At 44.6% G+C, this 60,948-nt stretch overlaps 1 protein-coding gene across 2 annotated transcripts; it reads left to right on the top strand.

The window, feature by feature from the left end:
- Window positions 1-17,543: 17,543 nt before the first annotated feature.
- RTL9 (retrotransposon Gag like 9) lies at window positions 17,544-56,515 on the top strand. 2 transcript variants are annotated; one of them, XM_084789156.1, is made up of 5 exons: window positions 17,544-17,573; window positions 44,812-44,868; window positions 45,139-45,284; window positions 50,773-54,851; window positions 55,378-56,515. In XM_084789156.1, the coding sequence occupies exons 4-5, from the start codon at window positions 50,850-50,852 to the stop codon at window positions 55,492-55,494; spliced, it is 4,119 nt and encodes a 1,372-aa protein (XP_084645282.1). In that variant the 5' UTR covers window positions 17,544-17,573; window positions 44,812-44,868; window positions 45,139-45,284; window positions 50,773-50,849; the 3' UTR covers window positions 55,495-56,515. The 2 variants fall into 2 exon arrangements, with proteins under 2 accessions (XP_084645282.1, XP_084645283.1); XM_084789157.1 differs by lacking the exon at window positions 17,544-17,573 and having other exon boundaries at window positions 44,828-44,868; window positions 45,169-45,284.
- Window positions 56,516-60,948: the final 4,433 nt, after the last annotated feature.

The following is a 60,948-nucleotide window of genomic DNA, read 5'->3' as shown; positions in this document are numbered from 1 at the left end:
CAAAAAACCCTATAATTACAGAAAGTTGGAAGCAACAGGTAACACACGCAATAGGATCCCGAATGAAAAAACAAAAAACCACCAACAAAACCCCACTCCCAACCCCACTGGTGGTAATTACAGTAAGCCAGCCTGTTATTCTTATCTCAGGAGAGTGAGGCCTTGTTTTGTTAGTGCGCATCATTCACTCACCCAACTGCCATTTCTGGCTGCTTAGTTCCCATTAATTGTAGGGGTGAGCCTTACTCCATCAGGATTGCTGCAAAAGCACCGGATTACGTTAAACTCCTCACTAATTAGGCCTGTTAGACTTCCTGCAACTCTTGGTTCTCTTGTAAAAACATTGGACTCAGAGGCCAAAATGTATTGTATTAATATCTAGGAAACAACAGAGTACACACGGTCACATTGTAGGATGCGAAATCTTGTCATCTTTAAGCTGTTGGAATTGTCGTTATTTCTCATCGTAGCCTAAAGCCTTTCCTTTCGGGGTGGGGGCTCTTTGAAAGTCACAATGGGGATCTGAAGATAAGTGTTTGCCATTGCATTTGAAAAAAAAATCTATTCACGCTGCTTATCTTAACCATTAATCCGAGCCTTTTGTGAGGTTTTGTGTACATGTATTCTCTTAAGGTGCTGGGCTTTTTTTTTTTTCTTTTTCATACAGGTCGTTCATTTTGAAAAGGTCACATTACAATTTCTCTAGCCTTTCCTGGGCTATTCCCTCAGGGAAGAAAGTATAGGGTGAGGAACTTCAAAGGGAGTGTGTATAGGGAGGAGTAATACTGAAATTGAAGACCAGGAGCTCACAGCCAGGGGCACAGTGGTGAAAGGGCAAGGGACTGGCAGCCTAGGCCACCTTAACCTATGGGGAGAAGATGTGAAATACTGGTCAGACACTTCCCATGTCTTGTCACTTTACTTGGCCCCACCGGAACGTCCCCAAGAACACTAGTATTCCACAGAGGGAGGGTCCTGCCCCTGTTGCTAGTAAGAAAGGGAAACATTTGCTTTCAGAGGTTCTGGATAGTTTTGGCCAATGCTAATAATAACCATTTTCTGTCCTTTAATGATCATGGTAAGCTCAATTTTGAGAAAAACATTGGCTTTCAGTCAGCTCCATGCCAAAGGATTTGCATGAGGTGTGCCTGCCCCCTTGGCCTCCCATGTTGCCCAGGCCGCTGGATTCAAACTCTTTCTTAGCCAAGGCTGGTCTCCAACTCCCGCCTGCATCCTGAATGCTGGCACTATAGCCGTGCCAGTCATATGCCAGGCCATGGGCATCTCTCCTAACAGCAATGACATGCCTTCAAAGAAGGGATTGTTACTGTCTTCTAAATTAATGTATATGTTTTCAAACTTTTTAAAATGTACATTTGTGTTTTGCCTTCATGTACATCTGGATGAGGGTATCAGGTCTTGGAGTTACAGACTGTTGTGAGCTGCCATGTGGGTGCTGGGAATTGAACCCAGATCCTCTGAAAGAACAGTCAGTGCTTTTAACCAGTGAGCCATCTCTCCAGCCCTTGTTACTGTCCTCTGTGTCTACAGGGGGAAGCGTACAGAGAAAATAGGCGTCCTAGGCAGTGCTAAGCAGCTAGGATATGGCAGCACTAGTTAACCCCAGATCCTCCTGATGCAAACAAACAAACAAGAAACAACAAAACAAAACAAAAAAACCTAGTTTTGAATCACTCTGTGTAAGTCCTTCAGAAGTCAGCCACCATAATAATAAACCTGCCTGCATTTTTTCCTTTTACCAAATAGCAGAGCATCTGGCCTGCTTGATTTTATGAGATTGTAAATACAGCAACTAAAATACGAGCACGCTCTGAAAACATGGGAGGACCATCTTTCCATTGCTTTGGATTGAGATTTCCCCCTCCTTGCTCCCTGCCTCATCCACTGGACACTGAGTTAGTTCTCTGTGGGAAGGTTGTTGTCAATCTTATACTCTTGTGGTTTCTATATCCTTCATAGTGTCAGGTACATAGTACATGCTCAATAAATATTGACTGACTGATGAATGTGTGGCTGTACAATTCAATCGTTTCTGTTTTTTTTTTTCAAGACCTTTTCTTGATGCCAAGCAAGCAGGTTAGGACCTTACAGGTGTCTGTTGCCTCAATCTAGTTGTTTGCACTGAGGTGACTTTTTAATATTGTCTCTGCACGGGAGCTGGACGCTTTCTTTGGCACCTGGATGATTGATGGTGTTTTCCCCTTTCTTCCAAAAGCTCTGGCACTGCACAGACATGCCTGTGGTGATTAACAGTCAGCCTCAGCCTTCTCTGCAGACACTTCTTGAGTTCTATGGAGAAGCTGGGGCCCCATTTAAGGATAGTTTCTAGCTAATTGCACCCCCACCCCAGCCCAGTCTGCTTGATGGTTACAGCTCACAATTGTTTTGTGGAATAAAATGGGATTTAAAAAAAAAGCTTGATGTCTGGTTGAAGTTACCAGACCAGCATTTCGGATTGTGTGGGATTTTAACCCAGGGTGTGGATACATCTTGGTCCTTGCCATGAAAAGCTTCTGTCTTGGTCTAGACATCATATGAAAATATACAAGGCAGGGCAGGTTAAGTCAGCCAGGTTTTAGCACACACTATTTGCTTACCAGAACCATAGCTACCTTGAGAATTTGGTGGTAGTGGCTACTACGTTTTGAACATTGTCAATACACAGTAGAAAGCATTCGTTATTATCACCATTTTCAAGATTAGCAAATGAGTCTGTCTCTAAGAAACATCAAGTAGGCCTGGTACTACAGCTCCCACCATCTGATTCTCAGGCAAACACTACACACACACACACACACACACACACACACACACACACACACACACACCGCTTGTTTTTTTTTTCTTTCTTTTCTTTTTTCTTTTTCTTTTTTCTTTTTTTTTTTCTTTTTTTTCTTTTGGTTTGCAAGAGATAGGATTTCTCTATGTAGCCTTGGCTGTCCTGGAACTCACTCTGTATACCAGGCTGGCCTCAAACTCAGATTTATTCATTTATTTTATGTATACGAGTACTCTGTTTTCACACATGCCAGAGAAGGAATCATATCTCATTACAAATGGTTGGGAGCCAATATGTGGTTGCTGGGAATTGAACTCAGGAACTCTGGAAGAACAGTCAGTGCACTCCAGGCCTGGCTTCGAACTCAGAGATCCTCCTGCCTCTGCCTCCAAATGCTGTCCTTAAAGGTGCGACCCACCACTGCCCAGCAGGCAAATACTTTTGACTCTAACGACCTACAAGGAATGGGGCCAGCTTCTCAAACAGTTTGGGGTTTCTCTGGTGTGAGGCTGGTAGAAGAAACAGCTAAGAGTGGCTTACATTCTTTGTCCTGCTTTCTGAAGAAGCAGGTTCTTTGTTATTTAGGTATCCTAAGGGAGCCTAGCTACAGAGATCTGGTGAGGCGTGAGTTAAACCTTGTGGTTGCATTGGTTCTACTGATCGTCAGCAGGTTGAGTCTGGAGGCAGCAGTGATGCAGGTGGTCAAAGGCTCAAGTGGAGAGTGAAGGATGCCTCTTGGGACTGGGAAGCACAGTAGCTGTAGAGGCGGTGTTCCGGAAGGCATTTCAGAGAGTGGCAACCAGAGTGCAACACAGAAGGCTTTGGTGGAAGGAGCAGTACTGCTCAACCTAGCTGAACTGATTACGAGTGTTAAAGGTTGGATATCTCACTAGATATGGGCATAAACAACGACCCAACTCCAGACAAAGGAGGATAGGGTGGGAGCCTGGCCTGAACCGGGTAATGGTCCTGTCCTACAGGAACTGACAGACTAAACTGGCTCTCAATTGAGACAATACTGCCCCCTCGAGGGACTTTTGGAAACTACGTGAGGGCATTTAGTGTATCAGAAATGGCAATGCCTAGGACAGCCTTGAAAACCAAAGAATATAGTCAGGATTCCGCATGGTTTTTGAGTGTTTACCGGACTTCCATTGAAGTGAAAACTCTATTTACAATCATCTTACTTCAAATGTTTTTCATATAACCACAAAGGGTTTTTCTGTTAGTGCAAAGATTATGAAAAGAGATGAAATAATGAACAGTTTGCCCCGAGGTTGACCTTGAGTCATCAGTCCTTTAAAAAAAAAACAACAATCCCATCAACACTTGTTTGTTTGGAAATGAGAGTAATCAAGACAGCACCACTCTACCTAGTTGTGTTTGCAGCTGCATTCACCGAGATTTAATGTGAAAGTACACATCTCTGTCTCTGTCATTCAGTCTTTCTGTATGGGATTGATTGTGCAAGCATTTACATAGCTGCGCACAGTATTTTCTTATGGGTTGCTTTCATTCCCTCTGTCTGTGGATATACATTAATCTATCTCTTTGAGCTTGAGGGTAAATGACAACATCAATATATTTAGTTTGAGTGTAGGAATGGAATGAAACGAAATGACATTTGTTTAAAACAAAGGGTGGGGGGAGTGAGGTAGGTAGTGATGCCGATAAGGGCCAAAACTATTTGAATCCAAAAGGATTCCTGGGGACGAGATCATGCCTTCTCTGCTTTCCTTTGGCCTAATTAACTGAGAAATGGACCAGAGGACATGCATGATAACCAGTGGGCAAATGAATGATGAATAATGAACGTGGACTCCAGCGCAGGTCTAGGCTATCTATCATGGTGGGCACATACAGACATGTCCTGGAATGTGGTGGTTGATCTTAAAGCCAGGCAGGACAATGAACATCAGAAGAAAGATCCTAATCACCTTGATGCTGAAGCTTGGGGAACCTGACAGTTCCCTGTTGTCTCATCCTGTGCTGGTGGGCTCAAGAGACTGAGCTTGCACGGTGCCAGTGGTGGAGAGAGAGAAAGGTGGGTATTCATACTCATGGGCCACAGGCACCTATGACTTCGCTAAAGCGATGGCAGGTACTTCTCCGCTTAGTTAAATCACTTGCAGTAGTTTAGTTTAGAGCAGGGGTTCAGAGAATAAGGGAAAGGACTTTCAAGTTCTGTCTTTTCCATGTGTCAACACTTTCCATGACCATTAATAGGTAGGGTCCTCAGATCCCGTCCCTCCCGTTCTCGTTGTCATTCCCACTGCGTTTACACCTCGCACCCCATCCTCATCAATAATGTCTGTATTCCTTCTTGGAGTGAGATCCCAGTCTTGACTCTTCTTCTTCCTTCCCTCCTCTTTTCCTCCCTTTTCCTCCCTGTCATTTTCTCATTGTGACTGAGGTGAAAACCAGGGTCTTAGGTATACTAGGTCCTCTGCTGCTGAGCTGCATCTCTCTAGGTATCGCGCTCCACTGCATCTGTTGTGTTTCTAGGGGACACGACTGTGGGATGAAAGACCCTTCAGATTCATGGTTAGAAGCTGCTGCCCGCTCTGTGGTAGAAGACAGAGGGGATGATAAAGCGGCTCTAGTATATTGCAAGCAATAAATTTGCTTTAGAGATTGGGAGAGAAGCAGCAATGTAGCAACTTGGGAGAGTAGGACAAGCTCTTGCCAGCATGTCTGCCTGTGCTCTTAACATGAAAAGCCAAGTGACATAATGGGAGCAATTATGCACCTATTTTGTTTGAACATTCGGCTGAAAACTGCCTGGTAACCGAAGGAAAATGTGAGCTCAACAGCACAATCTCAAGTAGCTTGAGTGATTTCAATTCCCAGTTCCCTTTCCCTTTTCCCCTGGGGACCCTGTTGTGCATGCCTCTCCCCTGGGTGGGTGGTACGAAAATGCCCACATCCTTGGGAAACATGGACCCAGAGAGGAAACCCTGCCTTGGCACTACCAAATGTAAAGGACAACCAGGCCACCATGCACTGGATGTGAGCCCTGGTCATTTCAAGGTAAATTTGTGGGTGCAAGAGAGATGGCTCAAGGGGAAAAGACGCTTTGTCTTCAAGCCTGTTGAGTTTGAGCCCTGAGACCCACAGGTGAAAGATAAGAGCTGATGGCCCCAAGTTAGCTTCTGACTTTTGCCCCCCATCCCTGTCTCTCTCCCTCTCTCTCCCTTTCCCTTGCCCCTCTCTCATACACACACTGAAATAAATGCAAAAAATAAATAAATAAATAAAAGGAAACAAAAACACCTTTAAAAAAAGAAAATCTTTTGGATCGTAGGCCTGTTCTAACTGGGATTTTGGGACACGTTTTTGCATCCTCCAAAGCCTCCAAGGCACCAGCTTTGACATAATTCCAGGCAGCACTGTGAAAGGCTCTTAGCATGGCAGCTTCCCTATCAGTAACTGAGGTAATATGATGCCAACTTTCTTTCTTTAGACTAGACATGTGCTATTGTGATAGCTACATAATAAATAACTCTATCTACTCTAACTCCAGACTCCTGTGACTTCAAGTGCCCCTAACCTGATGAGTTTCAACAGGGATCCATGGGTGTTTTCTTTAACACATAAACAAACAAACAAAACAGGTGACATCTGCTATGAGCCAGTGAACTCCTAGGACTTAAGGATAGATTCCAGGGATTCATTGCAAAGGGAACATGCTGTGGTCAATCCTGGTGTGGGTCAGACAGGGGGTGAGCAGGAAATGGCGAAGTTCAAGTGCATCAAGGGATAGAGCCATAGCTTTGATTTGATTGTGACTGTGCCCTGATCTCTCCCTCTTGAAGTAAGAAAGTATTTTTTTTATCATTATTATTTTATTTTACAAGAGGCCACAACTGAGTCACTTTGTATTTTAAAAGACTTTGGATTGTAAAAGAAATTAGGTATTCCAAAGGGACTGGAATTTTAGCGTGTTTGAATTTGTAAAGACTGTGGGACTTTTAAGTTACTTATGTTTTTAATGCGAGATCTTAGGGAGGAATAAGAAAAGAAAGGTTGCAACTTAACAGTGATGTGTTTGAGTGTCAAGTTGACAAAGGTCGGTTGTAGTGGCCAGTTTTGTGTGTCAACTTGACACAAACTTGAGCCATCAAAGAGGAAGGAGCCTCAGTTGGGGAAATGCCAACTTGAGATCCAGATGTAAGGCATTTTCTCATTAGTGATCAATGGGGGAGGGTCCAGCCCACTGTGGGTGGTGCCATCCCTGGGCTGGTGGTACTGGATTCTATAAGAAAGCAGGCTGAGCAAGCCACGAGGAGGAAGCTTGTAAGCAGCAGCCCTTCATGGCCTTTGCATTAACTTCTGCCTTTAGGACTCTGACCTGTTGGAGTTCCTGTCCTGACTTCCTCCAATGATGGACTATGATTTGGAAGTATAAGCCAAATACCTGCCACCCCCCAATTGCACTAGAATTAAAACATATGTAATAACTTGTCAAAAAACAAAGGATCAAGTGAGATATAGGAGTTAGGCTAGTCATTGTGATACTGTTTTGATGGGGTTATAGCCTCTTAAATCCATTATAAATTGGACACACTGTTGACTGAAAATGTAGTGGGTATACTTACCATACTGAGCATCATTGCTTAGCAACCCAGTACACTGTAGAGTACCAGTTGTGCCCCTCATTTATCTACCACCTACCTGGGGGAACCTGCTGCTGCTGTCCAGCATCATGACAGAACATCAGGCTGTATAGTGCCTGCTCCAGACAAGATTCACACTCTGAATTGGAAACATGGTTTCTAGGGTTGTGCAGGATGTGTATTGCTTCCATACTGGTCATATTGAAAATAGCAGTTGAACCATTGTCAGTCAGGTACTCTCTACTAGTTGTGAGAGCTCTGTCACAAGGCATGCCCTCTTTAGCGCATTTGCAGGGATCTGAGCTTGCATTATCTGATTATTTGCTTGCTTATTACCTATGTCCCAAACATCCAAATCACCTTTAGGAAAGTTGAGGTTTCACCTATTCACACTATATTCCTTGGGCTAGGATAGTGACTGGTGTTTGAGAAGAGAGTGTTGAGGGAATGAATGAGGGAGCTCCCATAGATCAGTGCAATACCAATAAGCAATCTAGAAACAGTATACTCAAAGAATGGTTAACATAAAAAACAACACAGAACAAAATAAAGAAGCATATGCAATGCGAAACGGAACATAAAGCAGTAGTGACAATTAAGAAACACAAATTCAGACAGTGCCAAGGTGATTAACATGCTATTTCCATCGTTCAAATAGGCCAAATTCAAAAAAGTAAGATCAAGCATGGCCACGCATTTGTGCTGCACATCTGACTAAGAATGACCTCTGGACAGCAGATGGAAATGTCATACTGTCAAAAGTGCTCCATGTTAAGTATTTCTCACTTAAAGATTACTTGTAAGCAGCAACCAAATAAAAATAACCGAAATGACCTCAGTGACTACTTGCTTAAATCTTTTATAGTGTACCTAAATAGCATGATAATAAGCTTCCCTGTGATCCAGAGTAAGAACTTGGGCTTGGGACGAGGGAGATGGCCCAGTGGGAGAAGTGCTTGACACTCAAGTACCAGGACCCAAGACTGAATCTCCAGAAGCCATGTAAAGCCGGATGTGGGAGTGCATGTGCCTGTAGTCTTAGCACTCCAACAGGAAGCTGGGACGCTGAGACAAGAGACTCCTTGGAAGTTCATGGGCCAGCTAGTCTGGCATACAAACAGCAACAACAACAACAACAACAACAACAAAAACAACCCCAAGAAACCCTGTCTCAAGGTGGAAGGTGAGGACAGACACCCTAAGTTGTTCTGTGATTGCCACAGGTGTGCTGTGGTACACATGTATCCCCACATACGTAAATATACATGTGCAGGAGCGCGCTCGCGCGTGCGCACACACACACATTCTTATATATAAAGAAGCTGGGCTCCATTATCACGCTGCCTTTATGAGCTCTGTGGTACTGAAGAAGTTTCTAAACATATCTTGATTTTTCCCACCACTAAAATGGGGAAATTGGCAACACCTCTGCCAGGAGGTTTTGAAAAGCAAGTGAGCTAATGTACACAGGAAATGTTTAGGTAGCAACTGGCACAGAACAGCTAATAGAGGCTACCCGTTTCTATTCTAATTAGACTACAATGATGATAATGACAGCATATCCCCCAAATAAGGACAAGCTTGCTCTCTGCACATTGATATTCTGAGATGCTCAATATAGCATTGTGACAAAAATCACATTATGGGCTATGCTTTTTGTTAAGAGTATTGCATGCACAGCACTTGCTTTTGGCAAGCAGGCTGCAGGAGATAGATTTTCACCTTCGTAATGATTAGAATCCTTTGAGACAAGCACGTGTTACTTTTATAATAAACAAAAGATGTAGAGAGGGGGGACAAAATCTCCATTTATAACTGTGAGGAGGACAGTTAATCCCATCAGGCCTCACATCCCCCTGTCCTTGGCTACAGCCCAAGTGCTAAGCTTTCCTGTCTTCCCTCCGTCCTCTCGCTGCACTCCGCGACTCATCGAATTCCCCACTACTGCTCTTTTCCGTTCTTCTCAGATCCCTCTAGAAGTGCACCCCACAACCAACAATTCCTTGTCTACTCAGGAGAAACTTTTCCACACACAGAGTCGTCGGTCTGCCTGCCTCCCATTCTGGAAGTGCTGAAACCTGAGTCGCGGCGCGGAGTTCACGGCTTTGCCGGCAGCGCCCTCTAGTGGCCACTCTCCGCACTCCTACACTACAGGCACCCTGGGGCTGGGAGGTGGGGTCTGTGCTCCAGCTTCCCCTGTCTGCTTCCAGACCGGTTAGTCCTCTATCCTCCGCCAAGAACTCCTCCTTCCCATGCCATCTGGCTACAGCACCCTCTTCTCTCCTCGTCGGCTCTTCTTTTTGGTCAACCCCCACTCCCACATTCAAGGAAGAGTTCAACATCTGGCTCACTGTCTTCTTCTCCACCCCAAGTCCTGACATCAATATTGGTGAGTTTAACATCAACGGTCCATGTGTAGGACACACCTCCCTCCTAGCCTTACCATGCTTCATCATCCGCCAGAACCTCCTCCATCCACATCCTGCCTGCTGACCTCAAAGCTCCTCTCTCCAGGCTTTTGAAGCTCCTCCATCCATGGTCTCATTCCATCAACCCCTCCTACCTTACTTCCTTCCCCTTTCATCCGTTAAAAAAAAAACAAAACAAAAACGCCACTAATGATAAGAATAACAACAAATAGGTATGTGTCAGACACATATCAAGCCTATGATGGCATTATTTCTATATTTCCATGCCATTCTCGCAATAATTGTATGAGATAGCTACTGTTGTTTTCTATAAGATGAGGTTGCTGGGGCTCACAGATATTGAGTGACTTACCTAAACAGTCAGGTTGGGACAGAAATGAGATTGGAAACTGGATGTATTTGCCTAACTAAAGTAACATAGATTTCAAGGTTTTGCTTATAGTGACAACTCCCCTCGTCACATCCATGAGGCAAAATCCAAAGTCTGGATAAATTTAACTGACAGTTTCCTCCTCTACAGGGAAAATTTCATCACTTTGTTGATTGGTCCCGTGAGGGAGTCATAGTTTCCAGCCTCTGTGGGGGCCCTCAGCTCATCTAAAGAATTCTCAGTAACTGTCTTGGGCATTTTCAAACTTTCTCCACTGCCCTCTGGTGTCATATGGTTTGGGCCAGAGTCTTGCCTCAGCCACTTCCATGCTTAATATTGTACCAGCCTTTAAGGAAAGATAAGAAGGACAGGGAACGAAGAGAAATAATAGTACCATGGGTTGAGCATCTCCTGTGATGAGCCTCTGGACCAGGTGCTTTGCCTGCAGCAGCATCTCACACAGTCCTCCTAGCAGCTCCGCAAAGAGAGATGCTGTTGTGATTCTTACTGTCTGGAGGAGGAGACGGGAGGCACAGAAAAGTGAAGCCCTTGCTCAGGTGGACAGAGTTTGTAAGCGGTGAGGCCACTTCAGTTTAGAGCTCCCTCATCTTGATAGATTACTTTGACGGGTCCTCTGTTAACTATTAACTATCTCCCGTCTTCCAGTCTGGCTTCAAGTCTATTGCTGGGGACCACCTTCCTAAAATGACCACCTGTCTGCACTCCTACCTTGTTTCCCAAACTTCTAAAGCACTGCCCAGTCACCACAATGCCCAAGAAACCTTTAATCTTAATGGTTTCATTCCCACTTTCTTTCTTACCATACCCACTGCCACCTGCCTAGAGCAGGATTTCTTTGGGCTACCCAACAACACCCTGCTCTCCTCTGCCCTTTCCTGTCTCCCTTAAACGTGCCTCTTCTTGTGCTTTCATGCAACATTTACACATTGATTCCAGCATCCTATCATTTCCTGCTGACTTCTCTTGTTTCCTTCAACAAACAGGGACTGCTTAAAAGTGGGTACTGTGCCTTTGTTAACTCAGCACTCTCCAGGGCATAGCACAAGGATCTGGTTAAAACCCATGTTTGTTGACTGACTGACTGAATGAATGAATGGAGTGAATGAGGGAGGAAAAAGCCCTCACTTGGAAAGTTTAGTGACATGAGCTGTATGGTATCTGGTTCTTGGCTGAAGCTGCTGCAGTTTTTCCCTATGACTACAGTGCTGTAAAAATATGTCTGCACGTGGATAAAGACTGGAGGAGAAGTTTCCACACAAATTAAGAGTTGTGTTAGAGTGGTGAGTTGATGGATGCTTTTTCCCCCCTCCCTGTTTGCAAAATGTTCTTTAGCACGACTTTGCGAATGCTTTGGCAAAGCGGCAGACCTTGGAGAAGTAGGCGTCTGGGGCTGTAACGGAGGGATCGACAATCTATATGTATTGATGCTCCTGGGTTCTGGGTGCTGTGGGGAGGCAAGTGGGCAGAGGTAGCTCATTCTGATTCAGGGTCACACGTCCAGAAATCTTGCCAATTTTGTTGGATTTGTTGGAATAAAATGAGAACTTTCAAGAATTTTCCAAGCTCCTGGGTTGAGGTATTTTTTTTTTTCTCTCCTAAAGTTGGGCAGCAAACAAAGATGGCTTTTGTTTGCAGTAAAACACTCATTCCTTCAATTTTATACTGCAGAGTGACTTCTGCTGCTGCTGAGGGGGGGGGGTCGGGTCTGCTAAACAGGGAAAGTAACTGCCCATACTTGGTTGGTGCAGAGGTGACCGAAACGCTCCCCCTTTCTGGCTCTTGGATAACATGTTTAGGAATGTCACTGGCAGAATGATGAAATTGTTCATTTACTGTGGCAAGATTGCCAAAGCTACTTGCCGTAAGTTAACCCAGAAGAAAAGGGGAAAAAGATCGTGGTGGGGGCTGGTGTCCCCAAAGAGTCAGATGATGAATACTCTGATTTTATTGAGGACTTCCTCACCCTATAAGGCACATCTGGTACAGTGCTCAGGACTGCAGAGATTATCTCCTTTAAACCCTCGAAGGATGTTTCCCAAAAGATTCTCCTTAGCCCCATCTTAAAGACTGTAAAACTGAGGTTCAGAGAGATTTACATGGAAAATCTGAGACCAGAATTCAAAGGCAAGCTCAGCTAGCCATCTCTAACCATTTGGCAGCCTTGTCTCCACATTAGTGTGCCTGGAGAGGAAGAGAGGTATATATTTATCTTTTTTAGTTAATAAACAGTTTCGAGTTTCCCATGTGCTGTGCATATGGTCAGGGCTCTATAAACACTAGTTCAGTTAGTCCTTATAGAAAAGCCTGTGAAATGGTACTATTATTGATACCATGTGAGAGATGTGATCACAGAGGCAGAGAGACAGTAAGTCACTTGCTGGGGATCAGGGAAGCTAGCCTGTAATGAATCCAGAGTCACCAACCAGTCTGCCATGTCCTGGGATCCAGTTCGGTTTTTAACCTTGACCTTGTGCTGGATAACATAGGTTCTCTCACAACCCCCACTTTGTTTAACCCTCTCTGGTTCAGCCATAATAAAGACACAGAGTTTTTAAACTATGTCCTTTGCACTTTTTTTGAAGTCCATCCTCAACCTCACAATCCCAGCCTGTATCCTGCAACCAGGGGTTTTTCAGAGTGGGGATGAGGGGTGGCAAATGCAGTCTTTTGTCACATAGAAAGACTGGCCAGGGAGGAGGCTTCTGTGAATAGGTGCTGCGCTCTAGTGTTAGAGTTTCAGAGGCTAGCATCTCCAAACCTTAGGGTCTCAGCTCCATGGAAAGGATCTCTCTCCGGACACCTTCATGGATTGAACTTGTGTGATTTTCAGTGTTTTAGGGGGAGGGGCAGGCTTCATCGGACACTTGTCCCTAAGGACTTTTGGCATGCTGTCACTTTTTGTTCAACAGAGACACCAAGATAGTGCCCTTCCAAGGTAATCTGCATGAGGTCCCTGGGGACCAGTCCGAGGGTCCTGCTGCTCACACCTCTCGCTCCCTCCCACCTCCTCCAACTGCTGCTGTCACAGCCTCATTCCCCAGAGGCAAGCCTAGACAATGGCGGCAGCTCAGCTGGAAGGAGGGGGGAGTGGAGGGCCAGCAGGCCCAGCCCACCAGCTTGAAAGCTTCATTTGACAGGGGAGGAGGCACATCTGGTTTGGGTTTTCAATTCAATTCAACAATGATTTATTGTAGGCTTGCCAGCTGCAGAGGTTCTGGGCTTAGCTAGGCAGTGGAGATGCGAAGATAAGTAAAATCTTGTCTGTGCCCTTAAAGGAGTTTGGTGGATTGTAGGGCTGGATGGACCAGTGAGCAACTTTTATGTGACAAATGTGCCTTGCATCCGTTTTATCTTTGCACCTTCCCAACAGGTTCTGTGATGGTGAAGGGCTAATGCTTACTTCACTTTATGTGCGAGGAAAGTGGGCCTCTGAGAGGAAGTGACTGGCCTAAGGTCACATAGTTAGGAAGTGACCACACCAACCCCGGAACCTAGCTGAGTCTGCTTCTCAAGTTCACATTCTTAACCTTTCCATTCCCCCTCCTTCCCAGAAACAATGAAGATGACAGTAAGAAGTTTATGTGCTCTGGAGGTCCTGCCTTGGGCTGAAAAGGCTGGGGATGTTATGCATGGGTCATTTGGCCCATTAAGGATGTTGTTGGCATTCTCTTTTCCAGAAAATGGATGTTACCTTGGGAAGGGATGGAGCTGGGGTCTGAAGTTAGGTTACTCTAGTTCAGCAGCGTGTACCTCAAAAAGACATAGAAGGGACAAAGGGTGCAAAGGGTCCAGTTGGGAGAGTGTCCTAGAACAGAGCATTTGGCTTTGGTGGGTGAATAGATGTTTGTATAGGTAATTTTGGCACAGAATGTCTTCTGGTCAGAGGGGATGTTAGGAGCAACAGGCTCAAAGTGATGACCGTGCAGCTTGGTGATCAATAGGCTGTAGGTGCATCTAGCTTGTCCCCAGGCTACCGTCTGTGTAGAGGATACTACCCCACCCCGTAATTCCCAACCTCTTTGTCAAGATGAAGACCAGGCTCTTCAATTAAGAGCAGGTACTCAAGCCAGAGAGGTTCTTCAAAGGACACACTGTCATGCAACCAGGGAGTAATTGTACACCAGCCTCTCTCTGTATAGGCAGGTTTCTGCTGAGACCAGCGAGGAATACAAAAAAGAATAATTAGTCCTTGATGGGGTGATGGCCCCCCCTCCCGTGTGGTTGAGGAGACAAGATACACACCCCGGAAACAGCGGCAGCCAGCCTAGGCAATTTACAATCTGGACCAAATGAAGTTTTCCCAACTGTCAGATTTCAAGGAGAGCTGGGAGGTGCCTAAAGGAGGAGGCTTCTCCAAGGGGGTGGATTTGGGCTACAAGGCGTGGATGCAGAGCAAGGCAGGCAAGCTGAGGACAGGGTGGGGGCTACCAGTGTGGCTAGCCCGAAGGGTTCTGCAGAGATCTCTGTTGCCCAAACTGCTGCTGTCCCCGTCTATCTCTTGATTTTCTAGGAGTCTGTACCCAAAGATGCGACTCCATGGGATAACAGAGAGCCCTTGGGAGCTGGGAAATAGGGCTGGGTACCTGATATTTCTGATCCTCCAATTTTCTACACTTAGCCTCAATTCCTGGCAGCTCCCCCAGCTGCTGAATTGTATGTGTATGTGTGAGCGGTATTTTAAATTAAGCAGTGAGTGCTTTCAGCTCATCATAAACATGCTAAAAAGCTTCAGCCACGGCCTGAGCCCACCCCCGCCCCTTTCACACAGGCAGCAGCTGGGGCCACTCGACCCCACACTCTAATGCGCATTGCCTATGACTCACCAACAAAAAAAAAAGACTGTATGTTTCAGTCTCCCTGGGTAGCTGATTCCTAGTTCTGGTGGGAAATCTCAGTCCGAATTTGGAAGGCAAAGGGCCTGAGCCCCGCCCTGCTGGCTGAGCAGTCTGCAACATATGGAGCACCTACTATGTGTGAGGCATTGTGGGTAAGTCCATCAATCTTTCTGGACTTTCTCAGCTTCAGTATGCATGCAACCGTCTTGCTTACTTTACCTCGCTGCCTGCGCTGCCAGGGACCTATAGCTGACCCCTACACCCACCCAAAATCTTTTCCTGCCCCAGGGCCTTTGTGCATACTGCTTCTGCCTGGATCGTCTTTGCTCTTGTTTTTGGTATGGGAGGCTTCATTTAAACCTTTGGTTCTCAACTTTTAAATGTGACTCTGAAGATGAGTCTCTCTCTCTCTCTCTCTCTCTCTCTCTCTCTCTCTCTCTCTCTCTCTCTCTCTCCTCCTTCTCTCCTTCTGCTCCTGCTCCTGCTCCTCCTCCTGCTCCTCCTCCTCCTCCTCCTCCTCCTTCTCCTCCTCCTCCTCCTTCTTCTCCCAATAGTTATTTCTGCCCCGGCTCAGTATTCCTTATTCGTTACCTTTCTGGGCATTATGCCTGTTTATAGTTTCTGTTTATGGTATGTTTCACCCATTTGGAGGGAAAATGCTAAGAGGAGAGGAACCTTGTCTACAGGGCTTAGCAATGTGCCCCCCTCTCATCTAGAGTGGTGTTTGGCACACAGTAGGCCGACATAAACAGAACCATCTGGGAAATATTTTCTCCCTGAGATTCTTGCCAGACATATGGCTGCTTAGGGAAAGATCATGGCAGATCTGTGTCATTCCATATGAAAGAAACGGGGGGGGGGGCGCTGAAAGGGAGGAGTTTGTTCAAAACAATTCTGTTTTAGAAACCGGTCCTTGGAGTCTCATCCCCAGACACAGTCTTATGAAATTAAACAAAAGGAATAAAAAGCATAAAAAGCTAACTTGTTTTTATTGGGTGCTTAATGTGTGCCAGGAACTGTTCTCAGTTTCTACACAGATTATCTCATTTAATCCTCATAATAATGCAGCGACGTCAGTTCTATTATTAGCCCCATTTAACAGATGAGGGAATTGAGGCTCTGAGGGGAGAAGCAAAGTGCCTAAGGCCACGTAGTTATGGAGAAAGAGAATCAAAAGTTGAACTCTAAGGCAGTCAGAGCAGTGCCTGAATTACGTTATCCACGCTGCTTGCAACCCCCACACCACCCCAGGGAGTGTTTCTCCCGGGCAAGAGAAGAGTTCTACTTTCCTTCCTGTGGTGGGGGTGGCACCCAGGGCCTTGTGTACCACTAAGCTCCCTTGTCTTGAATGTAAAGTTTTCACCTGGCTGTCCCTCCCTTTGGATTTGGAGCTTCTCAAGTACAACGACTGAGACTTCTTCCAGTTCCCCTGAACTTGTTCCAGAATAGGTCCCGTCAATATTTGTGCACTGAATGAAAAGTCATAAGGGAGTGAGTGAGTGGGCCCCTGGTACCTTCTTTTCTTCCGGCTTCAGCCTTAGGGGCTTCTGTTTATTTCCCTCCTGAAGGGTAGCACTGGAGACTAGAGTGGTCGGGTGGGAGGAATCTCTCTGACCACAGGGGACAAGGAGCACAGTGCTTGATCACTTTGTCGACAGTCTAAAAAAGTGCCTGGACCTGTTTGGGACTTAAACAAACTTTCAGTGTTCAAACCCTATCTCAAATCCTTTGCAGAGGGTGTGGGAAGGCAAAGAGAGGGGGAGGTATAAATAAACAAATACCCACAAACCGGCTGGCTTTTTAAACAGAATTTGCTTCAATCAGTGCCGTGCCTCCGTCATGAGAACAAGTGGGAACTTTCATACTGAATGATTTTATTTTTCCCCCCTTTGACCAGATGAATGGCAGGAGTTTTGGCTGGGGAGGCAGCTTTCCAATCCCAGCCCACAGTTAGCTGCCCTACTGTGCCCCATCCATCACACACAGGGTCCTGAACGACACACCCAGTCGTATCTGCTGCTTCGGCGCTCAGAAATAATTGGGTCATTGTTTTATTACACTAGTGAGAGGGCTGCGAGCCTGTTAGGATTATGTCACTGATATTTTTGTGAAAAGGCAATCATGATATGTTGTTCATTGGACACAGCTGGGAATGCAACTGTGTTATTATTTGAGGTCCTCCACCGGCCCGTCAGACTTTGCTAAATAGCCCAGCCACTGTAAATGGATCTCTGTGATGCTTGCATGTCACTGCTGTAACACCTCCTTGTGCTTCAAAAGCCCAAGCAGGATGGAACTTTGTTCATTCACTTGGCCTTAACTTTTATGCCCAGGAGCCCAACTTCCTGAAACAGAGAGATGCTTGCTTTTTGTGTGCATAGGAGCCATGCACCCTAGTGGCAGGAGGCTTGAAGCCGTCCCCTAACTGCTGACTGGGGCCAAGGACAGTGCTGGCTCAAGAACAGACAGTGTTGATGATATTTATGGGGTAAAATTCAGCAGGTAGGTCATATAACAGAGTTGAGCTGTGACTTTTATTGTGTGCTAGTGTCACCAGAGCCTGGGCCTCTGTTGTAGTGCCTGTGAAACTGGAGCAGGGCTCGTCATGAATGACAGTCAAGAATATTTGTGCTTACCGGCAAGTAGCCATGATAGTGCAGCACTAGCCTTCTAAACAGGGGCATTATTAGTGTGGATTAAAGAAGCATGAACAGAGCCTGGGTTTGAATGCCACCTTTCTTATTACAACGCATCAGTCTCTCTCCCATTGCTGTGCTAGCTGTAATGTTAGGACATGTGGCCATTAAGGCAGTTCTAAAGGAATCTGTGGTAGGCACCTGTCCATTCCCCTCCTGGATTCAGTGTTTGCCAAACCATCTCTGTGCCCTTGCCAGCCACTTTGAGGTGTGACAGATCGAGCTGGCTTGATAAAGCAAGTTTGCCAAAAGGATGGAGTGGCTCAGGTGGAAATCTCCAAATCCCAGTCACCGCAGCTCTAGGGAGCTCAGGTTTCTGAATATTTGCTGGCAATTGACTTCAACCACTTCGCCTTCAAAGTGCTTTGGACTTAGTTTTGTTCCTGGTTTCTGCTTTGGATCTGCTTTTGCTTTCTGGCTGTAGTTTCCCTTTCTGTAAAATGGGGTTCCTGCTAGGAGCAAATAAGAAAACATAGCCAGACCTGGCATCGTGCCTGGCATCGAGTAAGTGCTCAATAAATGGTAGCTGTCAACTCCTTTGCCCTGTCCAGACTGTTTCTGGCTCTGTTCTCTGGAGTTCCAATAGTGGCCTGGATCAGGGCCTGTTAACATCGCTGATTGGCAATCTAGGTCATCTGCCCCTCAGACGAGTTGGGCGTTCTTCTCTGGCAGCCTTCTGTTGTTGTTACCTGTCGCCATGTGGCACTCACTGTAACCACAGGCAGACCTCTGCCAGCTGCTGACATTAACCTATCAAATCCTGGCACAGAATAAGTTTGCAGACAGGAATTTGCATGTTGCGGCCAAATATAAGACTAGGAAGCAAAGCTATATTTACTTTCCCCTTCCCAGTTGTGAACAAATCGCTCATATTCTGGTTTTTTAAAATCCAGATATTTTCCACCAGTGACTACAATGCAACTTATCAGTCAATTACAAAGAACACAGAAGGCTTTGGCCATCAGAAATGTAACATCCAGATTACTTCTTAACTTTCTTAAAAGTGGCTACTACATTTGGGTAGTTTTCCTTCGAAAAATGACAGTCTTGTTTGCTATCAAGAATGGATGTTAATTGGAAAGATCCAGAAACGTGTGTCGCTTCCAGGGGCTTTGGAAATCCTGTTTAGCCACCTTGGTAAACGGCCAATTCAAAAACACAGACATAGACACACAGAGACACAAATGCAGGCCACACACACACACACACACACACACACACACACACACACACACACACACACACACACACACCCTTGAGACAGAGAATGCAGGAATCTTGACTGCTGTAGAAGCACATGTCCAAACAAGAACAAGATAGGGGGAAACCACGGAAGAAAAGGAAAGGTAGATTTCTGCAACCTTGGTTTTAAGTTAATGCCACCTCCCCAGATATTGTCCCCTACATGTGCAAAGAGGGCAGAGGATGTGTGGTGACACGATGACAGCAGAATTCCTTGCCAGGGCCAATTGCACCCTGTGAGAGGATCCATTCTGTGAGTTTGCTCCCAGGGTCAGTTGTCAAGCACTTTGGCTTGAGTTGCTTTCTTGTGGTGATTAGTGTGCTTGAGCCTCCTTATTAACAAGGAGGGGGACAGAAGGAGCAGCTACAATGAGCTACTCTGTACCGTCGTTTGTGCTTGTCTTTGCAACACTCCTTCACATTTTGGGAGACTCTCGGGTCAGTTAACCGTGTGGCTGTAATGGCCAAAGCAGACCTCTCTCTGTGCACTTACTGTGAATGGTTGGTGCTCGTCAAGCCAATTTTCTGTTGTTTTCAATATTAGATGTTGCATGCTAAGAAATCGGAGCTTACTTGCTGAGCTAATTCTTTATATTTATGATTATTAATTTTAATAGCATCTTTGCATGTGGTCAGGCTGATATTGAACTCATAATTTGTCTGTCTCCTCCACCAAATGCTGGGATTAGAGGTGTGTATCATTATATTTGGCTCTGGGCCTGTAGTTTTTTTTTTTTTAATACAGAGCAGCATGTTGCCCATGCCGACTTTAAAATCATTATGTAGCTGACGATGACCTTGATCTTCCACCTTTACCTCCTTAGTTTGAGGATTACAGAAGTGTGCCACCATGCCTAGTTTATGGAACCAAATTTTATTGGGAATTACATATTCCTCTTCCAGATTTAATGCAGATGCTAAAGGTTGTCTGGAGTTTCTTTCATGCCATTTTACAGAAAATACCCATGCATTAACACACCAAATAGCTTTTCGGAGTCCCTGATTACAGCCGAGGTGCTGTGCTATAGTATACTTCGATGTCTTTATCTTTTGCCATCCTCACCAGAGTCGTGAGATGGCTACTATCATTATCTTAATTTTACAACGAAAAGACTGAGGCCCAGAAAGCATAATACACAGTCACGCAGTTCACAAATGGAGAGCTGATATTCAAACCTGGATTTTTCTGCCTCAATTACACTACATTTTCTCCATACAGTGCATTTTAGCCATCCAATAGCCCTTGAGGACAACATTCATCTGCTGGGGACTTTCCCTACTGCAATGTCATGGTTTCGACTCTTGCCTTTCCTCTCCCTCTCCTCCCCATTTCCTCCATTCTCTGCCCCTTTCTCCTCCTGTCCTCTTTCCTTCTTCTTCCCATCCCCCTCCTCTTCTACTTCTTTATCTCTTCTCCTTCTTTTTCTCCTCTCCTCTTTCTATTCTTTCCTCCCCTCCCCCTCTTCCTTCTCCTTCCCTTATTTTTTTCTTTTAGTGCTTATCTCACCCATCATTTGTTTACTGAGACAGATTGGTACTTCATACCCTGCTTCTAATCACAGAGCTCAGAGCCAGGCCCATCTGTGCTACAAGCAATATGCACATTCCATTTTTAAAAAACTGCTTGTCATGTGACATGTAAGATGGGGGCCATCCACAACTTGGGTAAGCTACTGGCCAGCATAGCTGAACACTCAGCCAAACAGGAACTGAACACACATTAGTTGAGCAAGTACTAGCTCTCACTCTCAAGTCGGTCATAAGAACTTGAGGGAAGACAGACATTGGATGCACAAATTTGAACTTATTATATGTGTTTGGTCTAGAAGCCAAGCATGACCTTGGTGATGAGTGTATATCAGGGTATGTATAAACAAGCACTGTAAAAGGTTTGAAAGCAGAACTCAGGAGGCAGCAGCCAGAAAATTGCTTCAAGTCTTAGGATAGCCTTTTTTACATAGTGAGCTACAGGCCCAGCCAGAGCTATGTACTGAGACTGTATCAAGAATATAAAAATAAAAAAAGAAAAGCAAAGAACAAAAAGAAAACAACATACCCACCCAGAAAAATCACCCACCCAACCAACTGAACCACCACCACAAAATCCCATTGGCAGAACGAAGTCTAGGCAACTGCCCGAGTTAGTTGTCAACAATGGAGTAGGGCAGGGGTTGTACATTAATGGTTGCATGCATTTCCCCCATTTCCCATTCTTTCCTTTACCTCCTAGCTCCACAATTTCTCAGGCTTCTCTAGAAAGCAAACCCACCTAGAGAAGGCTTGGGCTGCCATGGGAGGGCACCAGGCCAGGAATGGCAGGCCTAGGGCAGTGGGGCGCTGGGCTGAGGACATAAATAACCATGTTAATGAAAACCAGCCTTAGCCCCCAGAGCCTTGTCATTTCTTAAGACATTTTGTGCCTCTGATAATGACCTAGTTACTTGCAAGCAGCCCAGCATTGCATACACACAAGGAAGAGTTGCCTTTTAGTGAGCACTTACTAACTCATCAAATCCTTACTCAACTATATGAAAATTTGCCCCACTTTAGGCAGCAGGCAGCAGGCAGCAGGCTTAGAAAGACTCATTATGTTCCAAGGTGGGTACAGCTAGTTGGAGTTGTAATTTGAAGCCCAAAGCCTAGATTTCCAGGGCCAGAGCTGTTAATTCCTATATGTAATGAATGTCTGCTAAAGGACGAAACAGATGGGTGAAAGGATATATATGTGTATATATATATATATATATATATATATATATATATTAATTAACTTCACTTTAATAAACATTTATTGAATGCTCTGTGTCAGCCCCTATGCCACACATCAAAACACACACATATACATACACACACACACACACACACACACACACACACACACACACGAGAGAGAGAGAGAGAGAGAGAGAGAGAGAGAGAGAGAGAGAGAGAGAGAGAGAGAGAGAGACTTTATTTAGGTTAAATTACATAACATTATTAAAACTGGTATTCAAGAAACTCAGATTACTTCTACCTACAAGTCAGGCTACAGTAAAAAGTAGTTTTGTGGGTTCCTTAATGGTAGATGCCATGTAGTCTCTCCCTCTCCTCTCCTCTCCTCTCCTCTGCTCTCCTCTCCTGTCCTGTCCTCTCCTCCCCTCTCCCCCTCTCCCTCCTCCTCATCTCCCCCCATCTGTGATGGGGGCTTGTGCTCTCATCAACAAAGGCTTTCAAATGATTAACCATCAATTCAACCACAGCATAGCCTCTAACAAACGCCACTGCAACTCCTATCACATTAGCTAACTCCTCTTCCATTTATCATGTGTCTACCTTGTTGAATCCTTTCCAGTATGAAAGTTATCTGTTACCCTAATGGACAATTATCCCATCCATCACTCCTGATGGCCTTTGCTGATTGCTAGCAGTCTACTTGCCCACGGAACAGTCTTAGAAATAGTCACAAGGATGATTTACTGGAAAATTGCTCAGTTTTTGTACATTTTCCTATCCACGCAGAATGAATTCTTTTGCAAGCTGTCCTTTAAGCTTTGTTTGTTTCACTGGTTATAGAAGTGCACATTTCACACTCTTCACCTGGATGTGAAACATAATTTTTCATTGGTTTGTTTGTAGACAGGGTCCCACTATTTAGTTCTGGATGGCCTGAAACCCACTATGCATGCGAGGCTGGCCTCAAATTCACAGAGGTCCACCTACTTCTGCCTCCATAGTGCTGGGATTAAATACCTGAGCCACCCACACCCAGCTCCAAAATGATTTCTTGACTTAAAAATTAAAAAAAAATCATCTCTTCAGACAAGAGCATTATACACAAATGAACGAATAGATGTATGGATAATTGAATAAGTATACTTAGGGGTATAGCAGAGAAGCAGGCTTTGTACCAAGGGCTCAGGTGGCTGATCTTGCTGTCAGATGACTGTCATTTCCCTGTACTTTGCAAATATTTGGAAGGAAGAGAATCCCAATTTGAATAAGGTTGAAGTGAAACTCATGGTACTGACAGTAGAACATGGTGCGTGTTGAAGTCTCTGAGACTCTTCCTATAGATATGTGTGTAGAAATGCTCTCCTTCCCCATGTCCATTTAAGCCTGCTTAGCACATTGGACTTCTCTTTTTGGCTACAGGGTTCAGGCTGGCCTGGATCTCAGTATTCTCTTGCCTCAGACTCTGGGGCACTTGGATCACAGGCCTGTGTTACCACCACACTCAACCCATCTTCCCTTCCCTTATTTTCTTTGATTTTCCTTTCCCTCTGTTACCTTTATTTTATTTTATTCTTGACACAGTTTCATGTAACTCAGACTGGTCTCAAACTTGCCAGGGAGTAGAAGATAACCTTGAACTTCACAGTCTTCTAATTCCACTTCCCAAGTGCTGGGATTGTAGGTATGCAGTACCATGCCCAGTTAGGTAGTGCTGGGAATTGAACCCAGAGCACTGTGCATGCAGGGCAAGTACTCTTTGGACTGAGCTATAACCTCACCTTATAAATTCACCTTATAAAAGGACTCTTAAAGACATCTTATTTATTTATATGTATGTGTTTATGCATGCATGCACACATACCATGGCATGCATGTCAAAATCAGAGGGCAACTTGTGGAACTCAATTTTCTTCTTTCATGATATGGGTCCTGGGGTCAATTTCAGATTGTCAGGCTTGGCATCAGATATCTTTACTCACTGAGCCATCTCACCATGCTCCTTATTTAACTTTTGATCATAAGAATAAACATACCTAGTACAACCAGGATCACCAGTTATCTAAGGCAAAAAAAAAAAAAAAAAAAAAAAAGAAAGAAAGAAAAAAAGAAAAAGAAAAAAGAAAACCAACAACCAAACAACCAAAAAAAAAACCCCAAAACCAAAAAAAAACAAAAACAAAAGAAAAACAAAAACAAAAACAAAAAAACCCCAAAAAACAAAAAAACAAAAACCAAAACCCAAGAGTTGTTTTTATCTTATTTCTACGTTTAGCAAATCTACATCCTAAGCATCCCTTGCATGTGACCCATCATTTCTGTTGAACTTATTTTGTTCAGAGCTTGGCCCTTCCCAAGCATCTCTTGTCTTGATTCTTATAATCGTTTCCTTTCCTCATCTTCCACTCTCCACAGCAACTCCTTCCAGACTCCCACTACGTCTTCCTTCCAACTTCATCACTTCTTCCCCATTCTCTTACCTCTCCTTCTTCTCCTCCCCTCTTTTCCCACTCTGTCTCCTCCCCCTGCTTTTTCTGCTCCTTCTCTTCCAATCCACTACATTCAATTACTGATGCCCATATACGCAAGGTTATAGGGCTATCCACTGGAGCAAGGCAACCTACTAGGGCCAACATCCTTAAAGAAAGCTAGCTAACACCATGTCCCCTAGAAGCCAGAATCCATCAAAAGCTCCTCTGTTAAGGTGGAGCCCTCTGCCCTCCCCCCAATGAATGTTGCAATATCAACTAGCTTGATCTTGTTCAGGTATTATGAAGGTAACCACAGAAACTGATGAGGCCTCTCACTTTCTTTCCCCCTGTATGCATTCTTTCCAAAGGGACTGAAGTGAGTTTTCAAATACTCAAATAGGATCATTTCTACTTAATCCTTGTAAATAGAGTCTCAACCTCTGAGCCCGGAGGCTCTCAGAGTCAGGTCCTGGGAACAGCAGCACCAGTGATTCTGAAAACTTGTCTGAGTTACTGAATTAGAGATATGGAGTGCCCACCTCCAACCTGTATTTAACCAACCCTCTAGATGACTCTGATAAGTACTCCAATTGAGAACTTGTCTTCTTGAAGCTGTGGCTGCACACTAGAATAAACTGGAAAGGCTTTAAAAATTCCAGTGCCTTTCCCCACAGACATATTAAATCAGAGTCCCTGGTGTAGGATCCAGACATCAACATTTTAAAGCTTTTCAGTTGATTCTAATGCGGGATGAAGGCTGAGAACTACTGTAAAGATGAAGTCCAAAGTCCTTAACTTGGCACTTAAGCCTGATTTCCTTGGTGATATCTTCCCATGCTCCTACTCACTCATTCTGGGATTTAGTCACATGGAGTAATTAAGAATTTCCTTAGATATAAAGCAAATAAAAAAAGAATTCCCTAAAAGTCAAGTGTATTGGCACACACCACATAAGATGCCTTGCCTTTTTCTTCCCTGCCTCCCTTTACCTAGCTCATACTTTCTCATCTATACCATAGGAGCCCTCTCACTTTCTTTACCCCTGTATGCATCCCCTCCGAAGGGATCTGAGTGAATTTTCAAATATTCAAATAAGATCATTTCGACTTAATCTTTGTAAATGGAATCTCAACATCTGAGCCTAGAGGCTCTCAGAGTAAGGTCCTAGGAACACCCAAAACATGATTCCTTTGTGGAAGAGACCTCCTTGACTCCACCCCCCCCAAATCTTGGTTAGACCTCTCTCTCTCCATGTCCCTACAATGTTCATAGCATAGCACTTAGTATATCAACTTGCCATTCTCTGCTTAGCTGTTTTTCTTTATCAGCTTGAGCCTGGATGAGAGCTCTGCTCCTCTGCCTTCAGTACAGCATCCGGTTCAGAGTCGGCTTTTAGTGGCTCTTTGCATTTGGTTATTCCCTCCTGGGGTGTTTTTCTCTGCCTTGTCCATTAGATGGGCATCATCTTCAAGGTGCAGCTTAGATGGTACTTCTGTGAATTCCTGAATCCTGGCTGGGTTAGGTACCCTTCCTTGAGGTTCTCTCTCTCTGCCTCTGTCTCTGTCTCTCTCTCTCTGTCTCTCTCTGTGTCTCTGTCTCTGTCTCTGTCTCTCTGTTTCTGTCTCTCTGTATCTCTCTCTGTGTCTGTGTCTCTCTTTCTCTCTTTCTCTGTCTCTCTCTCTCTCTGTCTCTCTCTGTCTCTGTCTCTGTCTGTCTCTCTCTCTCTCTCTCTCTCTCTCTCTCTCTCTCTCTCTCTCTCTCTCTCTCTCTGTGTGTGAGTGTGTGATCTCTGTATGTGGTACATGCATTCGTGTGCTACGAGCAGGCCAGAGCAAGACATCAGGTGCCTTCTATCACCCTCAACCTTATTGCCTTGAGACAGGGTTACTTGCATGCATAGGGTTCATTAATGCAGCTAGTCTTACATGCGGAAAAGTGGAGAGTATGGCTGGAAAGACATATTCTCACGAATGTTACTGGGATAGTTGCTCTAGAGACAGGGAGGCATCACAGAAAGTGTTTGAGCACCAGAGGATATAGTGACTCTGATTTTAGAAAGTGATATCATTGGTGTTCAGACAGGTTAGAGAAGGAAATGCTGAAAATTAATCAGGAGACTATTGTGACAATACAATAGGAACCTGGGCAGAAATAGTGACAGAGGACAGGGAAGGAGATAAGGATGCTCATGAGCTCTTTTATTCATTCTTTCGATGTTTACTAAGCAACTGATATGTGTTAGGCATTGTGCTAGCAGCCTGGATACAGGAGTGCAATCGTCATCTCAAGCCACTCACAGTTTAATGAGGGAAGCAGCTAACATAAACTATGACAGCCTCAATTTGCTATGGGCTAGGGTAGTATTATCTAAAGTGTTATAAGAGCCCAGAAGACAGTTGACAACACATCTCAGTATGTAGGAGCACTTGCTTTGCAAGCATGAAGACTTGAGTTCAAATCCCAAGTATCCACATAAAAATACAGGCATGGCTATGCATGTATGTCACCCAGGCATTGGGCGGATGGAATCAGGCAGACCTCAAAAGGTCGCTTGCTAGGCAGCCTAGTCAAAATAGCACTTCCATAATTCACTGAGAAACATTGTTTCAAGGCATTAAAGGCTGAAGCTGCTGTAACATGAGCGTGGGAGAGTTTCAGGTTCAAAAGGGGCTGAGGATTTCATGATGATAACGGAGCTTTTACATAAAGGTGGGACCTTCTTGACTACAATATCTCATGTAATGGCCCAGGTGTGCCCATGTGTCCCTTGTGCTCTCCAGAGGCACCCACTCTTCCATGTATTGCTTTGTAGCTCACTTGCCCTACAACTTTCTTAAGGCTCTTTCCAGCTTCTTCCTTTTTCCTGGTGAATGCAAAGATTCTTTTCACCACGGATCCACCCTATGCTTCGAAGACCAGCTCAGCTCTCACTTCTGACCACTGAAGGCCTTTGTAGTTTCTACCATACAGTCTTGATGTCAGAATGTAGTTTCATATGTGTCACCTGAGTTTTCAGCCACTTGAGGTCAGAGACTTTACTATGTCACTCTTAGTGCTTTGGACTCACATTCTTGGTCATATGAGTTGGGGAAGAAATTCTGTGACCATATGGTAGGGGAGGAGGTCCCCTTCTAACATAGACCTAGGGGAGGGGAATAGGGTGAAAGAGGGAGCGAGAGAGGAATGGAAGGAGACAAGTGAGGGGATAACAATTGAGATGTAATCTGAATAAATTAATAAAACATTTCAAAAAATTTTTAAAAAGATGAGAGAAAAAAATGAAATGCCATAGCTCTACCCTCCAAGTCTCACAAAATTACACTAGCCACTGAAATCACGGAAGGAGTTAATGTTCTTTGAGGCCTATCTTTACTCTCTATAAAAATATGATGCTTTGAAAAATTATATTTTGTGCTAATATCTCCTCCCATGCTGATGTTTGCGAAGGCTTTTGTTTTATAATATGCATAAAACATATTTCATTTCTCGTCATTGCAATACCTAAGGTTTTTGAGGATCTAATTCTGTTTTCCTTGTCCCTGACTTCCTTGTATGTTTTGTAATTTTTGATTATGAGTTCACGTTCAGCCAGACTTTACCTTGGTAATCCTACGAAAACTGGTTTGAGGGTGTGTTTCTCCAGGATTTGTGTTTGCTCCATCTAGGCGCTTCAGGGCACTGTTAAGCCAGGACTGCTTGAGAGGAATTCTTTAGTCCCACAGGCAGGCTTCATATGTTTTTTGTTTATGTAATTCCAATGCTTAGCTCAAGAACTTTAAGGCACCCAGCATGTATTCGTTGATTGAATAGATGGGTGAATAGGGCACTCTCCCAGTTTTTCTCGGAGGCCCCAAAAGAGATATAACCTGCAGTGTTAGCAAAGGTCAGTCGATCTGGCATGAAAATAATAATTGCTAACATTAAAATGGTTTATTTTTATTTTATGCGTCTGTTTGCCTACAAGTATCTTTATGCAGTGAATGGTGCCTAGTGCCTGTGGAAACTGGACAAGGGTGTCTCATGCCCAGAAACTGGAGCTCTGGACTGTTGTAGGCTGCTATGTGGGTGATAAGAACTATTCCTGGGTCCTCTGCAAGAGCAGCACTTAGTCTTAACTAGTAAGTCATTGCTTCCAGTTCCAGTTGCTAACATGTTTGAGTTATGTTCCAGATGTAATTCTAAGTATTTTGTTAATTATCTGATTTAATAAAAAAATAAATAAATCCTCTCTCTCTCTCTCTCTCTCTCTCTCTCTCTCTCTCTCTCTCTTTCTCTCTCTCTCTCTCTCTCTCTCTCTCTCTCTCTTTCTCTCTCTCTCTCTCTCTGTGTGACAGTGTACATATGGAAATTAGAGGACAATTTGTGGGAGTTATCACCTTCCACCATATAGGTTGATGTGCTATGACAATTGAATTCTGGTCATCAGCCTTGGTAGCTGGTGCTTTTATATCCTTTGAGCCATTGTGCCAGCACATAACTATCTAATTTATTAATAGTTCTTATTATATGGGATAGGTGCTATTACTGCCTCAATTTCCTGAGGAGGTGCATCAGATGCAGGCAGACTGAGCATCCTAGCCAAAGCTGCTCAGTCAGAGAATGGGAAAACTTTAATGAGAGCTCAGGAACTCTAGAAGCACACCACTTACCACCCCATGTTGGAAGAGAGTGCACTAGCAGTGCAAGGGCAGTGAAACAATAAATTTCAGTACTGCCAATGGAACTTCAGAGCTATATAAAAAGCCATATCAGGCATAGGACAGAATTTGACATAATCTCGGTTTTTTGTTTGTCTTTGAGACAGGGTTTGTCTGTATAGCCTTGGATATCCTGGACTCACTTTGTAGACCAGGCAGGCCTTGACTTCACAGAGATACTCCTGTCTCTGCGTCCCTGAGTGCTGGGATTACAGGCATGGGCCACTGCACCTGGCTATGGTTTTGTAATAATAATATCTGAACATTGTCTCTCTACCAATGAGAAAAGGAACAGGTTGAAAAAAGAAACCACTGAATATAAGTGTCTGCTTAACTCCATGTAGATTTGTTAAGTGAATGGTTTGGAGTTAAATGTGAGGGCTTTGAATAAGTTACATAACTTCCTGTGTTTTAAGTCCAACTGAAATTAGTGATGAATATTTTGCTTTGCATTGAAAACCTGAAAATGTCAAGATGTGACTGTTACATGGATGGCATACTGACTGATACCTTGAATGTGTAAGGTCCTAGAGAGCGCACAAAAAATGAGGAAGGAGGAGGTTGGTGCGCTGGCTAGTTGTAGGTCAGCTTGAAACAAACTAGGGTCACGCAGGAAGAGGAAACTTCAATTTAGACAATCCCCTGACCAGATTGGCTTATGAGCAAGGCCGCAGGGCATCTTATTGATTGATGTGCTAGTGCCCAGTTCACTGTGGGCAGTGCTATCCATGCTGCTAATACTGTGTTTTACAGAAAGCATGCTGGCCGGGCATGGTGGCACAGGGCTATGATCCCAGCACTCAGGGATGGAGAGGCAGTCAGAGCTCTGTGAGTTCAAGGCCAGCCTGGTCTACAAAGCAAGTCCAGGACAGGCAAGGCTACACAGAGAAACCCTGTTAAAAAAAAAAAAGCACGGTGAGCAAGCCACAAAGAGTAAGCTAGTAAATCAGTAAGCAACATTCTTCTGTGTGTGGCTTCTGCTTCAGCCCTTGCCTCCAGCTTCCTGCCATGCATTCCTACCCTGACTTCCTTTAGTGATAAGAGTGTGACATTAGAGCCATAATCTGGAATAAACCTTTCCTTCCCACGATGCTTTTGGTCATGGTGTTTTATCAGAGCAATAGAAACCCTAACTAAGACACTTAGGTTCTGCTTGCTTTGGCCCCAGGTTGTCAGAAAACCAAAGGCCACTGTGCTTGTTCAGCTTTTTTTTTTTAAACTGCTATTCAAATTCAGGAGGGCTTGGAGGAAAGGGGCTCTTTATTTACTCTTATCCTTGCCAAATCCAGGGAAGAATTTGAGTGTGGGCTCTTAGTCAACAGTCTGGGTCATAGGCTCCAGCACGCCTCTGATGGAATGGAATCCGCATATCCTACTAGGCTTTGTTTGGTATAGTGAACTTGGAGGCATGGCTCTGAAAGGCAGAGGCATGGAGTTCAGGAGGGAGATGAAGTCTGAGGCCAAAGGATGGTGGGCATGGGTGGGTGTTGTTGCTGTTGCTGTTGTTGTTGTTGTTGTTGTTGGTGGTGGTGGTTGTGGTGGTAATACCAGAACAGCAAAATAATGACAGTGGATAAGGAAGGGGAGTGCCAGAGAAGAATCATTACAATTTAGGGCCGTTCCTTTTCCAGAGCATCTCTTTGAAGAATCTGGTTGCATGTTGGGCAGTTAGCTCCAGTTTCGTGCTTAGTTTCTTGTAGGTATGTGGGGCAGGAGTAAGGGGATGAAGGGAAGCATTTTGTCCTTCTAAAGAAGAGAGGCCCCAGTCTCAGGAGTTTGCCCTACTCTTCTAGGAGATACGCAGCAGGTCTAATCTTACATGTGCATCTACTTCGGCAGCCCATGCCTCACCATTAGAAACCCATCCTGGAGGAGGTTATTGTTAGAGACCTAAATGAAGGCCATTTTGAGATTGGGGAGCATCAGGAACTTTCAAAGAGCTGGAGAGGAGCATGTTGGAGAGAGATACAGGAGTTCTGAGCACGTAGGTGAGAGTTGAAAGTGCCCAAAGGGAGCATTACAGAAGGAAATGAAGAAAGGGCTTATGCAGTTATTATGGCCTGTGGGGGTGGGGGTGGGGATAACGCTTGAGAGTTGTAAGGTTTGAGGAGGGTACATGTGTTCATTCAACCATTCATTCATTCAATATTTATTAAGCTTTATGCCAGATATAGAATTGGAGAGGAAGTTGGGGATTTAAGAGGGAGAAGGGTTGAGAGGGGATCCCTGGGTGGATCCAGATGAAGGAGAAGGGAGGAGCTAAGCGCCTGGGCTCCCGCTTGCCAGGAGAGCACATCTGTTAACACAAAGCTGCATCTGTATTGGAGCCAGCTCTCTCCCGCTCTGCTTCATCCCCTCCTTTTTACCCACCCCAAAGACAGGGAGCCACATGGCAGCTTCCTACTTCCCTCAACAACAAACCCCGCGCCCCGATGTTCTTTCTACACACTTAGCTGTGTCTCCAGCAACCCCCTCCTCTCCCCCCCTCCAAGAGCTCAAGGAACTCCCAGAGGCTGGTCAGAGTGGTGGTAGTGTTGGTGGTAGGGAGGAGGGTTGACAGTTTGGAGAGAAGAGCCAGAGAAGGCGCTGTCTGCCTGTCTGTAATTAGCTCCAGCTGCTTTTCCGAGGCAGCGTTGGGGGCTGTGAGGAGTGCGAATGCATGCGTATGAACCTGTGTGCGTGGAGTCTCATCGCTATCACTCCATTTCTCACTGGATTGCACGCTGGCTGCAGCCCTGCTGCTCTGCAACCCCTCCTGTCCCCGAGGATCCCAAAGGACAGAGTGTTCTACAGGCTTCACCAGCTTGAATCGTTAACGCTGCTAAGCAGAAGGACAACAAATATAGGCCCCCATATGTCCTGGATACACAAGTCTGCGCTCTCTTCCCCCACACCCTCTTCCTGAGTGTTTCCTGGTGAGCGAAGTCCCAGCACTTGCAATTAGCAACACTTCGCTTCTGCGCAGCCTTTTGGCAATGAACTTTTGCAGCTGCCCTGCCATGCATGCATTCTCAGACAGCCTGGAGGGGTAGCATTATACAGGTGAGGACTCGGAGGACCAAGGAAGTGGAGAGATTTGCATTTGGTTACCCTGGTGGTGGTGGTAGGATACATCTCTGGGGTACAAGTTCATGGGCTCCTGGCAGGGTGGCACACCTCTGTCAAAGTGCAGCCAATAGGGCTTCTCCTGGGTGGCTCTTGCTGTTGCTGTCTGTCTGCTCATGAGAACCTGTTACTTGTGATCTAGAAGCTGCCTCAGCCATTACTGAAAATGCTGATGGTGCTGATAACTAAGGAATCCTAAGGCCAAGAATTTATTTAGTGCATGTCACATGCTCACCACTGTGCTGGTACTTATGGGGGACATAAACCGCAGTACAGTATTGCCTGTCCTTGAAAAAAAATCATAACTTAAATCAGGAGATGCCCTTTAGATGCTAACTGTAAAGGTCACCCCAAGAGATTCTCTCTTTTCCAGTAACCAGTCTCTTATCATGAATAACGAAGCCGAGACTCCAGGTTTATCTTTCCATTATCCCAGCCTTGGGGGACTAGAGACGGGAGGATGGCAAGAACAGGGTAGGAAAATGAATGAAAGAAAGGAAAAACTAGATTTCCCACTAAGTATCAGGTACAGTGTGGAGTATGTTTTTTGAATATGTCACCTATAATATGTTCATAGCACACACACACACACACACACACACACATATACACACGCTCACAAACACAGACAGACACAATCATATAGCATGGAATAACCCTTTGGTTTTACCTAATTTCAAAGCCATGTGAAGAGCTTAGAACAATTTTTGACCCTTACAAAGCACTGAATGGATGTTGCGTATCCCTCCTTCTTTATCTTAGCTGCATGAATATTGTCTTCATCACTTTACTCATTCTTTGTAGTTTCAGGAGCTGGTGCCTATCATTTGCCTTCTCAGATTACAAACCAAGAAAACAGTATTTTATTGTAAACAAGGTGAAGGTGCAGAGAATTCACATGAGCATTTAGTATGTTTCCAGCTAGGGTTTGGGAACCTACTCATCTCATAGAGTGCACACACACACACACACACACACACACACACACACACACACACACACCCCTTATGGACTAGTAGCTGCTGTAGTAGGAACAAATACTTATTCACAGGGCAGCAATGGTAACTGAGGAAGGTAGGGAAGATGTAAAAATGAGGGAGGTTCACCCGGAACCTGAGGGATGGAGGAATTTTTTGTTTGTTTGTTTTTGCCAGAATCAGCAATGGAAGAATGAAACGGTGCCACAGGCAGAGGGGTTGTATTTTTGTGTATGCGTGGAGCATTCGCTGCAGTGAGATTGCTAGCAGTGGAAGAGAGTGGGGGAAGTGGCTGGGATCAGCTATTTAGAGCTTCCTTGGGTAAGACGAGAGCTTTTGTTCTGTGAGCAATAAGGGACCAACGAAGGCTTCTGAGAAGGAAGAGAGTTTTTACAGCAGCAGGGTAGGTGCAAGGCTGGAGAGGAGAGAGCCTGAAGGTGGGTTAACCATCTCATTGGTCCAGGAAAGAGAGGAAGTTTCTTTGGGCCAAAGACTGTGGCAGTGAGCTCTAATAGTTTCAGAAACATGTTAATAAATAGAAACTATAGGCCTGGGTGTCAAGGGGTCAAAGGGGGGGGCAAAAAGTGGCAATGATCCTGCTGTTCCAGCTTGGGCCTGTGCTGATACTGCCAAATGATACTGATTGACCTCCTAGCTTTGTTTTCTCTCCTCGTACTCTACACTTCTAGGTTCTGGCGCTGGAAGCATAGCCAGGTGAGCCCCCAGCTCTAAGGAGTGGGGTGGTGGGGACACTGGCCTAAAGTGAGAGCAGTTACTTAATTTTGGGTGGGGAGAAGATTGAGGTGCTATGTTGTAGTGATTTTACCAAATCAATAGCCCCAATAGCCACAGCTACATGATAGTGGCTGGAACCTTCTGTGCTAGGAAGCTGGAGCTGGGAGCACATCCATAGAGGCCCTTTTCAAAATTATTATAGATCCAGTCTGTGCAACCACAGCTGGTCTCCTAGGAGTCCTAAAACTTTAATTAGACCCCGCAGGCTCTAGAACCAAATCCCATAATCCCATAAATCTAATGCAACGAGTTAGGGATGAGAGTCTGAGTCACACTTTTACTGTAGGAGAACCAAAACTACCATCTTCATTCTGGGGCTCTGAATGACCCTTGGTCAATATCTCCTTCCAAAATATTTATCCAAGATGATCTTTTTCTCTGACAGGATTCCTAGAGCATTTATGGAATTCTCTTTTAAAATTTCTAGGACCATACTTATAATAGTTCTGAGTATTTTCACACACACACACACACACACACACACACACACACAAACACACACACTCACATCAACTCATTTATTCCTTGTGGATAGCAGCTAGCCGGCTGCTTGTGTGTGTGTGTGTTACTCACACTGGGTAGAGAAGGCCTATTAAAAACAGATCAATAGGATGTCCTCCCCTCTTACTCACTTTCCTGGTAGGTACAGTTTTTCATGGGGACGTACACCGTGGACTAGTGTCTCGATATAAGTGAGTATATAGCTCTTTTTGCTTCTGTGTGAACTCACTCATTATGACAATTTCTAGTTCAATCCATTTGTCCACAAATTTTGGAAATTCCTTGTTTTTAATAGCTGAGTAGTATTCCATAGTGTAGATGTACCACAGGAGGTCCCCCTCAGACACAGACATAGGGGAGGGGAGTAGGGGGGAAGTGGGAGGAAGGGAGGAATGGGAGGATACAAGGGATGGGCTAACAACTGAGATGTAATATGAATAAATTAATAAAAAATAAATAAAAGAGAAAAAAATAAAAACAGATCAAATAACTTTATATTTGATAATCTGTACCAAAATAAACAAATATATGAAACAAGGGTTGGAAATGTAGCTCAGGGGTGGGGTTCATTTGTCAGAACTAGAAAAGATGTGTTAATATTTCTATCAATAATATGTTAATTTATGTATAATAGTCACACAACTATATATAAATAATAACAAAAATCATAGATATTCCTTGCTAAATGCTTAATATTGGCCAGGCACCGTTATCAACATATTACATGAAATAACTCATAATTCCCCATGAACAACACCATGAAGCAGGTACTCCCCTGTATTATCACTTTCATTTTATAAGTGAATTACAAATCATGAGTCTTATAAGTCTATGAGGCCTAGGCTGAGCCAATTGACAAACCTGCCGCTTTGGCTATCGTGCATTATCAACCGGCAAGATTGTAATTCCAGCTAGCTCCAAACAACTCTACATGAGGACTTCTCTATCCACATTGTACCTTAGATTGTGGCATCACTGATTTAGGCCTGCAGTCCCCAAACCTGACACTGCTTAAGGTTCTGGGGAAACAGCTTGGGAGCTGCGGCTTGGACAGGAAAAGGCAGGCACGCTGGAGGCATTTACACATGCTTCTGGAGGCTTGGGGTGGAAGGCTGATAGGAAGCAGAGTTCTGAGAGTCTCCTCCTTGCCCCCACCCCCACCCCCATTCCACAAGATGGAGCACACTAGTTTCTTAAGGCGTGGTCCCAAGGAGAGCTCTGTGTGTGTGTGTGTGTGTGTGTGTTTCTTTTTCCTTTTGAAAAGTTTATTTTAAAAACAAGTAGAGGGCCAAGAGCGGCAAGGAGAATATGAGTTGCATTAGTCTCAGAGAGGCAGCTTCAGCAAGGCTGAGGGGTGTGTACATGTGTGTGTATGTACTTTTATAGGGTTTTTTCTTTCTTTCTTTGCTATTTATGTCTTTAATTTTTAAAAAGTCTTCTTTTCTTTTTTGGCAGAGATTTTGTTCTCATTATCTGAAGGGGAGCTTTTTTAAACATGCAGATTCCAGGGCTGAAGCCCAAACCGAGAAACTGTACTTCTATGGAGATAGCTTTTAAAGTATGTATCTTAGCCAACTCCAGGACTGAATTAGTTCAAGAAACAGCATTATTTAGTGTTTGAGAAAATGTAGGTCTGTCTTCTGATTCGAGAGATGCTGACTGGGGTTAGAGTATAGCTCAGTGGTCCAGCGCTTGCCTTGCATGATTCATAACTCTGGGTTCGATCCCTAGCACTGAAAAAAAAAAAAGAGGTATCAATCTAACCAGGCCTAGGGAGGGTTCCTGCTCCTCCCTTGTGGAGCAGTGACACAGGGAGGACTAGGAAACAGAGGGCACGTGGAGGGCATGCCTGCACAGATAGTAAAGCTCCTTTTTACTACCACACCCCTTGTAAGGGTGAACTCTGTATCCCCAGGAAAACACAGGGAGTGGCAGAGAGAGGAAGCTGAGGAAAAGCCTCTGGAAGCTGTGGCACTCTGGGGTTCAAAAAAGGGACTCCTCTGAAGAGGGTGGATGGTGTTGGAAGGAAGGAATAACAGTGGTCCAGCAGCCACGGGCTTGGTGAATCCCAGGGATGTGACAGTGCGGTGAGTGAAAAGAGCCAGATTCCAAGTTTTCTGTGGGCTCCTTTCCCCTTCTTAGGACCCACAGAGACACATTCCACTGAATCCATTCTGCCAGAAATGATTTCATGTTCCCATTAGGGGATGGGCAGCAAAGTTCATTTGGTAGCCAAGAGAAAGTCTCCCTGGACGACTAACAGCTACTCCATCTGGTTAGTTAGCTGGGAGATGGAATGGACACAGAACCAGTGGAAAGAAAGGCTTGGTCTACTCTAGGGATATTGGCAGGAAAGGGGGGCAAGATTGCCATTTTAAGTGAAGACAATGATGAGCCAGCAACCCTTCGTGCTGGTAGAACTGTACTAAGGGGGGCCATCTTGACTGTTGCAGTGAGACGTTCTTCGATGATGACACAGAAAGCAGAAAACAGGGGATGTTCATCATTGCTGACTTTTGTTAAACACATCCTTTGTACTAGGCACTGTTCAGGGCTTCACAGGCATTGCTGTATTTAGCTCTCACAACACTATATGGCACATCCTGTTATTACTGTGTCCGCTTTGCGGATGAGACTAAAATTGGGTACATGACTTGCCCACGGCCACCCAGCTAGCAAGTGGGAGAGCTAAGGTTTGGACTCAGGTGGGCCTATGCTATTTATTCACAATGGCCTAGGAAGGAGCCCACATGCAGGGGCATTTAATCTTTGACTTGAGGCTGTGCTGAGACATCCTCTCTTTGCACCTATAGCTGTTATCAGGCCTATGTGCCATTGCATCTCCTAAGAAACTCGAGAGTATGCATAAAGCTGGTCACAGAGTGGAGAAATGGTGAGAACAAGGTCTCACATTTGAATTCTTGCATGTTCTTTTCTTTTGCCCTCCTGACTGTAGAGGTGATGGAGTACGAGCTCTGTTTTATTTCTTACCCTAAGACTCCTTCACAATTTGGTCAGCCCATGTTCAGAGGCTCAGGTAACTTACTCTCAAGATCAGCTTGCAAGGAATCCTCCCATCTGTTATTCCATTCTTGTAGACGGGAGTCTTCCTGGACCCCAGTTTCATTAAGTAGATTCTTATTGACCAAACTATAAGCCTCTGCTCCAAGAAGTTGTCTCGTAACCCCCTTTTAGTAAGACCAGAGCTTCGTGGCTCCTTGGTGCTTCTGGCTGTACTTTGGGTTCTTCCTCCAGGTTTCTGACCTGAGGATCATGTTGACCTACAGTGGTCTCAGCTTCTCCCCTCTTTTTTTCTCTTCTCCCCTCTGTCAAGATCTGCTGTCAGGATGGGATTTCCCCAGATGAGGTTTAACAGGCTGACCCTCCCATGAGGTTGGCATTTTAACTGATGCCAAAGCCCTGGGTTAAAGGAATTATGTGCTTAAGATTTTCCAAGTCCCTGGGAGTGGATGGGGAGGATTTAGAAGGCTAGAGGGAACATTCTTAATGCTCTTGGAATGCCACAAGGTAGACATAAGATTCAAGCTACCACTCACACTCAAGGCTCTGACACAAAGCCTTCCTGACAGTGAACTTCTGGGATCCAAGTCTCATTTCCTCAGAGCTCTGCAGGAAGAGAAACTTTATGAGCTCCCAAAGACCGTATCAACAGGCAGCAGCCACGGTGAAACCATGTCCCTTCTGACGCTAGCTTCTTTTTGTACACTGAGAAGTAAACCTTGTTCTACTATATGCAAAGTACATGTCTCTTCAGCATTTCTCCACTCCAGAACGCATGAGCAGCCTCACTTCATACCCAGCACTGATTGTATAACTCAAGAAGCTTTTGACTTTGCCAGTCACAGACACCGAAGTAGCCAACCTCATCTAAGCGACATCTGATGCTTTTGCTTTGCCTAAGGACAGTGTTGCTTCTGGATGGAAATAACCCGTTCTTATTCAGGACTGAGCAAGTTGTTACAAAAGCTCAGATGGACACTAGGACATAAGCTGGGACTTCAAATAGCTTCCCAGAAAAGACAGATTTCATTCTCACCTCCCAGTGAATTCTGTACCTTCATGTCCTGGTGTCAAGGTGTGTGTGTGTGTGTGTGTGTGTGTGTGTGTGTGTGTGTGTGTGTGTGTGTGTGTGTGTTCGCGCGCGCGTGCGTGCGCGCGAGGGCCAGGCTTTACCAGCTTGGGCTATTTTCTGGGAACTTCGGCATTGCCCCCCAAAAAGGCATAGAAGGTCTCTCTCTCTCTCTCTCTCTCTCTCTCTCTCTCTCTCTCTCTCTCTCTCTCTCTCTCTCCTTCCCCCTCCTCTTTTGGGGCAGCCATTGAGGCTGCTTCAGGGACTGATAAGCTGCCCGGAAACAATGTCCAGTCTCTCAGTGAAGTGGTAAAAGCATCAGAAATGCTCCTTTCCTGGGGAGCTAGCAGCTATTTTGGCCTCTCTTTCCATTAAAATATGAAGGCACTGAAAGGGACCATCTCGCCGCCTAGCAGGAAGCCTCCCCATTGTGGCAGCATTTCTAACTGCGTTGAGAATCAACCACATTGCTCTTCCTTTTTACCATGGAGGGGTTTCTAGATTCTCATTTATACCCTCCCGCTTACAACATCTTTCACAGTTTCAGCAAATTACTGCATAAAAGATGGAGAAGCCAGCAGGGGCTGTGCCCACAATAGTAGCTGTGGATGCATTTAAGAAATTCAAATGCCAAGGGTACACTTTTGCCATTAAATCCAACATGAGGAAAAAAAATCAGGTGTGAACAGTACTGATGAACAGAGGACCCCAAAAGACAGATGGGGTTTCTGTAATGCTGGAGGTGGGGTGGGGAAGCATGGGAAAGGACAGAGGCATTTTCAGTTTTCAAGCTAAGAAGCACAGGAAGGTGGTGGTGGGGGTCTGGCAGACACTTTTCCGAATCCTTGGACTTGCCCACACCTGAATCAGATAATGATGTCCATTTCTACACTCTTTCCTCCTTTCCCCCTCCCCAGAAGTCAGCATGAACATCAATGAGCCCCGGTACTTACAGGTGCAGAAGATTTTTAGAAGAGGAAAACGGTGCTCACAGGCTCCTGAATGCCTGACGAGTCAGTTGCATCAGATTGAGAAGTGATGATCGTAGGAATAAGATGTTTGGGAGGAAAAATAACCCTCATCTTCCCTACCCCCACACCCCTTCCTCATCTTCTCAGCCAGCATCCAAACTTAAACCATCCCTTAGGATGGCTCCCATTCTGTCAGGCTGCTTTGTGCCTCCATGTCCCTTACCGTGAGGGTGCTGGCACGCACGTTGCTTCTTGGAGCCTGTGGCTGGGCAAGGTAGTCAGGCCTCTGAGATTAGGTTGGCAGGCATGACTGTCCTCCAAATGATCAGCTCAGGGAGGGAGGGAGGGAGGGGGAGGGAGGAAAGGAGGGAGGGAGGGAGAGAGAGAGAGAGAGAGAGAGAGAGAGAGAGAGAGAGAGAGAGAGAGAGAGAGAGAGAGCAAACCCCCAAACAGGTCCAGGATAGAGAGCGCCAGGTCCTTAGCATGTTCCTGGCGTATTCCGAAAGTGGCATCCACAGAAGAGAAAGCGTCCCAAAATAGCTCAGGCTTCCAATGCCTCACTGAAACCTGAGAAAGAATTGCTGAATTCAAAGATCTGGGTCGCTGTGGGTGTGTGATCAAAGTAAGGATTTGTTGGTAGCAGGAACTCAAACCATGAGCTTAGGACGAACACGAGGTCATCTAGACTATGGCCTGCTGTCTTGTTTCCAACTTGTCAAGTTGGAGTTGATGTCACAAACCTCCCCCGTGCTATGGCAGGGGGGCTACAAAGAGGTCCTGGACATGCTGTTTTCATGCCCCAGTCTCTGATGTGCTAACAATATGAAATAGCTATGCTCTTCTTTCTGCATTTCAAACAAGGGAACTGATACTGTGCAAAGGTTTCTTTAACATATTGCTTCATGACTGATGAAATTCCCTTTCCAGTAGATTTTTCATTTCTTTTGGCCTTTGGCATAAGTAAATGTCAGCGTCTTAAAAATCAACAGAGAAGAGCAAACAGTAGGGTCTCTGTGATTTTTCTTGGGATTTGAGAAATCTCCCCTCCCGGGCTTCTGACTGGATGGTGTCTGCACATTGCTGCTTATGGAACAGGGAAGGGCGAGGTCCACCCAGACATGCTGTCTAATTTTTATATTTGCTGAGATCTTGGGGGAACTCTCCTTTCATCAGGTATGTTGCAAACTTTAGGACTGTCTGCAGAGTGTGAGGGTCAGCATGGTAAAAGGTCAGTGTATATTATGGCTGGGCTGGCCCTGGGGTTTAAGAAGGAAAAGCACAGGATTGGACTTTGAGTTTCAGCTCTGCCTTTGTTTTTTTCTTTTTTTTGTTTTTGTTTTGGTGGTTTTTTTTTTTTTTTTTTTTTTTTTGGTGTGTGAATTTGAGTAAATTACTTCTCTTGGTGTCAGTGTCCTCTTCTGTTAAAGAGAAGACATTAATCCATATCCTAAATTTATCCCAATAACATACAGCAAAAAATAACATAGAATGGTGAAAGAAAGCTACTAAGGTTAGAGTTTGCCACTCTCAATAAATGGGGCATAGTCTTCAGTTCTTCAGGAGTCCCCTATGTGGTAGCTACTGCCTGCATCAGTATGACTATTGTGACATTAGGGCACACTTAGTGCACTAACCATGATGGACATCGTGTTTTGTGCTCCAAGCTGCTTCTGCTTTGAAGTCATGAGGCTTTGGGAAGGTTGCTTGCTATCCTCCAGCCAGCTAGGTTGTCCCATTTTCTGAGTAGGTATACAAACCAGTCATAATAAATATTCCATAGGTCCAAGGTTTTCTGGAGGGGGGCTTTTGTAAAGCAATTTGGTACATAAAATACATACTAACCAATACTGGCTAACAGGATCTGGGAGAGTACCTTGTGAAAGCACATCAATATTTCAAAAATGGGATAAATAGCTTAGTATCAGTCCAGGTCCAATTTTGCTACCAAATAAGCTTGCTGCAAAAAAAAAAATGTTAGCTTTCAGAAACTTTCAGCTGTCAGAGATGCAGAGATGCACATATGGAAATTATAGACCAGGGTAGAAATGAGAAGAAAGCTGGGCGTGGTGGAAAGGCCTTTCTGTAGAAACTCTGGAGGCTAAGGTAGGAGGACCTCAAGTTATAGGCCAGCCTGGGTAACTCTGAGTCAGGGGTTGGTGATTTCTAAGAGAGAGAGAGAGAGAGAGAGAGAGAGAGAGAGAGAGAGAGAGAGAGAGAGAGAGAGAGAGAGAGAGATATGAGGAGGGGGGAGCGAGAAAGGTATTTAATGTTTCTGATGTTCCACCTAGTCAGCTCATGTTCTAAGTATGCATTTACTCATTTTAATTGGCTCAATGTCTTTGATTTAGGTCATTTTTATCATCACACCCATTTTATAGATGAGAAAAAAAAGTCTGAGGAGTTGGGCAACATGCCCAGAGTTCCAAAGCAAGGGAAAGAGCAAAGTGGAGCTTTCAATCCATGCAGGATTCAGACTGTGTGGTCTTTACCACTTTATCCACCTCATCCAAGGGACTCAAATGGGCCTTTAGGAACCCACAAGGGGCCAGTAAAGTGGTTCAGTGGGTAAAGATGCCTGCTTCGAGGCCTGAAAGCCCAGTCCCAGGACCCATGTTCTGGAAGGACAGAATAAACTCTCCCAAGTTATGTAACTTAGGAAAAATGCCTACAAGGGCCAAGTAGGTCACTGTGAGAAAGTAAAGGTGGCTGAGAGGACACAGTGAGCTCATGCCCCATCCACAAGGAGCAGCCTTCTGAATCCCAGCTGACACTTGTCATGACAGAATGAGGATGGAAATCCTCTTGTTTTCCCCCAGCGAAGCCAGACAGCCAGGGTCTTATGGAAATCTCCTGACTTTTAAGTGTTGGCAACTAATTTAAAAATGCTAAAAAACATTGTGTGGGTCAAACAAAATCTGCCTGCAGTCTGGATCGAGCCTGTGTCTGCCAGTCTGTAAGCTCTGCGATGAGGAGCTGGATGTGCCAGTGCTTCAGAAACTGTAAAACGTGTTCTAGAAACAGGTCTCTTTTTTAGGGTTAAGTTTTCCCCCCTTCTTAGCTGTGGTCTAGATTTTTTTTAAAATGCTGTTTCTGGCCTGGTGAAGATGAAAAGTTGGAATTAAAAAGAGACTTCAGTTAACTTGAACGCCTCATTCCTTTGGCAGGCTGGATAAATGAGAAGCCTAGGTGTACTGGACGGGCTAAGCCTCAGAATTCCTGCCACACCCACGGGCCCCTTCTAAGGAGTTTCTATCCACAGACCCTAGCTGAGGGAAGTAGCAGTTTCTTTATGAATAGGTGGCTATGTTTGGTACCACGGTGATTCTGCTCCCCTGCCCCCACTCGCAGGCAAGAGCTGATTGAGCAGAGAAGGGCGTCTGATCCATGAGCGGTCGTTCTATAGGCTGGCAAGCAGCCTATGATAGAGCCAGGGATGACAAGTTTGTCCAACAAGTACAGTAGTAACTAAACTTGGACCAATGATAATCTCTCTCTTGGGGACTTTGAATAGCAGACCTTGAAAGAGTGAGCAGTTTGGCAACAGAGGCAGAGGCTGAGCCGAGAGAAGGCAGGCTGCAGAGTTTGTGAAGAAAGAACGAAGGGAGGTTATTGAGCTTCAACCCATGTGCCAGACACTGTATACATGTTGTTTTCTTTAAAGCTCTTAGAGAGGTATGAGATAGATCTGGGATTATTCTGAATAGTTACAATGTGACTAGAAGTACTGGAGTTCCAGCTCAGGTTTGTGAGATGGTAAAATCAGACCACATGCCCAATCTGGGCATGGTGGTTCACACTTGTAATCCCAGCATTCAGGATATTGAGGCAGGAGGATCATCACGAGTTTGAGGCCAGCCTAGGCTACATAACAAGTCTTTGTACTAAAAAGACCCCCACCCCACCCCTACTCTGAACAAAGGTTCTTAAGGTCAAGTGATTTGGGAATAAAGGGTTAAACTGTATATTTCTTGGCCTTGCTTCTTTTTTCCTAAGTCTGACTCTTGAAAATGGAGGCCCACCCCCTCCTCAAATGAAGGGGCATTTCCTAGTCTTCCTATGGAGAGACTAATGCACAGGCTCTCTGTCACATATTTATCTTGAGAAATGCAGTTGTGGAGGATGTAGCAAGCAGTGTGTACTGTGTGGTGGTCACTTCCAGAAACAAGGTTAATGACAATAGACATAGTCAATTTGCAATTTCAAAGCACTGAAAAAGGAGGCTGATTCTGCAAGTAAGAGATTCCAGTTTCTCTTCTTTGTTCAACAAGGGACTGTACAGTGCCATGGGTCATTTGAAAGCTGAGGGCAGGAATGGGATGGTTGCTCAGCCATTGTGTAGGGTAAGGTATCTATTATTCAGGGAGTGGAGCTCACAATGAGCATATGGCCCATAAGGATTTTACACAAGAAGCACAAACTGCTGGAACCTAGCGAACTGGCAGCAAAGAACATGAGAGAAAATAACCAAATGCAGACAGACATATTGTAAACCATGGGACTTCAGATGTAAACCTTTCTGCTAGGCTTCTCAGCTCCAGAAACGTTGTGTAAGAATTCCCATCAGTGCCTTTATCTGCAGCATATGTAAAAATGTGCAACAGGAGAAGAGTCCAGCTAGAGAATTCCTTCTAGAACTTGCCACCTCCTCCCCCACTCTGGAAACCGGAATTTTGCCTGTTTTGTATTCTTCTGCTTTTAGAAAATAGGTTCCCAGGAAGACAAATAATAGTTTGAAGGTTGCTTGGAGATCATCAGGTCAGAAACTAATTTGTGGTAGAAATGCTTAATGGCGTCAGGTACTTATTCCTATAAGGGAGCTTTATGGTCTAAGGGGTAGCATAGGTCAAATGTCTTGGCCAAGTCCTGCCTCAGCAGGATTTTCCTTCCCACTTGGCAACTTTTCTTTTTGTGAGTCCTTCCTGTGGATACTTTCTTTATCTATGCTTATGTCCTTACTTAGGCTAAGGTTAAATTCTTCTCTCTCCTGGCCAGAAAGACTTCCTGTCTTACAGGTATTGGATCTCATATATGTTGATGTTTTAACTCTGAGTGACTCCTTAAAGCAGGTCCTTGGACAAGTGCCCTTCCTCCAGGAATATTGTAGCAGTGTGCCATGTCCCCCCCCAGCCCCCATAAGGAGAAAGCCTGAGGACTATGTAGTAAATGATTTGTAAAAAGGAGACAAATGTATCGTGTTGAGAGGACTGTCTTTTATTCTGAGATTATTTCCTTTTCTTGTGGTGTTTTAAAGAAAGCTCTTTTTCTTTAGGAAATGATAATTTTGGGTTGTTTTATTTCTTAATGCCTTTCCTTGGAAAAAAAAATCTAGTAACTCAGTGTCAGTCCCCCAATTTTGGGGCTTTGCAATTGCTATAAATAGTCTGGGAGCCTGGTCTCATTTGTAGAGTCCTGTGAGTACCTCTAGGTACGACCTGATGCCACTTACTTCGTAAGTGCTTCTAAATTACCTGCTTTATAATCTGCAGCAGAATCTCTCCAAGGATTGACATCAAGCTTACAGCTCTGGAGTTTACAGTACACCGGTATGTAGTTTCCTTATTTAAGAAAATTGGGACACTGCCCATTTGCAGTCCTCTCGTATCACCCCCTCCCCCGCCCCTGTTCTCTCTGATTCCACAGATCCTTCAGGACAGCACCTAATGTAAGGCAGTTCCGTTGGCTCTTCTTATACTGTTTCTTTTCCCTATAGAGTTGGACATGCATATACATGTTGTTTGGGGGAATTTGCAGCACATCCAATGAAAGCATAATTCCCAACTAACAGTCAAATCCTTTTCTTTGGAGCTACCCAGAACACACCTACCCTCTCTTCCATATGACAGCCCTTCAGAGACTCGAAGACAGTGTGTGACTCTCCTGTGAGCTAAGAGCACTGGCTGAGTCAGACAGACTCGAGTGACAAGCCCAGCCTCACTCCCTCTCAGCTGGAAGAGCCAAGGTAAGTTACTGCATTTTATTTTCTTTCTACTTCAGTTCTTTAGCTGATTTATAAAATGGGGGGGGCGCAAACTCCTCCACTTTATTGGTATTTTGTGCAGTAAACTAATGTAATGCATGGAAAATGTTTAGCACAGTGCCTGTCATAACAAGAACTTAGTAAATGCTAGCCATTCTCCACCACTCATTTACAAAGAACCGGGTGGGCATTTCAAGTGTCAAAGCTGATGGAAAGCAAAAGTGTGTGTGTGTGTGTGTGTGTGTGTGTGTGTGTGTGTGTGTGTGTGTGTGTGTTTCTCTCCTGAATGATGGGGAAGGTAGGGTACCCCAAACTAGAGCTTGATCTTTAAGCTTCTCTGTTTTCAGGTAACTGGGTATGTGTTCACTAGGGTGGGGGAGATATTGTTGAGAATCTAGAGGCAGGCTTATTTTCAACAGCTGGAAAGCTATTTGTTGACATATTGAACAGGTTCTTGTTTATTCTTATTTTCCCAAGCAGCTAGCCATGCAATCCCCTAAACTCAATTACCTCTTGCAAGGTGGCAGGCGCTCAACACCTCCCAGCCGTATTGATCAGCACAGACTGGGTGGGACGTGAGCGATCTGAGAGATGCTAAGCAGCAATTTCTGGACTTTTCCTGCCTTAGGAGGCCTTCCTTTTCTGTGCTCCTACGGACTCTTCAATAAAACAGAAGTCTATGCCCAAATGGGCAGAGCATGCAAGAGCCCTCTCTCAGTAGGCTTTTTAGAGGCAAACTGATGAAAATTGTCACAGTAGACCAGAACACGAAGTCCTGGAGTGTGGCAGGAATGATTTTCTAGGTGTAGCTTTTTGCACACACTGAGGCTTCGCAGGCAATTGCATGCTATAAACTCTGAGTGCCATTGCAAGTAGAAAAATGTTGGAAGGAGACACAGCCAGATCCCAGTAGACAGAGCAGCGGGCCTTGTGGGGAAGGAGGGTGGTGGAGTCTCAGGACATTATCTGGACTGAGATTTCAAGTTTTTAATCCTAGGAATCAATTCCTAGATTACTTGCATATTCAACACAAATAAAAGTTAGAAGTAACCACTTTAACTATAAACCAAGAAAAACGGAATAAAAGCAAGCCACCCAAGATATGATTTTAGAGGTCACTTCAGAAGGAAAGGCCCAAGTGGTGCAACTGTTAAGCTCGTTGAGGGAGAAAGGATGCTTGTGAACGGATTTTGGGGATCCCTAGAGAATTCATGCAGAGGACTGGCAAGGGCTAGACATAGACCCATAGGGAATCAGTCATGTTTAAAAATGGAAAGTAACTTTTGTTTATTTTCTTTGCAAATGAATATAATGGGGCAACTTTAGACAAATGAGAAAATACAGATAAGAAAAATGAAAATAAAAATATCATGTAATTCTGTCATTCAAGTATGATCATGGTTAATATTTGGATATGCTCTTCTAGGTTAACTTTTGGGTGAAATGTAATTATGAGTTCATGACATGTTATTAAAATATGTACATTTAAAACAATTGTGGCTTTCTCTTGAGACAGCCTCAATTTGAGAGGTGGCCTCCAATTTGCAATCCTCCAGACTCAGTCTTCTGAGGTCTGGAGTTAGACGTGTGTACAATGCCACACAGTGCAGAAACAGACACATTTCTTTTATTTTAAAAGGATCTCATAAGTCTACATTAGATTGTAATTCTTAATAGATACATTAGGGGCTGCTAAATTGTACCATGACTCATTTAAGCATTAAGCAATTGTATTCTAACATCAGGTATTCAGATTATTTCCATTTTTTTTTTGGTTCCCAAAGACAACTGAGCTCTGTAACTGAATGACATTAGAAAAGCTGATTACTGTCTCTGTTCATTTGGTTACTCATCTGGATGATGAAGGTGATAATAGCACCTCCCTAATAAGCACGGTGGCTGGGCATCACTAGCCCACAGCTTGTAGAGGTGGCGGTCCTTAACATCTGGATGGATCAGCAAGCAGAGTGCAAGACTGGAAAGAGAGCAGAGCTCAACCCCAAAGCCCACCACCAGTGTCCTATGTCCTCTGTAATCTACTCAAACAGTCCCACCAGCCACTGACCAGGTGTTCAAACACACAAACATGTCGGGGAACATTTCACATTTACCATAACACATGTTGAAGCTCCACTTCCTTATCAGCAAACTGGGAATTACAAGGCTGTAGATCAAAGGGTAGTTGTACAGAGCAAATGACACAACACTTAGGAAGCCCTTAGCATAATTTTTGACATATGAGATGGGCATTCCAAAGGAAGGTATTACTATTACTATGAGTGCCACCACCATCAGCACTGCTGCTGCTACAATTTAACCACTTGTGGTAAGAAGGTTTCCTTGCTTGGTGGGGGTTGGGAACCAGCAGTCAGTAGAGCCTTTTGAGTTTTTCTAAATCATGGATTGTGAACAGAAAATGATTTCAGAAGCAAATTGGTCAGGGCTCAAACTCACCTTTCGCCCATTAAGATCAGATCTGCAACCTTTGTCATAGGAACATTTGTAAGCCTGTTTCCTTATTTGTAAAATGAGGATGGCATCAGTGCCTACCTTCCATGTGTTGCTGGGAAACTTGAAAAATGTGATGCATGTTTAGTACTGATTTAGCCCACAGGCCCATTTAGTGTCTACTACTTATTATGAGTTGCTGATGGTTGATCATTTTAAATAACTCTGTCTACAAATTCTGAGTCCACAAACCCAAGTTCCTTGAACTTTACCTGAAGGCTTTGACTGTCTAGTGTATAATGGTCACTTCTGCCTCCAGACTAAATGGATGCTTTGGTGGTATCAATCTGAGAGTCTGGAGTGGGTCTGCAGGTGTGTCACAGTAGTAGAGTGCTTGGGTAGCAAGAACATGGCCCTGGGTTGCATCCACAGTATTGGAGAGAGGGCACGGGGGTGGGGATTGGGGAATAGAGGGGCACAGTGGGAAGAAGAAGAAATAGGACTCTGGTGATGTTTCTTTACTACTCTGACCTTGTGCCCTCAGTGTAGGAAGCAGGCTCCACTTTTATATATGAGAGTTTTCCCCACTGAGCATGCTCAAGACTGACATTCTTGCCATCTGTTTGAAACCTATGGAGCCTCCTGTTGAATCCTAGCTTTGCAGAATGGACATTGGTCACCAGATTTCCCTCTGTCTCTGCCACTGGAATGTATTGGCTTTTACAAATTCCCATGATGATGAGCCACTATTAAGGCCTTTATTTTCCAGCCTCCACTACCCTGTCTCTTCCCACTGTCCGTTTCCTACCCTCAAACCTCCTTGAGTTTCACAGATGCTACTTCTCTGGATCCTCAGTGCCAGTCCTTACCTCTAACACTGAGCCAGCACTTTTCAGTCTGGCCAGCTGCCTTGTCTAGGATCGAGAGTAGCTGTACCCGCCTGTTTGCAGAAAGCATGCATTTCCAGAGTGAGGACACTTTCTGGCTCATCTCTTTAGTTGTGACAGTCTATTCATTTTAGGGTAGCCAGAGTTGGACATAGCGGTGTGAAGCTGGTGGTATTATTGGAGGCAAGGAGTAAAGGGGTGGGGTTGCAGAGGTCAAGAGCTAAAGTAGAGCTCCTGGAGGGCTGACAAGGGAAAAGCAGCCAGAGGCAAATGTCAGAGCCTATATAGAGGCAGGAATCTGGGACCAGAGAGCCAGAGCAGGCACTAGCAAGTCAAGAGCAATGGGGTGGGTGGGCGGGCCGGCAGGCTGGCTGGCGGGCAAGAGGGGGGTGTGGCAAGGGATAGCTAAGGGAGATTACAGAGAACAGCTGCTGGTATTGGGCCTTGCTGTCGTGAACTGGCACAGGGTATAAGTCAATTGGCCAGACCAAAAGAGCTACAGTGCAAAGGATACTATCACTCTTCTCTGTCACTGGTAAGGTAAGATCTCTTTGGGTTGTGCCTCATGGAGGACTGTGCTAAGCACAGGGATTATTTGATGATGAAGGTGGAGTTGGAGGGTTGATCTTTTGGCTCATCTTTCCCATGGCATGACTTGAGAGTAAGGTAACTGAAATGTAGGCAGGACTCTAGTATTTCTTTTATGACACCTTGCCTTGGAGTTTTCTAGTCAATGTTATTGAGGTTGGGGAAAGGTGAATGATTATAGCCTATTAGTGAGGAGTAGGGGTGCTGAAGAATTGGGTGGACTTAAGACTCTCTCAAACCACATGCAAATGGTCAAGTTTCTGTGGGCCTTCATTTACCCAGCTGTAAGAAGGACGTTTGCCAAGAATCTCTGAGGGTTACTGTGTGGATCAGATGATATGAGGCAGATAAAGGGTCTAGCAGAACTACCAGCCAGTGCGTGCTCAAGTAATGCTTGTTGTTGGTATTTCTGCTCTTAGTGTCCCAATTGCTGTGGAGGCACATAGCCATAGACTGATGATTTCTTTGACATTGCCCCAAAGTTTCCAGTCTTCTTTTTTAGGGCACAATCATGCCATGATAACACATTAATTTTATGTGATATGTCTACATGGTTCTCCAACTTGCGTGACAGAGTACCCCTTCTGTGGCTGATTATGGAAGCAGGTCAGAAAGGTGAGGCTATGAGAGTGAGGTGAGCCCCATCTCAGGTACTTGAAACTTCTGAATACTATAGACTAATGGGCCAGTGATCTCTAATCTAGAATGCCAGACACACAACTACATGCAATCTCAGGGCTACCAAAGACCGAGCAACTCCAAGGAAAGGATGAAGAGGCACAAATATAGTGCTACCATCACAGTGGCCCTATTTAGCTGCAAATCTTGTTACTCTTAGAAAGCTGGTATAATGGGAATACTACTACTTAAGACTCAAGTGCAACAAGGCTTGCAAAGTCCTGAACATCACGGGCAGTTTAAAATTTTGTACAGTTAAAGTTAAGTGTGATCCATGCACCTACTAATTAAGCAATAATTAGTATTGTATTGTTATTACATTGTTATTAATGATAATAACGATAGTATCAAGCAAGGTTTTATTTTGAGGAATATTATTCTTAGTCATTGGGAAGATAAATGTGTTAATTTTCCTGAGAGACATTCACAGCTCTCATAGTAATAAGATATGTGTTAGACCATAGGTAATATTCCATTGTGATGAAGTAAAGGGCTCTCTGATCCCTGCCTACTGGTACCTAGGTTGACTCTTTAAAGAGCATAGGCAAAGAACCTGAACTTCTTGTAATTGGCCAGAAGATGGTGCTGCTGACTCATTTGAGTCAGGGCTTCCGTGGCTCTGGAGCCTGCTTTTGGCATTTATAAACATGGAGACCCTAAGCAACTGGGTGGGTTGATTTAAAATGGACTGAGGTTGAAGGGGCAGTTGCTTGAGCTTTGGGGATATTTATTGCTATATGGTTTCTTCAAACTCATAGATCCCCTTTCAATGCTGTATACATAACAACTCATAAAAGCAGGTCTCTATGAACCATTGGAATACATTTCTGAAATTGGCTTTTCACCTTTACGCTTCTTCTTGTTTACAGATTTCATTGATTTGTGAGCTTCATCAGGGCCCCTGATGTCAACACATTAAAGTCTCCATTCACCCTGCCCTGTAGCTATGGCAGATATGTCAATCCCGTTACGTTCATTAAGATTCAACAATATGATGAGGGAAGAAAATGACGACCCCCAAAACAGGGGGACAACTTTCTCTAGACCAATGACAGAGACCAGAGCGGAGCTTCAAATCCTGCATTCTCAGTTGCAGTTGCCTATAGTCTCATCTTCAGCCTCAGATCCTGAAGGGACATCTACACCGCTGATGACATCCCCAGGCTTTGACAGTCTGTCCACACCTCTCATGGGAGCAACACACTCTGGGACATTGTCCCCACCGCTGATGTCAGCCTCAGACTCTGGGACACTGTCTCCACTGCTAATGCCAACCTCAGATTCAGGAACTCTGTCCCCACTTCTAATGCCAGTCTCAGACTCTGGAGCACTGTCCCCACTGCTAATGCCAGCTTCAGATTCTGGAACATTGTCTCCATTGTTGTCTACATCAGACTATGGGTTAATGTCCCCAGGAATGATGACAATTCCTGACTTTGGGACAATGTCCACAACACTAATGGCAACACCAGATTCTGCAGAGATATCACCGTTGGCGATGCCAGTTGCAGCCTCTGGAATGATATCTGCACCTATAATGAGCACATCATCCTCTGGGGCATCATTAATGCTGGGATCAGATCCTGGTGAGATGTCTCCACTCCTCCTTCCAGATATGAACCCTGGAATGACTTCCACATCACCAACGACAGCTCCAGGCTCCGAAGCAATGTCCCCATTGCAAATTACAGATGAGGACACAGAAGCAATGTCCAAGGTGCTAATGACTGCTCTAGCTTCTGGAGAGATATCATCACTGCTAATGTCAGGCACAGACTCTGAAGTGATATCCTCTCTGATAATGTCAGCCCTAGCTTCTGGAGAAACGTCAACCCAGGCAACAATCCCTCAAAACTGTGAAGGAATGCCCACTGTACTCACGACAGGCTCAGACTCTGCGGTCATGTCTTCACTGCCTATGCCAGCATCAGGCTCAGCAGCAATGTCTACATCACTGCTGTCCATCCCAGATCTTGAAGAAATGAGCACATTACCCAAGCTGGCCCCAGATGCTGAGGCAATGTCCCCACTGTTAATGACAGCCCTCACCCCCACAGCGATTCCCACTCAATTGATGTCAGCATCTGATTCTGGAGTGATATCCCCAGATATCACTCAAAATATCAACTCTGAGATCATGTCTGCTTCACCAATGAGAGTCCCAGCCACTGGACTGATGTCCACACTACCAGTGAGAGCCTCTGATACAGGGGCAATGCCCATACAGCTAATGAGAGCTCCTGCTTCAGAAACTATGTCTACGTCACAAAACACAGTTCCAGTCTCTGGATCAATATCCACTCCAGTGATGTCTGCCACAAGCCCTGGAGCAATGTTCACAGAACAAATGTCAACCACAGCGTCTGGTTCAATGTCCACACATTTAACAATGGCCAAAACACCCGGATCAGTGCCCATAGGCTTTACGAAGGCAGCAGCAAATGGAGCAGTTTCTTCACAGCGAATGAGAGGTTCAGCTTCAGGAGTGATGTCCACGCAGTCACTTATAGCCTCAGCCTCTGAAATAATGTCTGTGTCACAGTCAACAGTCCCAACCTCTGGGTCAGTATCCGCACAGAAAATCCGAGCTCCTGTCCCTGGACCAATGTCTACATCACAAATACGAACCACAGCCACAGAGTTGACATCTACACCACAAATAAGAGCCACAGACTCTGGAGCAATGTCTACTCCACTAATGACAGCCAAAACCTCTGGATCAGCATCCACACTTTTAATGAGAGACACAGGCTCAGGAGTTATACATATACCGCAGATGAGAGCTCCAGGCTCTGAGGCATTGTCTAAGCCACTAACAACACCCAAAGTTTCTGGAATGTTCATGCAGCAAATGACAACTGCAGCTTCTGGAACAATGCCCACATCAGTAATGAGAGACACAGCTTCTGGAGTTGTGTCCGTACCACAGATGACAGATCTAGCTTCAGGAGGCATGTCCACACTGCTATTGAGAGCCACAGCTTCTGGAGCAATGTCTACATCACAGATGACAGCCACCAAATCTGGAGGCATGTCCGTACCTCTAACAAGAGTCCCAGGTCCTGGAGCAACATCCACATCACTAACAAGAGGCACAGCCTTGGAGAAGATACCTAGTCAGCCAATAAACACTCAAGACTCTGGAGGGGTGTCCACACCACTCATGAGATCTGTTGCCTTGGGAGGGATGCAGATGAGATCTCAGGGCTCTGGGCCAATGTCGGCACCCCTACCAAGAACCTTAGACTCATCAGAGATATCCACAGTGCTCACAAAAAAACCATCATCTGGAGAGCCATCTCTGCTACTAATGAGACCTCCAGCTTCTGGAGAGATAGCTCCACCTGCAAGAGCTCCAGTTTATGGGATGATATCTGCTCCACATATGACAGCCACAACCTCAGGAATGATGCCACCTCTGAAGGGTTCGGTCCCTGCATTAGAGTCCACAGCACTCCTGAGACCCACAGATTCTGGAGTGATGTCCATACCACCGATGAGGACCCCAGTTGCTAGAGCAAAGTCCATACCACAAATGATGGCCACAGCTTGTGGAGACATGTGTCCACTCCCAGGGCGACCTCCAGTGACCACAGGGGTTGCTCCCCCACCAGCCAGAGCACCAGTCTCTTCAACCATGTCTGCACCACTTAGGAGACCCTCTGATGGAGGTGTGGCCACGGAATTAGAGAGGGCTCTATGCCCTGGAATTATGCCCACTGCACAACTGGCAGCTATGAGCTCTGGAGAAATGTCTAAGCCACTAATGAGGGCTTCAGCCTCTGGAACCATGCCAATGCCTCTAATGTCACCCATGACTTCTGGAGAGATGTCGATGCCACTGATGAAAACCATGCCTTCTGGGACAATGTCAACTCTACAAACCAAAATCGCGAGCTCAAGAGCTACGTCCTTGTCACAGCCAACAAATACAGCTTCTGGGGGGATAGCTAATCTTCCACAGAGAGCCCCAGCCCATGGAGCAGTATCTACACCACTTATGAGAGCCTCGGGTTCAGGAATGATGTCTGTGCCGCTACTGAGGGCTACAGCCTCAGGAGGGATAGCCATGCCACAAGTGACGGCTCCAACCTCGGGAGAGAAGTTCACACCACTAATGAGGATGCTGGCCCCTGGAACAATGTCTACACCACAAACTGCCTTTGGAACGACACCCACTCTGAATATCAAAGCCACAGACTTGGGAGAGGAATCGACCTCTCACATCAGAATCACAGCCCCTGGATCAAAGAGCACACCACACATGCCTGGCATAACCCCTGAAATGAAGAACCCGCCACCAAAGGAAGTGCCATCCTTTGGTATGTTAACGCCAGCACTCTGTTACCTCTTAGAAGAGCAAGAAGCAGCCCGGGCCTCATCCTCTGTGGAGGAAGATGGAGAGGAGATTGATGACGAGAAACAAATGAAGGGGTTTTTGGATGACTCTGAGAAAATGGCGTTTCTGGTGTCTCTTCATTTGGGGGCAGCAGAGAGATGGTCCATCTTGCAGATGGAAGTTGGAAACCCCCTCTCCAGTGAAAACAAATCTTTCTTGAGAAGATCACAGGGCCTATATGACTCCCTGTCCGAGATAGACATCTTAAGTGCTGTTCTTTGCCACCCCAAGCAGGGCCAGAAGTCAGTCAGGCAGTATGCCACTGACTTCCTGCTGCTGGCCCGACATTTGTCTTGGTCTGATTCCATTCTACGGACCAGGTTTTTGGAAGGACTCTCAGAAGCCGTTACCACCAAAATGGGCCGTATTTTCCTGAAGATGGCCGGCAGCCTAAAGGAGCTGATCGATAGGTCCCTGTACACTGAGTGCCAGCTGGCTGAAGAGAAGGATTCCTCAGGCAACTCGAGCCAAGTTGTGCCAACATCCTGTAAGCGGAACAATGAGGAGGCCATGGAGAATGACCTGGGCTCTCAGCAGCAGACTGAGGAGGTAATGGGGGGCGGGTTATATGCTCATGGTTTCTCAGCAGAAACACGAGGAAGTAGTGAAGAGAGATTAACACCTATGGTTTTTCAGGTAGAATCAAGGAAGAGGCAAGGGAAAGGTACTGAGTTCCTAGACCATAAGAGCCCAATGTAGAATTTTACCAGTAAGTGTGGACATGATGCTATTCTGGTTATATTAGAAATTTTCAGAAACAATGTCTGACTCGGGTTACTGAGGGGGCTTTGGATTGTAAGGAGACTCAGTAGGCACAACCCGAACTCTCCGTTTATTGTACGCCCAGTTCTAAGAGAAAGTCTTCTTTTATGGACTGGGTTCTACTTGTAGCCACATGTGCAATGGACTCAACTCACCAGCAGATTTCATTAACTTAGACCCTGGCCACATTTTTTACACATTTGATAAATTACCCAGTTCTTTGACTTGCTGGCTTACTGAACTTAATCTGATAGAATGCCTTTGGTCATCGAAAGTGTGGATCTTATTTATGCTTTCCCTCCCTTTCTCATAGCACCAACATGTTCCCAAACGCTGTTACTACTTGAAAGAACATGGAGATCCCCAACAAAGTCTTCATGACCACCTTCGACAGAGTGCAGGCCATCCGAAGGCCCCCACCAACAAGTAGTACTCCTTGGAATCTTATGTGATTTCTGACTTGGCTGCTAACTTGAAGACTGGTTCCTGGACTCATTCCATCCAGCTATATAATAAACCTTGCTGCCTTCACCCTTCAGCCTTCCCCTCCAGGCACATCCCACTTTATCTCCTTTTTGGTTGCCTTGACCTTTTCTTTCACCTACATGCCTGTGACCTGACCTGACAATCACTGTAGACTATAAGAGTGTATAGTGTATGAGTTTCTGAACTAGCATCATCATCATCATCGTCGTCGTCATCATCGTCGTCGTCATCATCATCATCATCATAATCAAGGCCAGTTCTAATTCTTGGTCCAGGGAGAAGTCTAGGCAGGAGAAATCACATCCTACCTCAAATGACCTTGCCATGTGTCATGAGGCAAACTTGAGGAAGCCCTGGTTCCATTCCACCTGGCAGGGGAGCCTATAAACAGAGAGATACCCACTCCTATACCACCCTTTCAAATTAGTAGACTTGCCCTTATATGCCCCAATTCATTGTATCTAAATGGGTCTCCAGGGCCTTTGCCCTGTTTATAGTCTCAATCCTGAACCATTTGTTTTGACCCATAATATTAATAGTTGTGATAGTAATGGCTAACAATTGTTGGTAATGTGCCACGTGACAAGTACTGGGCTAAACAAACCTTGGTCAAGCACCATCTCACTATAGTGTTATAGTAGCCTAACTTGTTCTTGTGTTGTTAGCTTCTGATCTCTTGGTCGTTGCTTATGGCCCTTGTCCTTCAGTGTGGAATCTCTAGCTATGACCTCTGGGTGATCCCCTCAGTTGTTAATTGTCCTTGCTCCCCTTGGCTGTTGTGCTTCATGGCCAGCATTCCTCATAAGGGTCTTGGTGTCTAAACAGGTATAGGTAATTAGAACATAATATGAACAGTGTTTGCCTTCAGGTGGTGGGTTATGGGTGTTTTTTAATTTTCTTTTTACTGTTTTCTGTACTTTCCAGATTCACTGCAGTAAGCATGTATTACATGTGTAATCATAAAAATAAAGGTCATTTGTGAAAAATGAATTAGTTATGACCATTGGAATTTGATTTATTGAGTTATTTAACTTTTAACCTTTATTTATTTTGTGTTTGTGTGTGGATGGGAAAGGGGATGCACAGTGTGTATGTAGGGACAAGAAGATAGTTTTAGGGAGTTGGATCCCTTATTCTACCATGTAGATCTTGGGTAGCAGACTCAGGCTTGGGCTATATGTTCTTACCTTCTGAGCTAACTCTTGAGTTCTTTCAACATAAAGTGCTGGACAGTTTGGGTGACAATTAAGACCTTTTCATATATTAAAATTGCACCCAAATTAAGGTATGAGAGAAACTACAAGCAAGAACACATTTAAATGAGACAGAAATGATAACATGAAGACAAGAACAGGTAAATGGGAGAATTTGATATAAGTAAGCCCAATTTATTTGTTCAACAAGAATTGGTGTAATATTAAAAGATAACATTTGAAGCACTTTATAAAGATAGATTTGGGACAGTTTGGAGGCAGGATAGAGGAAGGGGTCAGAGGCAGCTGGGTTTCCTGGTACAACATTCGAGGAGACTGGTTGGCCAAATGATCTAGTGTGGTGGGAGGCACACCAAGGACAGAACCCAAGAGCCAGTCAGCAGCTTTATGGAGCTAGACTATCATATTACAAAGTATGTGGGACCATTTTAGTCAGCTGACAAAAAGAGTGGTGGTTTATATTTTTCTATTTCTCATTGACCCATGGGTTAAAAATAAAGTCCCCCAAGCAAGGAGAACTCAGACATCACCAACCCCTACCCTCACCAGTGTGGTATGCAACCTCTGTTCCTTAAGAATTTCTGAAGTTCTTTGGGGGGTAAAATACCAGCAGAATTACATTGCTTGTTGTTCTTTGACTGATACCTTGCCTTGTGTAGATCAACCGGCTATATGGACATGCAGGATATCCACTTGATCCCACCACAGCTGTAGAAGGGAACATGAAAGCTGAGAACATGGATTCTGGGACACAACAATGAGAGGTTTAAATAGTGCTGGTTTCTAGTTATCATTTGGATAAGAAATTACCCTTAAATATAGGCTCCGATGTTGAAAACTTGGCCAGCAGCTAGAAGCACTACTTTGGGAAGCACTGTAAATTTTAAAGGTAAGGCTATATAAGAGGATGTAGTTCAGGAGAAACTCTATCTTGCTTTGGTTCTCTCTGATCTGTCTCTTTCTGTTTCTTGGGTATGAGGAGTTGAGCAATTTTGCTCTAATAGATTCTTCTGCTATAATACTTCATGCTAGCATTATCTAGAAACAACTGATCCAGTGATCCATGGGCTAAAACCTCTGAAGTGGTGAGCCAAAATAATTCTTCCTTCATTTTAAATAGTTTATGTCAGGTGTTTTATCATAAGAATGAAAAGTCTAACACAACTTTTTTGGAAAGTTTTGGCTTTATGCATTTGTCAAAAAAAATCGTCAACTTTTAGAATCAGGGGGCACACTGATTTTATTTTACAGACTGGGAATAGTAGGCACAGGAAAGTTAAGTAACTGCCCTGTTTTAATCATTTTCTGTTTCTGTGAAGAGATATCATGATTATAGCAACACTTATAAAAGTAATAATTTAGGCTGGGCTTGGTGGTGCATGCCTTTAATCTCAGTGCTTGGGAGGCAGAGGCAGGTAGATCTTCATGAGTTCAAGGCCAGACTGTAATACAGAGTGAGTTCCAGGATAGCTAAGGATACACAGAGAAATCCTTTCATTAAAAAAAGGAAAGAAAGAAAACAAAACATTTAATTGGGGCTTGCTTATAGTTTTAGAAGTTTAATCCATTATCAGCATAAGGGGAGCATGGAAGTATAGGCAGCCATGGTGCTGAAGAAGGAGCTGAGAGTTATACATCCTGCTGTGATCCACAGGCAGCAGGCAGAGAGAGAGACACTGGGACTCACTTCCTCCAACAAGGCCACACCTCCTAATTCTTCCAATCCTTTTAAAGAGTACTAGTCTCTATTGATTAAGCATTCAAATATATGAGTCTATAGGGGCCATTCTTATTCAAATAACCACATGTCTCAAAGCTACTAAGCAAAGAAACCAGTAGGACTGGGATTCAAACATCTGAAATCTGTCCCCAGATACCTATACAACTGAACTACTATGCATAAAGCTGTGTTACTTTTAGCCAGATGGCCCCTCAGAGGACTCACTGAACAAATTTGCTGCTGAACATTAGCCAACATTTTAAGATCATAATAATGGAATTCTGAATAAAAGCAATCCAGCTTCCCCCATTTCCCCCAATATACATCTAGATATGAATTGTTCTTTCCATTTGGGAAACTTTTTGATATTCAAGGGTACAGAATCAATCATTGTAGGACCTCATTAGCTCCAGGAGTTCGTGTTCGCAGTCTGATGTAGCCTCAGAGTGAACAACCTCAGCTCTGCGCAATGAGCTATGAAGGAAGCTAAACTATTCTTCCAGGCATCTTCTGATTGACCAGAAGTAAGTCTTGGGCCCAGGACTCTGCAGTTAGAAGAGATTTCGATGATTATGCAAGTGCTGACTCTTCTTTGTCAGAACTGATTTTCCTGGCATTTTCACTTTTCTTCCATGAAAGGGGGCACATGAATAAGGCAAGTGAGTTGTTCATTATTTAGATACTGTGTATTCTTGCCTTCCAATACCACTCTTTGCCTATTGGAGGTTATTCTGGTTGGAAGATTGGAGGAGAATACACACACTGAAAAGTCCACAGATTCCATTTCAGCAAAGAGGTAGAGATGGTCTATAATCTATAAAGTTTTTTCCTGACGAAAATTCAAAATTATGCTGAACTAAACTGGGGTGGAGCACAGTGTAGCCTGAATTAAGAAAGGAAAATTTGTAGGGGCAGCTGACAGAATCAGGGCTTTAACTGTATTCCAATAAGCTTTTGGTCCCTTCTAGGGCCAGTGTGCTGCAGTGAGGACAGATTGGCCAAGGGACACTTAACTTACCTGATAGCCAAGAACAAAACTTAGACGTTACATTTATATGCACATGGCTCTACTAGCATGAAGAGTCAGAATGAGACAAAGATGTTTTTCTCTTTTAAGAAACAATGTGGACTAGGCTGGGGGAGATGGCTCAGGATGTAAAAAGTGCTTACCATGTAAAACTGCTGACCTGAGTTTGATTCCTAGAAACCACAGTGGAAAGAGAGAATTGACTTCCAGAAATTGTCCCCTGATCTCCACTTATGCACCTCAGCAGATGCGCGCGTGCGCGTGCGCGCACACACACACACACACACACACACACACACACACACACACACGCACACACACACACACACACCATGCCCCCACCATATAAAATAAAAGTTTGAAAACATGGATTGCTATGTGACTATGTGTATTAGTGTGTAGTCTTCAAGCACAGACCTTGCTGATAGTTTCAGTTTTAGTGCCTTGCCACCAAAATGCACGAAACATAGGTTTCCTACCTTGGCCTACTCACTTTCCATACAGGAGGTCCTGTGCTCACAGTTATACTGGACCTGGAGGAGCTGGGAAGAGTTAAGGAATAAAGTCTTGGTCTGTAACAACTTTTTTGAAAGTTCTCATTGTCCTCTCTACTGATGTGCAAGTTAATATAGAATGAACAGACTCACTCTCCCATAGCTTAGTAGGATAAACTTTTTCAGCAATAGTTTTATTGAGATGTAATCAACACACCACACATCACCCATTTGGTGGATGTTCCCTTATTTGCTATTCCCCTCAGTCTCTGGAGACCACTCATCTATTTTCTGTATATATTTACCTATTCTGGACATCACTCACTAGTAGAATCCTATAGATAGATTGTGACTGACTTCTTTCTTTGAGTGTAATGGTTTCATGGTTCATATATGTTGCAGAGGATATCAGTATTCCTTTCCTTTTCTTAGTGGAAATTAACTTCATTGTATGCATATACTAGATTTTTTATGAAAATATCAGTTAATATGTACATCTCATTTTCACCCTAGCCTCAACTTTACTATTGCCCTTTCAGAAACAGGAGAAAAGGTTACAAAAGACAGATTCTATCCACTGGCTCAGAGTGACCACACTCTTATACTGTTCTTATTCATGTACAAGCATGGTTGCTTTAAAACAAAGGTGAGTGCAAGCTTGCATGGTGGTGTTTCCTGCACATCCAGAAATCCCATTAAACATTAGAATTTCCTGGAATTTGTGGTCATTCTCTTGTGTATTCTTCTTTCTCTTGTTAAAACTTAAAATAAGCTAAACAAATGATTTACTACTGTAGCAGTAATTCACTGACTCTTCCTTTGTCTGACATTCGTTAAACTTTCCATATCCTGAGCACAGAAAATTGACCAGAGAGAGAATGTGGGAGCAGAGGGCATAGAGTAAATGCTGTGAGAACAAAACAAGAGGAGACTCTGGGTTCCG

Source organism: Acomys minous, assembly GCF_964271855.1.
Source record: "Acomys minous genome assembly, chromosome: 7".
In the NCBI taxonomy this organism is placed as follows: domain Eukaryota; kingdom Metazoa; phylum Chordata; class Mammalia; order Rodentia; family Muridae; genus Acomys; species Acomys minous.
The sequence above is the reverse complement of the archived record's forward strand: the minus strand, read 5'-3'. Positions and strand labels throughout refer to the sequence as shown.

What these genes read in the sequence shown, in the direction of transcription:
- RTL9 (XM_084789156.1), top strand. Translation starts at nt 50,850, where the DNA reads ATGGCAGATATGTCAATCCCGTTACGTTCATTAAGATTCAACAATATG. An exon ending in CTCAGCAGCAGACTGAGGAG is followed by an intron (nt 54,852 to 55,377) that starts GTAATGGGGGGC and finishes CCTTTCTCATAG; the next exon opens with CACCAACATGTTCCCAAACG.